General features: G+C 43.0%; 2 protein-coding genes across 2 annotated transcripts; both read left to right on the top strand.

The window, feature by feature from the left end:
- Positions 1-8,441: 8,441 nt before the first annotated feature.
- ABRACL (ABRA C-terminal like) lies at positions 8,442-24,859 on the top strand. The gene is made up of 3 exons (XM_075267898.1): positions 8,442-8,657; positions 15,744-15,814; positions 24,530-24,859. Exons 2-3 carry the CDS (start codon positions 15,754-15,756, stop codon positions 24,712-24,714), a joined length of 246 nt encoding a protein of 81 aa, XP_075123999.1. The 5' UTR covers positions 8,442-8,657; positions 15,744-15,753; the 3' UTR covers positions 24,715-24,859.
- A 12,966-nt stretch (positions 24,860-37,825) lies between these two features.
- Positions 37,826-70,753, top strand: HECA (hdc homolog, cell cycle regulator). The gene is made up of 4 exons (XM_075267885.1): positions 37,826-38,302; positions 55,405-56,442; positions 64,775-64,929; positions 69,440-70,753. The coding sequence occupies exons 1-4, from the start codon at positions 38,095-38,097 to the stop codon at positions 69,602-69,604; spliced, it is 1,566 nt and encodes a 521-aa protein (XP_075123986.1). The 5' UTR covers positions 37,826-38,094; the 3' UTR covers positions 69,605-70,753.
- The last annotated feature ends 1,336 nt before the right edge of the window (positions 70,754-72,089 follow it).

Raw genomic sequence — 72,089 nt, 5'->3', positions numbered from 1 at the left:
ACTCCAAGGTGAAGGGTGAGAAATGCAACTCATTCTTTTTCAAAAAGTTCCACGCAGGCCACATGCCCCTGACTAACCTGCGAGACATAACTTAAAACATGTAGACAAATATTTTTTGAGAGCAGTCTTCAGTAATTGATACCTTTATTAATGGCTAACTTAAAAAATGATGACAAATTGCAAGCTTTCGGGTACTGCTGGAATGGTCCCTTCATCAGGCTGGTATAACACAATATGTAACACAATTTTTTTCATATCCACTGGCTAACACGGTACAAAGACATTTTAACGTGTAAACAAGGAAGAAGGATGTGAGGTGGGTTGTCACAGACATCTGCTGCAGCCCCTACTCGGCGAAAACCACCAACCCCAGAGCTGCTATTATGTTCTTGTCAAATATCACTAACATTCTTAGTCCTGCAGGCATGGAGACCAGATATCCCCCTGATGGTGGAATAAATGCGATGGTGGAATAAATGTTATTTAGCGCTGGGTAACCTCATATTCCTAACCTGAAGGATCTCTATGAGGAGATGGTGGCTGGGGTCAGGCTACTGATGTCACTGAGGGAAAGCTTGAACACAATCTTGGACAAACGGAAGACGGAGAGATGCAACTAATACAAATGCGAATAGGATGAAGGTTGTGATCAGCAGAATCAACCAGACCTTTGGCATTCCTGGTCTCTCCTTGTGAGATACAGTCTACTATATCGCAAACTGCTGCGACTTTATGACTAGGGCGTTGCGCAAACTTGGTTTTGAGTAAGATGTTCTGCTTGTATGTTAACCTGATGTACTCTTACATTTTCAGCACACTTAAAGACTGACACCTCTCTGGGTGAATCTATATGGCAGAATCAAGAGATAGAAGGAATCACCACACCAATACAAGTGCCCACAGGATATGGAAACTGTGGACTTCTTATGCCCTGATCAGTGTTCAGTGACTGCACTTGTTCAGACAAATTTAAGGGACGAAAGTCAACTGTGGGAAATTGGAAGCCACGCCCTTCAAAAACTGGCAATTTTCTTCTTCTGTTCCCTTCCCATTTTCCATGAAACCGGACTGCATTAAGAGTTTAGTTCTAGAAGGAAGCCATTACCAAGACAGTGTTTCAATTTGTTTGGAAGTAAAAAATGGACTGAATCCATACCAGGAGGGAAATGCAGGGGCGGATCCAGGGCCGGGTGAGGTCAGGTCGGTCGGTTAGAAGCGCGAGGCCCTTAAAGGGGCTCTATCAGCAAAATCATGCTGATAGAGCCCCACATATGCGTGAATAGCCTTTAAAAAGGCTATTCACAAACATTGATAAAATTTTTTTTATCAATGTCAGTTCGCTAGTTAGACGGGACCCGAGGACATCGCTGTAAGAGGAGGCGTGGCTGAAGATGACGTCGGACCCTGAATGCCAGCCTCCCGTGCACGTTCAGTAAGTTGAACATATTCTGTTTTAGGGTTTTATCCTCTATCCTAAGCATAGAGAATACATTTCACAGCATTACTTGAATTCATATTAACATACCATTAATGCTTACTTGTTGTGTAAGCTGGTGAACCAGGAGTAGAGAGGGATGCAGTGAGGGATTCTTCAGTGTGGAGGTATTTTTCTACACCAGCCCAGGACAGGTCCCACTCAGCGGGTTTTTAAAGCAGCCTGTCTTGGGTTGATTTATGTTATTTAGGTTTCAAAATGCACCCCCTAAGTTTCCAGGAGTAGCCCTGCCTGAAGCAGCTGCCTCATGTCGCCTCATTAAAGGTGCGCCCCTGGGGGTGCCAGATCTGACAAAGCAGAATAAGAATTTATAAAGTAGATACACTTACTACGGGACTTCTGGTAGATGCTGCTGATGACATATTACTAAGGGTCCATTCACATGGCAGAAACTTTTTCCGCCGTGTGAGTTCTCCGCGCAGCTAGCCGCAACTGGATGTCGATGCCGTGCTGCATCCTGCTCTTGATTAGACCCAAATGAATGGGCCTAAGCGGGAGTCAGACTCGAGCCACAGACGCCACAGCTGAGTCAGTCGCTGAATCTGCGGTAAGATGGGGCATGTTGCTTCTTTTTCCTGCTAAAAAAAATTAAAAAATTGCTAGCGGGAAAAAAAAAAAAGCAAGCGACTCCCATTGAAATGAATGGAAGCCTTTTTTTGCAAGCGGATTTTGAGGCGGATTCTGTATCAAAGTCCGCCTGTAAAAAAATTCTGTGTGAACATACCCTAACGGTAAACACACTTAGGGGACACAATGCTGCTTAAAGCCAGAGGAAGTATTGGAATTATGGCCACAAGAGAAAAAAAAAAAAAGTAAAGTAAGACAACCCTATCAGATCCTGCTTAGACCCCATACACATCTGCGTTCGGGTTTCCGTTTGGGGACCCCTCGAATGGAAACCTATACGCATCAAGAAGTGCTTACCTGTGAAAACATGCAGAACCATAGACTATAATAGGGTCTGTGTGGTTTTCATACGAAACATGCAGAGAGATAAGTCCTGCAAATAGAATCTTTTTCTCATGTGTCCTGCGGAAACCACATGGACCTCATTATAGCCTATAGGGTCCGTATGGTTTCCTTAGGTAACCCTTTTTTTAATGCGTATAGGTTTCCGTTCAGGGAGTCCGCTTGGGCACCCCCCAAATGGAACCCTATACACTTCAAAAAGCGGTTACCTGTGAAAACACGCAGACCCCATAGACTATGATGTGGTCCATGTGGTTTCCGTACAAAACATGCGGAGAGAAAAGTCCTTTTAACCTCTTTGCGTATCTCTACCTACAAAGATAAAGAATGTTGCTCTATAGTTCCCTTATAAATTTACACAAATTGTTCTTCCACAGCTCTCATACCTTTGAAGATATTTCTTACACTGTTTCAGCAAGAGATTGTACATTGAATAAATCAACTTAATTTAAGTCACGTCCACTTCCACAGACAGAAACACAAAATGAAGAGTCTGTGTAAAAAAATAAATTAGGAGAATGTTTGGAAACTTGATAAGTTCCCCAACTAAAGGCAATTGTTTTATAACTGTGTACAGTATAAAGATCCCCACTGTACAACCTGTCCACTATTACACATTCCCTATTCAGATGTAGTGACGCCCCATTCCTTTCCCTAGGCCACCAATTGTCCTCATTGGTTACATGCAGAAGAAAACACTGGCACAGCAGAACCGGACCATACTGGGAGACATTTTATTTTATTTTTTTTCACCTTTTCCGGCCTCATATATTTATAAAAAAAATTTATCCTGGTCAACCTATTTAAGAATTTTTGAGGGTTTGTTAACCACTGTTATGCATTATGTACAGTATTTTAGCTCATTTTATTTCCCTTTTACAGATTTTATTAAAGAGATTTTATCATTAAAATCAAATTTTTTGTCGGTCACACGTAGGAATAGCCTTAAGAAATCCTATTCCTACCTTTAGATGTCTTCCTTGCGCCGCCATTCGGTAGAAATGCTGGTTTTCGTTGGTATGCAAATGAGTTCTCACGCAGCACTGGGGGCGGTCTTCAGCGCTCAAACAGCACTTGGGGCATCCCCAATGCTGATAGAGAACTCTCCAGCTCCGCCTCTGTCTTCTTCAGGAATTGCCTCTTCACGCGTTTTCTTCTGGAGATGGGGGGGGGGTCAAACTTCTAGGCCTCGGGCAGAGCCGACTGCGCGTGCCCACAGGCCACAAGAAAATTGCCGCTTACTTACTGTGTAAGCGGCCATTTTTCTTGTGGCTGCGGGCATGCGCAGTTGGCTCTGCCCGAGGCCTAGAAGTTTGACCCCCAGCGCCGGAAGATGACGCGTCCCCAGTGCTGTTTGAGCGCTGGGGACCGCCCCCAGTGCTGCGAGAGAACTCATTTGCATGCCAAAGAAAACCTGGATTTCTACCGAACAGCGGCACGGAGAAGACATCTAAAGGTAGGAGAATAATAGCCTTTCTTAAGGCTATTGCTACGTGTGACCAACAAAAAATTCGATTTTAATGGTAGAATCTCTTTAAAGGGGTTATCCAGTTTCTGGAACTGATGGCCTATCCTTAGGATTTGCAGGAGTTTGACATCCAACCTTTGCTTAATATTTACATTTTAGATGTACAGTCCTATGAAAAAGTTTGGGCACCCCTATTAATCTTAATCATTTTTTGTTCTAAATATTTTGGTGTTTGCAACAGCCATTTCAGTTTGATATATCTAATAACTGATGGACACAGTAATATTTCAGGATTGAAATGAGGTTTATTGTACTAACAGAAAATGTGCAATATGCATTAAACCAAAATTTGACCGGTGCAAAAGTATGGGCACCCTTATCATTTTATTGATTTGAATTCCCCTAACTACTTTTTACTGACTTACTGAAGCACAAAATTGGTTTTGTAACCTCAGTGAGCTTTGAACTTCATAGCCAGATGTATCCAATCATAAGAAAAGGTATTTAAGGTGGCCAATTGCAAGTTGATCTCCTATTTGAATCTCCTCTGAAGAGTGGCATCATGGGCTACTCAAAACAACTCTCAAATGATCTGAAAACAAAAGATTGTTCAACATAGTTGTTCAGGGGAAGGATACAAAAAGTTGTCTCAGAGATTTAACCTGTCAGTTTCCACTGTGAGGAACATAGTAAGGAAATGGAAGACCACAGGGACAGTTCTTGTTAAGCCCAGAAGTGGCAGGCCAAGAAAAATATCAGAAAGACAGAGAAGAAGAATGGTGAGAACAGTCAAGGACAATCCACAGACCACCTCCAAAGAGCTGCAGCATCATCTTGCTGCAGATGGTGTCACTGTGCATCGGTCAACTATACAGCGCACTTTGCACAAATAGAAGCTGTATGGGAGAGTGATGAGAAAGAAGCCGTTTCTGCACGTACGCCACAAATAGAATTGCCTGAGGTATGAAAAAGCACATTTGGACAAGGCAGCTTCATTTTGGAAACAAAAATTGAGTTGTTTGGTTATAAAAAAAGGCGTTATGCATGGCGTCCAAAAAGAAACAGCATTCCAAGAAAAACATATGCTACCCACTGTAAAATTTGGTGGAGGTTCCATCATGCTTTGGGGCTGTGTGGCCAATGCCGGCATCGGGAATCTTGTTAAAGTTGAGAGTCGCATGGATTCCACTCAGTATCAGCAGATTCTTGAGAATAATGTTCAAGAATCAGTGACGAAGTTGAAGTTACGCCGGGGATGGATATTTCAGCAAGACAATGATCCAAAACACCGCTCCAAATCCTCAGGCATTCATGCAGAGGAACAATTACAATGTTCTGGAATGGCCATCCCAGTCCCCAGACCTGAATATCATTGAACATCTGTGGGATGATTTGAAGCGGGCTGTCCATGCTCAGCGACCATCTAACTTAACTGAACTTGAATTGTTTGTCCAAAATACCTTTATCCAGGATCCAGGAACTGATTAAAAGCTACAGGAAGCGACTAGAGGCTGTTATCTTTGCAAAAGGAGGATCTACTAAATATTAATGTCACTTTTCTGTTGAGGTGCCCATACTTTTGCACCGGTCAAATTTTGGTTTAATGTATATTGCACATTTTCTGTTAGTACAATAAACCTCATTTCAATCCTGAAATATTACTGTGTCCATCAGTTATTAGATATATCAAACTGAAATGGCTGTTGCAAACACCAAAATATTTAGAACTAAAAATGATTAAGATTAATAGGGGTGCCCAAACTTTTTCATAGGACTGTATAAGTGGAGGAAAAAAGTGTAGTACAGTGTTAGCTAGAAAAAATGGTTAGAAGCCATTTAAGATACAGTATGTGTTCCAAGGGGTCCAGATAGTCTGGAATGTATCCACACTGTTATGGAGGCTCACAGTTAGGAATTCATAACTATGGATATCTTTCATCCCTGCAAGGAGTTGAGGGGCCGAAGGCGGTAGACCTCCAAGAGTCTTAGTAGCCATTTACAAATAAAGGAACAACCTAAATATCTCTTTACCCAGGTATCTGGGAGGGAAGTTCAGGAGGTACGCAAGAGCATTCAATGGAACTCCCTCAGTGAAAAGAGCATCCGTCAAAATCACGACCTCCCTCCAGAAACTCTGGCCTGTTTCGTCCCAATATGATTGGGAAGGGGAGGTGAAGAGGAGTGAAGAAGGGCGACCACCGCTGTGGGTTGAGAATAGAGAGCCAAGATTACCATAAATGCCCCTGAGAACCCAAAATGCTCTAGTGTAACCATCATAACACAAATCCACAGTCCTTCTGTTGTTGTCACTCCACCAACTGCAGGGGACGAATCCCACTTGGTCCTTGTTGACAAGTGAAGGGAGCCAAACATTCACTCTATTAGGCTGAAGCCCCACATTGCGGAAATGCAGCTTTTTTTTGTTGCAGATTTTGTTGCGTTTTTTTTAAACCAAAGCCAAGAATGGTTACAAAAGGAATGGGAAATATATAGGAAGTTCTTATACTTCTACATTTTGCTCAATCCACTCCTTCTTTGGCTAAAAAAACAGCAACAAAAAAAGTTGCATTTCCGCAATGTGGGGCTTTAGCCTTAGCCAGGATTTTGGTGAAGAGTTTTAGATCAGTGGTGTAGTGGTAGTTGGTACAGTCCTGCAGATTCTTACCCAGCTTGGGGACCAAAGAAGTGTGGCAATATAACATGGAGGGAGGGAATCAGTGAGCCTGTGAGGAAAGAGTTAAACAGATCCAAGAGGTGATCAGTTAATTCACTTTGGAAAGTCTTAGGGTAAGTTCACACTGAGTTTTTTGGTCAGGGTTTTGAGGCCGTATCCGCCTCAAAACCATGACCAAAAAGACGGCTCCCACTGAAATCAGTATAATTTTATGAATAAGGAAAGGGAATCATCACATCAGACAGAGTAAGGATTTAGCCATATGTATCTAATGTGTATTACCAACTTAGGGGCTATTCACACAACCATGTTCTATCCATATTCTCCAGACTGACTATGGCTGTGTGAATGAAACTCACTGAACAGCTGGATTGCTACTGTACTATACTTGTGTCAGATCAGCAAAGTATCGACCCAGCTGTTCCTTTCACAGAACCCTGGACAGTCTGGCAACTACGAATGGCACACAGAGCATGCTTTATGCGGACAGAACATGGTCTTGTGAATAACCCCTTAGAGTTCAATTTGTATTCATGAAAAAGCCTTTTTAGCTCTCACCACCAACTCTAACTCTTTGCATCCTTCTACAGGTACTGCTCCACTAATTCCAGTTGGAATTTTTCTTCAAGCAATCGGGTGTTAGTTTAAGGGTCCATTCACGTGGAGGAAAACGGTGAAGAATTTGGTGTGGAATTCAACACTGAAAAAAAAGCCTCCCATTTACTTCAATGGGTTCCTAAACCCATTGAAGTCAATGGGAGGCTTTTTTTTTCAGCGCTGAAATTCCAAACCAAATTCCTCACCATTTTTCTCCGTGACTCTAAGTGTCTTTATGTGGTAGCCCAGGACTGCCCACATGACAATAGAGAGCATAATTGTGCAGAAACTAGCATACGATTGCTCGGGAACAGTGTGCCAGTATCAGTGGAATGCCATCTATTGGACAATGCAATGAGTTGGTGCAGGTGGTAAAAGGTTCTATTTAACTCTTTTATTATATTGGATAGATCTTCACTATTAGAGTTGCAGGTTTCCAACAGCCAAGACACCACGATCAGCAGATCGACCTCATTACACCAGAATCCTCACCGTGACTCCACAATCAGCATGTTAACCTCACTACACCAGAATCCTAATCTGTGACCCCACGATCAGCATGTTAACCTCAATACACCAGAATCCTAATCTGTGACCCCACAATTGGTATAATAACCTCACCACACCGGAATCCTCACCTGTGACCCCACAATTGGTATGACATAAATGAAAACTACTGATACCCCGACCCCTGTGCTCCAGGACAGGCACTGCCTATTTCCTGCTGGACTATGTCCTGGTCCCTTGTTTCATTGCGGTAGGTCACTAGACCTATTTGCTGTCATGGTGCCCGTCAATTTCTTTGGATTTTTGGCAGACTCTGAACAGAGGCGATTACAGGTGTGAACATAACCTTGTACCACAGAAGCCCATTGTACTCTTGTGGTAGTTGCGCTGCATCCAGTGCAGCAGTATATCCCCTCCACACCACTAGTCCGTCAGGTCCCCTCGCACCTCCCCAGCCGGTAACAGGCAGTACAGTCCCCATATAGCGCTCCATCTTATCCAGTCCTGCACTGTGTAGGAAGAAAGCGCAAAGGGGTCATGTGACTAGTGCGCACCACGTGACTCACACTTCAACAAACCTGCCTGGAGCAACTCCGGCGGCACGCGCCTCTCTCTCCACAGCTTGTCCGAGGAAAGCGGGCGCAATGACCGGAGGGGTCACGTGATACAGTGCGCCTGGACCGGCCCGGAGCGCTGTGTACCGGCGCATGTCACGGGGGTTACCTGGCCTAACACATAATAATGCTGGCACGCAGCCTCCTCCCCATTTCCTCCCGGCTTTCATTCAATAGGCTTCTCCCCGCTCCTATGGGCGGCCCCCGGTGCTGCTAACATTAACTCCATCCTACACAAAGCGCCTCTTCCTCTTTCCGTGTAGTGATCCGGAGCCGGTGTGAGCAGTCCCTGCCGCAGTCCCCCGTCACCGATCACCGGAGCTAGCTGAGTAGGTAAGTGGCCGTCAGGGGGCACGTACAGATGGGCACAGAGCCTCCCGGGCAGCGCTAGCGCCATATATGGTGCCCTTTGTCTTCCCATTCGCACATGATGTCACGTTTAGAGAATCTGTATCATCAGGGCTAGTCGTGGAACTATCGCGCGAGTGTGAATGGCTGCAGAAAATTAATCTTAACTAAAAACCTTTAAGTACAAAGTTCAGACCAGGTTTTGACGCCATTAAAATATCAAAAAATAAAAGTTCCATTGCATCATGTATTGAGGCTTTTAGTTTTTTTTTTTTTATGTATATTTTTCATTTCTTTTATGTGTCCATAGATGTAATAAATCCTTAAATCTGACCTCTGAGAATTGTTATTGAAGTTGTACTAAGAATCAGCTCTGACCTATGAAAGTTTGCTCCGTTGCTCAGAAAAAACTTTCCTCTGATGTTTAGGTCCTTTTCACACTTGTGACTTTTCTGTATATGTGAGATCTTTCAAGAAATCAGACCGCACCCGGACACATGATAATGAATGGAGCCTGTCACACCTCCCTTGGTGAGGGGGGAAAAAAACAGGATACGGATGTCATCCATATACGTCCATTTTTCAGAGACGCATTGCTAGGTGATGCTAAAAAAAAAAAAAAGAACATCTGTTTTGTTTTCTTTTGAGGAGGAGACAAAAAGAGGTAGCAGGGCCAGCATCGGAGGTAGCATTGCTTATACAGTGGTCAGATAATTTTGTAATAGAGGTGACTGTCATTACACAAACTTAAAGTTAGCATGAGATGACATCATATCATGTAGGAGCGGGGACAGAGGAAGGTTAAGGGTTTACGTTAGACATTGTGATAGGCCTGTCTGAAAAGATGTGTCTTTAGTTTGTGTTTGAAACTGTAGAAATTGGGAGTTAATCTGATTGTCCGGGGTAGAGCATTCCAGAGAAGTGGTGCAGCTCGGGAGAAGTCTTGTATACGGGCGTGGGAGGTTCTGATAATAGAGGATGTAAGTGTTAGGGCATTGAGTGAACTGAGAGCATGGGTTGGGCGGTAGACAGAGATGAGGGAGGAAATGTAGGGAGGTGCAGAATTATGGAGAGCATTGTGGATGAGGGTGATAAGTTTATATTGTATTCTGTAATTAGGCAGCCAATGTAACGACTGGCACAGACCGGAGGTGTTGCTGTAGCGTCTAGACTGATAGATGAGCCTGGTCGCTGCATTCAGAATAGATAGTGGAGGGAAGAGTGAATCAGGGCAACAATAAGTGTCTTTAATGTATCTCTGGTAAGGAAAGGGCGTATTCTGGAGATGTTTTTGAGGTGGAGGTGACATGAACGTGCGAGTGATTGTATATTGGGGGTAAAGGAAAGGTCTGAACCAGACACAACTCCAAGTCAGTGGTCCTGCTGCTTAGACGTTATAGTAAGTCCTGAGACTGCAATGGATTTATTCCATTAACACCTTGGTCACATCTACCATACTGGCACTTGTGTAGCTCAGATTATTATTATTTTTTTGCTACTGTGACGAGGGGGACAGAGAATATACTTTATTAACCTATCAAACTTCCTTTTAATAGAAAACCGTCTGTAAGGTTCCCATTAGCAATGGTCCAACTAAGCATTGTCAGGGAGAGTCTGTACAATGCAGCATGTAGAGCTGAAACATTTACCAAAGGAGGGATAGTCACCTCAAATAGCTGTATCTCCACCTAGAAAAATGGTTTTGGTATAACAAGAAAGCTGATATTTTCAGCTACTAGTTAGAATGTACTAGCTATAAAAGAATTAGAGATATCACTAGGTAAAAACTGTTGGGAATGTGATTTTGTCCGTAGAATGAACAGCTTCATATTAAGTACAGTCTTTCCCTAGTAAAAGCTCAGCTAGAGGGTTGTTAAGAAGAATGTTACAGACTATTTCATAATAAAAAGGAAGTTAGGCTAATAAAGTATATTAAAAAAAAGTTGTTCACTAAGCATCCCGAGACAAGCTGATATATAGCTGGAGATGGCCGGGATCCCACAGCAACGTGCCTGGTTCCCCCACTTATATACACATAGTCTGCACAGGGATGGTGAGCAAAAAGAACAAACACTTATACTCACTTCTCCTGGCCTTCCGAGGATCCCCAGCATCCTGTTCAGGGCTCTTCCAACCTGTGATTGAGGTCACATGACCCTGGGGTCACTGCTGGGGCCCCAGCAGTCAAGTGGGGCGTTCTAGGTTAATGACATCATTGCATGCCAAGTGACTGATGAGGCCCAATCACAGGAGAAGATGCTGAAGAGTCAGACGGAGCGAGGATGCTCAGGAAAGGTGAGTAGGTGTTATTTTTAATATTTCTGTATGTATAATGTTATTTTTAATCACTTCCTCTAGGTCCCCAATTATAGACTGGCGTCTGAGGAGACAGCTTTCTAGCAGTATATAGTACTACAGGTGCCAGAGGATGTGAAAGGTCTTCTTTAAGGCCCTATGCAGCACTATTTTGCTATTTGGGAGGCATTTTAGACATGACAGACTCCCTTTAAATGAAACAGCAAGTATGCTCTAAAGGTGAGTCTGTCGTGATAAATAAACTTAATCCCAGTACCTTGTAAGACCGGGGCCCCACAAGCCAAAAGTGCAGCGATTTACCCGTGGTGGAAACGCTGTGGGAAAAACGCAGTGTTTTACAGTACAGGCAAAGAAGATAGGATTCAAGCAGATTCCATGCCCACCTTGCAGAAAAAAACCACGGTGTGGAAATTGCAAGATGTCAATTATATCTACGGAAATGCCAGCGGTTTTACCATAGATGTAATTGAAACAGAAAGTCTGTGGAGGAAAACTCAGTGAACTTTCTGTTTAAAGCACTGCAGGATGAACCGCAATGCGTTGCTGCTGCGGTTTTTCACCGCTGCGCCTTATTGCTGTGGGACGTCCCATGGGGCCTTAGCCTAAAGGATTTTTGGAAACTGCAAAATCACCATGTGTTATTCAGTTTAGGAGCCCCATTTTCATGCAAGTCAATGCAAATGAGGGGAAACGTGCTTACCTGGGAATCTAGAGCTGAGGCTGGGACTGGCAAACCCAACACACTTCCCTTTTCCTTTGCATATGATTAAACTAGTGATTTACATGGGGCTCCAAAGCTGAATAACAGGCAGATTTGGAGATTATTGAATCTTCTCTGCAAATCATTGGGATTAGGTTTATAACCAATTTACTGCTGGCAGACTCCCTTTCAAACGGCTATGATATATTTCTTATTACAAAACAATTATTGCTATTAGGGGAAATAAATATACAATGCCTACCCCTTCTCTTTACAGCCTGGCTCCTGACCTGTCAGTACTTGGTGTCAGGCTATGTAGTGTTAACATAAGCGTATTATCTGCAGATGGCATTGAGGTGTAATAGAGAAATTATTAATAAATATCAGGCCACAATCTGTGTCAAGGCATGTCATGCTTCAGTAAAATAGACACTCTACATGTTGTGAAGGTCCATGAAGACGTGTGTCCATATATAAGTCACACACTGTGTACTCTTCCAATGTAATGCAACTGTCAGCAGGAAGAAGTGGGCGGAAGCAACTGTTTCTCTTGGTCACTTGAAAAGTTCCGTAAAGACGGCTTCCTGCTTTCTATATGTGTTGCTCAGAGAAGGAGAGGTGTGTTGTTTAGTCAAGAGTAGCCCGTGCAGACAAGCTAACTGAATACCAGAAAATGTGACAAATTAATATGTAATCTTATTTCCTAACAGATGTGAAATGTAGAAAACAGGGCACTCACCCGCCACGGGATACATAAAACATTCGTTTTTATTTCATCCTCTTTAAAAAAAGGGTCAAACCTTGACCATCGGGGTACAGAAGACGGAATGATTCAAAGAAACAAACAGCGACGATCGTTTCGTGCTTAGTGCACTTCGTCAGGCTTCTTTCAACTGCTAGCAACATCATTGATTTATCCAGATGGAACAGGTCAACACGCCTACTTTTGACCTTACTACACCCAAGTTCAGATAATTACATTCATCAGTTAAAAACAAGTTAAAATACATAATCGATGTAATGTTGATAACATGTAATACATCATACATTATTAGCCTCAGTTTGTGACATTTTTCTCTATAGAGCGTAATTCTTTTATTAAATGTGCACCAATTGGCGCTACCCCTAATTCACCTTCCGCCACCAGCACATCTATATAACGGATCTATAAAAGGGAACTACATTGCTATTCCTATACTGAGACTGTAACATTTGTCATGATCCCTGATTATCAATCTATTAGAGACGGACCCAGACAGGAACTATATACATAAACTGCATATATAGTTTATGTATATAGTTCCTGTCTGGGTCCGTCTCTAATAGATTGATAATCAGGGATCATGACAAATGTTACAGTCTCAGTATAGGAATAGCAATGTAGTTCCCTTTTATATATCCGTTATATAGATGTGCTGGTGGCGGAAGGTGAATTAGGGGTAGCGCCAATTGGTGCACATTTAATAAAAGAATTACGCTCTATAGAGAAAAATGTCACAAACTGAGGCTAATAATGTATGATGTATTACATGTTATCAACATTACATCGATTATGTATTTTAACTTGTTTTTAACTGATGAATGTAATTATCTGAACTTGGGTGTAGTAAGGTCAAAAGTAGGCGTGTTGACCTGTTCCATCTGGATAAATCAATGATGTTGCTAGCAGTTGAAAGAAGCCTGACGAAGTGCACTAAGCACGAAACGATCGTCGCTGTTTGTTTCTTTGCATCATTCCGTCTTCTGTACCCCGATGGTCAAGGTTTGACCCTTTTTTTTTTAAAGAGGATGAAATAAAAACGAATGTTTTATGTATCCCGTGGCGGGTGAGTGCCCTGTTTTCTACATTTCACATATGTCACTGCCTGTCTAGGTTTTTTCACAGTGAGCACCACCCTGGGATTTTATTTATTCCATGGTTTTTTGGCTGTTACAGCTGGAAGATTTGCCAATACTGACACAAGATTGTGAATACGAGCGCTGTTGCAGTAGTGCCGCTGACTACTTTGTTCTTATTTCCTAACAGGCCAAAACCAATTCTACCTGATTGTAAAAGCTGTCACTAGCACATGCTGAAGTGGTAGTCCTAAGGACCTTACTGATAATGAACCGTCACTCGGTGTTATGCTGGTGCCTGGAAATGGCCTCTCACCGCCATATCGATATAATCAAAGAAATTTCCAGCACTCAAAAAGTATGCTTCCAAGAGTGAATATTTATTTTGACAAAAACGTTTCGGTCTAGAAGACCTTCGTCAGTTTGTCGGTAGGAGATATGAGTGGTAGGAAGCCAAATGTAGCCATATGGGAATTCAGAGATTCAGACATCTTCATCTCTGAATTCCCACATGGCTACATTTGGCTTCCTACTACTCATATCTCCTACCGACAAACTGACGAAGGTCTTCTAGACCGAAACGTTTTTGTCAAAATAAATATTCACTCTTGGAAGCATACTTTTTGAGTGCTGGAAATTTCTTTGATTAGTCCTAAGGACCTGTTCACACAGCCGTATTTCATGCTAATATTGAGGTGTATTCTGCGGAGCATTACTAGGTGGTTGTGGGCCAGATGGGAGCATTATTAGGTGGGGAACATTTAGGGGGCCACTAGGGAGCATGATAGTATGTAGGGCTGCTAATAGAGCTTGGTGACGTTAAAAGGTGAATTTTTGTATGTGCTGGGTGAACAGTAAAAGATGGTGTATTACCATGGTGCAGTTGGGAACAGAAAAATGCATGCAGTTTTGATATGGTTCTGGCTTTAATTTCTAAAACTGCACTAAAAACACACACATCAAAACTATATTTTTTTTTCCCCCTATCAGTATGTCTTTGGAGTGTGGGAGGAAACCGACGTAAACATGGGGAGAACATACAAACTCCTTGCAGATGTGGTCCTTGGTTGGATTCAAACACAGGACTCCAGCGCTGCAAGGCTGCTGTGCTAACCACAGAGGCACTGTGCCACCAGTCATAATTCTAGTTTTTTTTTGTGTTTGGTAAACTGTATTTGGTAGGGGTGCCCCAAATCTGAAAAGGTCTAGAAATACTGTCGTAGACAAACAGTATTATATAAAGCAGTTGTACTCAACTACTTTTAGTAAAGGTACACTGACTGTGGTCAGCCATCAGGGCCGAGCTGAACAGTACCTGAATGTGCACGGAAAAATGAAAAAAAGATATTTCATAGTTCAAGCATACCTTTATGATTATAAAACAACTTTTCATATATGAATACAGGTGGACACAAAAAACTTTGAAGTGATATGCTGTGTGTGGAGATACTAATGTGGTATTATACGGTGTGGTGGGTACACCACATAGTACAACCTCAATAAAAGGCTGGAAAAGTAAGCGTTAGTACTGAAAAACAGCTGGAGGATCCATTTTTAACTAGCTCTATGTTCACATTGACAGTGGGAAGTCTGTGCTTGTGCTACCTGAACACTAGCACTACACCCAGTGTAGGCAGCCGGGATGATTTCTGATCCCTTCTGCTGCTATTGTAATGTATCAGGACTTAGGTCGGGTTCACACGGGGTTTTTTGGTCCAGATTTTGACACGGAATCCGCGTCAAAATCCGTCACAAAAACCGCCTCCCATTGAATTCAATGGGTTCCTTTTTCTGCAAGTGGGAACAAAAAAAAAAAAAAAAAAAGCAACATGCCTTTCTTGAGGCGGAATCCACAGCTGATTCAGCCATGGACATCCGCCTCACAACACTCTCTCCCAACCAGGCCCATTCACCGCATCAAAATCCGGTCCAAAAAACTCCCGTGTGAACCTGGGCTTAGGGGGACAATGGTTAGGGGCTGTTTCTCCTTACCGCAGTCATAATGAAAGGGCATGGAGGTAGGGGTATGGACAGCTGGTGACCCAGATTGCAGTCTGCCAGTCGAGTATTCCTGATCCGAACTGTTCCCTTTGACTTTATAGGAATAAAATCTTGTATCACAGAGCTGCAGAGTTATTGTAAGAATTGATATCTCGGGTACAATGATGGGTAACTGATGTTTGAATATTGTATCAAGTATCTGAATTGTGTTGTTTTAGGCTCATTACAATGAATGTTGATCATGAAGTTGGTCTTCTTGTGGAGGAGATTCGTCGTCTTGGCACAAAAGGTAAACACTGGATGAGATTGTTATAGATATTTGGTATTTACAGTGATCCCTTGTTACATAAAACCCAATATTGATAGCCTATTGTGCTTTACAGAGCAGGGACTTGCTGGCATTGTCTGTAACTGGAGCCAACTCTGATCCTGGATAAGTCGCCTCTGAAATGCTGTGGTTAGATGTGACCCAGTGTCTGAGAGGTTACTATCACTTTCCCATTTCTGGAACCCTGCAGCCAGATGTGTTAGTACAAGGTTTGTGTTGAACCCTGCTTCAGACAGGATTTAATGGAAACCTAGCCATTTTACCATGGACTACAAAAGTGTAGTATTGCTTGCTTGTTTAAGCCCCCTGGAATGGCTAAAACAAAAAAATAAAAATGTTAAACAAACATGTTTATGTAAATGTGTGTGTATAATATATACATGTGTGTGTATAATAATATATGTATGTGTGTGCATAAATATATATATAAATATATATACACTCACCGGCCACTTTATTAGGTACACCTGTCCAACTGCTCGTTAACACTTAATTTCTAATCAGCCAATCACATGGCGGCAACTCAGTGCATTTCGGCATGTAGACATGGTCAAGACAATCTCCTGCAGTTCAAACCGAGCATCAGTATGGGGAAGAAAGGTGATTTGAGTGCCTTTGAACGTGGCATGGTTGTTGGTGCCAGAAGGGCTGGTCTGAGTATTTCAGAAACTGCTGATCTACTGGGATTTTCACGCACAACCATCTCTAGGGTTTACAGAGAATGGTCCGAAAAAGAAAAAACATCCAGTGAGCGGCAGTTCTGTGGGCGGAAATGCGTTGTTGATGCCAGAGGTCAGAGGAGAATGGCCAGACTGGTTCGAGCTGATAGAAAGGCAACAGTGACTCAAATAGCCACCCGTTACAACCAAGGTAGCCAGAAGAGCATCTCTGAACGCACAGTACGTCGAACTTTGAGGCAGATGGGCTACAGCAGCAGAAGACCACACCGGGTGCCACTCCTTTCAGCTAAGAACAGGAAACTGAGGCTACAATTTGCACAAGCTCATCGAAATTGGACAATTGAAGATTGGAAAAACGTTGCCTGGTCTGATGAGTCTCGATTTCTGCTGCGACATTCGGATGGTAGGGTCAGAATTTGGCGTCAACAACATGAAAGCATGGATCCATCCTGCCTTGTATCAGCGGTTCAGGCTGGTGGTGGTGGTGTCATGGTGTGGGGAATATTTTCTTGGCACTCTTTGGGCCCCTTGGTACCAATTGAGCATCGTTGCAACGCCAAAGCCTACCTGAGTATTGTTGCTGACCATGTCCATCCCTTTATGACCACAATGTACCCAACATCTGATGGCTACTTTCAGCAGGATAATGCGCCATGTCATAAAGCTGGAATCATCTCAGACTGGTTTCTTGAACATGACAATGAGTTCACTGTACTCCAATGGCCTCCACAGTCACCAGATCTCAATCCAATAGAGCATCTTTGGGATGTGGTGGAACGGGAGATTCTCATCATGGATGTGCAGCCGACAAATCTGCGGCAACTGTGTGATGCCATCATGTCAATATGGACCAAAATCTCAGAGGAATGCTTCCAGCACCTTGTTGAATCTATGCCACGAAGAAGTGAGGCAGTTCTGAAGGCAAAAGGGGGTCCAACCCGTTACTAGCATGGTGTACCTAATAAAGTGGCTGGTGAGTGTATATCCTATTAATATTATAAAGGTGAAAGTTTGTGGGTTTGTGTGTTTGGATGTTCGGAGGTTTGTTCCTCAAGTCACGGAAAAACCGTTCCACCGATTTGGCTCAAATTTTCCACAAACATAGTTAATACACCCGATTGCACAATAGGCTACTTTTCGTCACAATAACGCACATACGTTTTTCCCAGGACCCACCCAAAAAGCCAACTCACATCACCATCTCTGCAATCTCACACACTTTGGACCATAGGAAGCCCTAAAACTTCACATTCCGCTCTACAGCCTAGCCCCTAACCCCACACAATCACATTCACATATACTTCAGCACTTTCACACTAACCGTAACGATACTGCAGGAGCTGACCTGTTTCACTCTCCGGCCCAGCCATTTTTACCGACCCCCCACCACTAGGAGGATCTGCGGCACCACCCACCAGACTACTCCACTGTCTTCACAGGAGCATGCGCACCTTACACACATAGCCAACGTGTTGCCAGCACACCACCATTTTGCGCCTATAGCTTACACATTAACACCCGACCCACTGGCTCCAGGCCGCAACACTCCCCGACGCCACTCTCACCTCCCTGCTGTTTGCTGTTGATGATCTATCCACCGGCCCGACACTGGTAAGTGGCCATACCATTCTTGCATTGCCAGGACCTCTGGCCTGTATACCACGCTAGACCGACACCTTATGCTCCATAATAATCTTCCCCATCTCCCTCCGTACCCTGTCTATCTACTTAGCCTCCTCCAAACACCTCTCACTAACGTGCACCGCACTTCACCCTGTTAGTATGGCCCATGCCGCTGATGTTCCTATGCCAACCGCCCGCCATAGCCGCCACTTATTGCCATAGCACCGCTGACTTCATTTCTACTGGCTGGGCTCCATTGCCAGCACACGCCGTTCCATTACGGCGCATGCCGGCGCTTTCGCTGTAGCAGGTGCCCGGGAGCCGCACGAACCACATGGCCTGCTTAACCCCCGTGATGTCCCCCATTGCTGCCCACATTCCCTACTCTGCCACCTTCTCTGAGCTGACCGCGTCGAGCCGCCCACCCGACATAGCCTTCTCAACCCCCGTGATGTCCCCCATTGCTGCCCACATTCCCTCCTCCGCCGCCTTCTCTGAGCTGTACCGCGGCGAGCCGCATGGCCGACATAGCCTGCTCAAACCCCCGTCATGTCCCCCATGATGTCCCCCATTGTTGGCCACATTCCCTCCTCCTCCGCCTTCTCTTACCTGTACCGCGCCTCCGGTCTGTCCCCCGCTGTACGTAGGCATCCTCCTCCTGATCTCCGCCGGCTACACCGAGCTACGCTGCCACCGGCAGGTTACTATAGCAACCACCGGGTCTCCCACGCCTGACACTCAGCTGCCTCTGTCCAGGCTGCTGCAGGCTATGCTACATAGCCTGCAATAGCACTGGCACAATTAGGCAATGCATTGCAATACATTAGTATTGCAATGCATTGCATTATATTAACTTGAAATACCTCTGTCCCAAACACAATATGTACACTTTCCACCACCGACGTATACCAGGTGAAATAAAAAATATTTTACATGCAAAAAGTCTCACGTATTCTCTACACTTTCTCTACAAAAACAACATATCAACTTACTTTTCATATCCCAGACCTTTTACACACTATTAAAACCTTGCCCGCGATTGCATTTACACACTTCTACAATAACTGCAGACGAAGTCGCAGGTAGCAGCTAGTATATATATATTTAGCGTGTGTAAAAATTGTGATCTCCCCATTCTCTCTAAATTACTTATTTAAATGCCTTCTCTATTCCCATTTGTCATGCTACACAACATGTAAGAAACATTACGTGGGTAGCACAAGTGGCCCTTTAAAAGGGAGAATGAAGCCTTATTTATCAGATATAGACTGTACCAAAGCAGTTAACACATCTGTATTATCTAGTCCAGGACACGCAGAAGTCCACGCTGCACATGACTTGTAGGCCAATAAACAGCCTCAGCGGTAACAGGTAAGTAACCGGTAAGATTACTCACATATGGTATATCACTGGCACGCTCTGAACAGGATAATGCAGATACCCTAACTGCACTAGCACGGTCTATATCTGATAAATGACACCTCATTCTCACTTTGTCCTATCATTTTCCACTATAATGTAAAATTTGCCCACATGTATACCCTGACAAAAATATTGCAATAGATGCGTCTCTTGTACATTTAAATGGACAAGTATGGTATAAAGCTGTACAAACTTTGTGAGAACACCACAGGTGATGTCTACAAATTCATGGTCTATGAGTGAAGGGATTCTGTAGTATTTGAGCCCCCAGATTGCCCCCTTAAACTTAAAACAATGGGATCTAATCTACCCCCATTTAGACAAGGGATGTCATGTATATTTATACAATTTTTTTTAAAATCTATCTATCTATCATTGGAGTGGAAGACAATAGAGTAATGTGCCTCAACATTATGATGCTAGGGAAATACAATGACAAGCCAGAGGTCTTGTATAACTTGCATCCATTCAGACAGATCTAGCCTGTGTAGACACCGTGCCTACCAACAAGCTTGTGTTTATGCAGGATTATGATACGTTCATGTCTGATCAAGTCCTGCAGGCTTACAAAGGTCTTAGAAAATCCAGCGCCTGGTACAAAAAATATGGTGCTGGAGCTTACTCAGATTCCCCTGTGATACACAGAACTGCTGGCCATAGGGGGATTTTCTTAAACTTTCAAGAACAAGTCATCAAATTCCTTTTATTTGGATATCAGGAAAGGGAGGACAGTTATGCAGAAAGTGTGGTGTCTAGAATTGTGCCAGGCCAGCACGCCCACAAAGGCAAAAAGGGGGGCCCAAAACAGTTCCAGGGTGTCACAAGAGGAGAATTAGAAGGAACACAACCTAACATTGCTTTTGAACTGCCCCAGAAATTGTCATCGTGTTATTTCGCAATATCATGTCTCGTCATTTTAATTGCTTTAATATTATTTCCTCTTCTTACCATATTGCCCCTATAACAATTGGTACCGTATTTTTCGGACTATAAGACGCACCCAGGTTTTAGAGGAGGAAAATGGGGGAAAAACATTTTGAAGCAAAAAATGGTAAAATATTTAATATATGGGAGTTGTAGTTTTGCAACAGCTGCAAGGCCACATTGACCCTGCAGCTGTACGGAGATCCATAGGGCGTTTTTTTTTTTTTGTGGGACCAGATGTACTTTTTAGTTATACCATTTTGGGGAATGTCTATTCCTTAGGTCACCTTTTATTTAAATCAGAGGCAAAACGGTGAAAAAAAAAAAACACGGCGGTTTGAAAAATATCAGTAGACCGGGAATTTTCGGACACAGGGATTCTTAGTGTGTATGTGTTTCACAGTAATTTTCTACTTTTTTATGTATTCTAGGGAAAGGAGGTGATTTAGAAGTTTTATTTATTTTATTTTTTTAAAGCTTTTTTTCCCCCCCTATTTTATTGCCCCTTCCCCCTAGGTGGCTTGAACCTGCAATCATTTGATTGCAAGTCCCATAGACCACAATAGAAGTGTATTGCCATCTATGGGAGATTCTTTACATTACTATTACAGCTGGTCATAAACCAACCGCAATAGTAATATAGCTATGACAGGCCTGGGAGCCTTCAGTTGGCTCCCGGCTGTCACCAGAACAGGTCGGCTCCTGCGACCTCGCTGCACAGGAGCCGGCCTGCAATTTTAAAGGTATGGGGGTGCATTCTACACTTTGGGGGGGGAAGGGGGGTTAAGTTTAGCTTTGGGCCTCCGCGTATAGCAGAGACCCGGTTGCTATGGCGACCGCTCTGCAGCAGAGCGGCCGCCATTATTCTTACAGACCCGGCATCAACCTCTCCCCCGGCAATAGAACGGCAGATGCCGGGAAGGGTTTTAGACGCCGACACAGGTTTCGGGGCCTGCAGCATTGCCACGCTCCTGTCGCTGCAGGAAGCCAGCACCGGCAGGAACATGGCGATGCTCCACATTCAGACTATAAGACGCACCCTCATTTCCCCCCAGATTTGGGGGGAAAAAAGTGCGTCTTATAGTCCCAAAAATATTTCCACATCTGTTCAGATCCTCGAGGCAGGTGGGTCAGCAAGCATTGAACAGCACTGCAGTACATGGGGTAAAGATTTTGTCCAAAAATAAAGCAGTAGAGGGAAGACTTGGAGTATCCAACCATATTGCCTCATATCTATGAGTAACTTTTATTTTCACGTAGATAAATAAACTATGATACAACAACCAGTGTATGTTCTAAAATAGGAGAAATGTATATTGCTCTATAGACTGAAGCATTCCAGGGGAAGACATTTGGTCTAGTCATGAACAGGCTTGTCCATACAAGAGATTCCACTTGTTTCTCTCCATACAGAATGCACATAGAATATATTGTACAGTAAAGAGAACTCTGTAACCCAAATTTTTGCATTCTACTCATGATTCTGGTCTGTGCAGACCATACAGGCGTTCAGTATATTATTTTTTTTTGGTTGTAGATTATTATGGTAGTTTAAATATTTACCCCAGATAAGTTGTTGCCCTGTTACAAGTGTAGGGCCTTTTATATGGGTCAGCTATCAAGAGACACGTTTAGAGGGACACTTACGTAAATGTGATGGGGCACGTAGCGATTCAGTTTTGCCAGAAACATCATGGGACCACAGAGGTGGGGGCTGCAGCATCTTCACCCCTGCTGCTATGTGTGCTGTTATGCTGAAAGTCCACATGATCAGTCAACAAATGAGTAAATGCATCACCATCTTTTATAAGCTTAAGGATAATATTGTACATCTGCATTTTTTTAAACCATACTTTTTTTTTGACCAGTGTTAGATATTTAGATTTTTTAGATAAAGCAGCATATACATTAATACAGATAAATGCCCCCTAATGGTGTGGCCACACGGCACTTTGCTAGCTTGTGACTGATCGCACGATTATACAGGTTTAACCAGCAAGCAGATATTTCTTAACTATCCTTTGGCTATGTGATAAGTATGAACTTTTTTTTTTTTTTTTCTGTTTGCCTCATGAGCAGTTCATAACTTATCTAATGCAAAGACCTGTTTCCCAAGACACGCCTGCTGCGTGAAAATGAAAGCTAGGAAAATCTGTTCATGTACTGTAGTATAAGGGGTTGTCTCATGAAAATGAAGCCAGCTTGGTGTTCAGCTTATCATGCATAGAGTAGCCTGCAATAGAAAGTAATGAAAGACAGGCCTGGGAGCCTTCATAACACTCCCGGCTGGCATAGCTTGCTCCAGGTGCTGGCAATCCCCAGCAAAATGGCAGCGCCCACATGCCAGCTTTGACCGAGAGGGGTTGATGCCTGTGATCAGTGCAGGCACCAATTGCGGGCATTATTTGGTTGTCTGCTGTATAAGGCAGCAGACACCTGGCAGCTATGGTAGCCGCCTGACTCCCGAGCGACCGCCATAGTTAAACAACCAGATGTTGGGAATGGGTTAAGGAGAAACAAATCTGGGAATACTTAATTTAGGTTATTGTCCCTGTGAAATATTGGTTGAAGGTCAGCAGCAATTTTCCTCAAGCTGTTCATTTGAGGGTCGTATGTAATCACTAAGGGCACCCTGCTGTTGTCCTTCTGTTTCTACTCCGAGACTGCTCCTTGGAATTCTTGTAACACGGATGATATCCCTGTTGTAATAACATATTCCTCAATGTTAGCAGGTGTTGTTTCCTGTCTTTATCGTCTGAATAGATCTTGTCTGTAGATAATTTTTGTTTGTTTTTTTAAGTGTTCTGGATGAAAATTTTCCATATCAGATATTCTGTCCGTCATCTAGATTGGCAGATTGTAGTTTGTATAGTGTTAATGATGTATATGGCTGTGTCCAGGAAATGTAGTTGAGAGTGAGTTTAATGGTAGGATGGAACTTATTGAAGTTTTCATTCTACCAGCAGACGCACTAGGGAGAATTTTAGATACTGTTTTGTATTAACTCCTTCCCGGCAGCTGCCATGTCTCTGCTGTATTATACAGCAGAGATAAGGCGTTAATGCCCACAATCAGTGCTTGCACTGATCACTGGCATTAAAGGGATTCTATCATTAAAATATAATTTTTTTGTCCCTAACACATAGGAATAGCCTTAAAGGCTATTCGTCTCCTACCTTTAGATGTCTTCTCCGCGCCGCCGTTCCGTAGAAATCTCGTTTTTCACTGGTATGCAAATGAGTTCTCTCGCAGCACTCGTGGCGGGCCCCAGCCCTGAAACGGCACTGGGGGCGTCCCCAATGCTGTGAGAGAACTCTCCAGCGCCATCTCCATCTTCTTCAGGAACTGGTGTTCTTCACGTCTTCTTCCGGGGGTTGGCTTCAAACTTCTAGGCCTCGGGAAAACCCGACTGCGTATGCCCGCTGGCCACAAGAAAATGGCCGCTTACAATACTGTGTAAGCTGCCATTTTCTTGTGGCCGGCGGGCATGTGCATTCGGCTTTGCCCTAGGCCTAGAAGTTTAAAGCTGACCCCCGGAAGAAAACCAGTTCCTGAAGAAGATGGAAGATTCCCAGTATATTGTACAGAATAAATAAATGGTACCATTATGAAGAACAGTTTGTTCCACAAACATTAATCCCTCATATGGCTCTGTGAATGGAAAAATGAAAAGGTTATGGGGTTTGGAAGGCGGGGAGTCAAAAACTAAAATCCAAAAATGCCAATAGTGGGAAAGGGATATAAAAAGAGGTCTGGTTAATTAAAGTATATTACAAAATTGTTCAACAAACACCTTCTGATATAATAGGGAAAAAATAAAGTGGGGGTTTCATTTCTAAGTAAATTTGCATATACTGGTCTAAGGTTATAAAAACTTATTACATGACTTTTCAGCAACAGAAATCTTAGTGGGGGACAATGGGTTAGGTTAGATAGGAAAGGTCAGTTTAAGCTGGAAAAAACTTGACTGGTTCCCTGTTAACCTGGAGAAAGGGTATTAAAATGTTTTTCTTTTTTTCCTTTGCAGCTGATGATGGAAAAGTCATTGTAAAGTTTGGTGTGTTATTCAATGACGACAAATGTGCTAATCTATTTGAGGCCCTAGTTGGAACCCTAAAAGCAGCGAAAAAGAGGAAAATCATAAACTATAACGGAGAATTGCTTCTGCAAGGTGTTCATGACAACACTGACATCGTGTTACTTCAGGATTAGTGGTGATTGCCTACGGCTTGTGGTTTTCTAAATGCAAGACTAAATGAACTGTGTATGTATTCATGACTTAAAATGGTGTATTTTTCTAGAGGGCCATCTGCAATACCTTTCCAGTCCATTTTTGTCTTTGCTTTTTTTTTTTTTTTTTTTTGGGGGGGGGGGGGGAATAGGGGAACAGATAAGTCTTTTGTAACCTGAATGAACCACAATTGCAATAAAATTTCTGGAGATTTCTTCTGAAATAATGTGTTTTTGTTGATGGGGCCTAGGCGCTCAATGCCTCATGTCCTGTTTTCCGCATTTATAAATAAAGTACCTGTGAACTGACATACAAGGGTTGGCCATGTGCTATTCCTTTTTAATAAATTTACTAGGGTATTGGTAAACCAATATAGGTAAGTGAACGCGCTCACTCGAGTATTAATATGTGTCTGCTTCCTACATGGAGCCTTGTTTGACCTGCCTCCAGATCTGATGAAGGGGTAGCTTGTATTGTTATACTTCAAAAACCCCGAAACGCGTCATCCTTTTATGAATAAAATATTTACCTTTTATATTAATACTCGAGTGAGCGCGTTCACTTACCTATATTGGTTTACCAATACCCTAGTATGTTTTGTTGACCATGAGTCATAAGTGTTTACGCTGCCAAAACTGCTCGCAATATACAATATTGAGCAAATAGCTCTCTTTTTTGCCTTATATCACATATTGGATTCGGTTCACTAAAGATACAAAGGAAGCGCGGTCTCCCTTGAATTTGTTTTTTTCTTTTTGTGTTTTTAATAAATTTAGCACACTATCGGCTGTCCTTACGCTAGAAATTAAAATAAACGTCTGCAATGATCAGGTGGAAGTCTGTGCTATAAAGTGCTCCTCAATTTGTGATAAGGGTAAATTCAAATGGAGATTTTTGTTCAGGATTTTGAGGCCATATCCACCTCAAAATCCTGACCAAAAAGACGGCTCAGGTTCCGGACCAAAAAACCTTGTCTGAACTTACCCTTATAGTAAGGACTTATTTACAAATCCACATATCATGTACATATGGTGTCCCCATCATCCATGGATCGCTTTTACCAAGAACCAATTTTAACATACAGGTCTTCATTAAAAGTTAGAAAATCACATTTCTTTAAAAGATACAAATATGAATCCTAAAAATGAATAAACATAAATATACAGAACTCAATATAAAAAATAACTCACTGGTAATAGTAGCAATCCAGTAGGGTTGTTTATACACACATCTATATCAATAATAATCTGATTTAGCTCCGGCCAAAAAAGCCTAACTGTGAAAAATTCCCCTCATGGTTATATACCCACGGTTGATATTCTGGGGGAGAACGCCGCTCCAATCACATTCTCACAACCACAACAGGTGAGAGGCCAATTGGTCTTTTTTCATTTTTTTACATAAACTGCCATCTTTCAACATTACTACACCCTACAGTTACTCGTTGTCTTCCATTCTTTTGTAGTTCATCGTCCATGGATGTCATATGTACGCATTTATTTCAGTGCTCTTAGGGCTAGTTCACACGTGAACTGCCCGCGCGGGTTTTGACACCGAGAGAGCTGTGGCGAGCCGCGTCTCTCTCTGGTCAAAACCCGACTGCCCCGACCATCGCGGTCGCGGCTTTCCCCTCTGCTGTCGGCTCAAATGAATGAGCCGACATAGGAGGGAGCTGCCGGGGGCGGAAGCCGCGCGGCTTCAGCCTGAAGATAGGGCAGGTCGGTTCTTTTCTCCACTAGCAGCAGCCCGCCGCTAGCGGAAAAAAGAAGCCTGGCGGTCTGCATAGACCACCATTGTAAGGGGAGGTTTTTGACGCGAAATCCACTGTCGAAATTCTCCCCTGGGCTCACGTGTGAACAAGCCCTTATTCAGATTTTTTTTTTTTTTTTTTCCATTTTGAAGAAAAAAACAGAAGCATGTCCTTTTTTTTTTTTTTTAACAGCTTTTTTTTTTACATATGCATCACTACTAATGAAAGTCTGTGGGTCTGTGAAAATACACTGCTCAAAAAAATAAAGGGAACACTCAAATAACACATCCTAGATCTGAATGAATGAAATATTCTCATTGAAAGAAATGCCACCACACACCATTACTGACCCACTTCCAAATAGGTCATGCTAAAGGATATTGCAGGTAGCAGATTGCTCTCCACAGCGACTCCAGACTTTGTCACATCTGCCACATGCTCAGTGTGAACCTGCTTTCATTTGTGAAGAGCACAGGGTGCCAGTGGCGAAGTTTCCAATCCTGGTGTTCTGTGGCAAATGCCAAGTGTCTTGCACGGTGTTGGGCTGTGAGGACAACCCCCATCGGTGGATGTCGGGCCTTCATACCATCCTCATGGAGTCGGTTTCTAACAGTTTGTGCAGACACACTCACATTTGTGGCCTGCTGGAGGTCATTTTGCAGGGCTCTGGCAGTTCTCCTGTTCCTCCTTGCACAAAGGCGGAGGTATCAGTCCTGCTGCTGGGTTGTTACCCTCCTACGGCCCCCTCCACATCTCCTGGTCTTCTCATGGTAGCACCTCCAACCTCTGGACACTACGCTGACAGACACAGCAAACCTTCTTGCCACAGCTCGCATTGATGTGCCATCCTGGATGAGCTGCACTACCTGAGCCACTTGTGTGGGTTGTAGAGTTCGTCTCGTGCAACCACGAGTGTGAAAGCACAACCAACATTCAAAAGTGACCAAAACATCAGCCAGAAAGCATTGGTACTGAGGTGGTCTGTGGTCCCCACCTGCAGAACCCTCCTTTATTGAGTGTGTCTCGATAATTGCAAATAATTTCCATCTGTTGTCTATTCCATTTACACAACATAATGTGAAATTGATTGTCAGTCAGTGTTGCTTGGAGTTACATTGTGTTAAGTGTTCGTTATTTTTTTGAGCAGTGTATATGGATGTCATCCATTTTTCACAGACCCAGAAATATAGAAAATTTAAGTAAAAAAAAAAAAAATTGATCTGTCTTTCCTAGACGTGAAAAGTTCATCAACCACGGACAGCATACCACCCTCAAATGAGGAGGACAGGTGAATGAGGCTTAAATCAGTCTCTCTGCTAAATCACATCCTCTTTTCTGGCCACTTAAAAAAAATGGAGAGAGGCTTAAAAAAAAACAAACAAACAAAAAAAAATCTGAAACTTTAGTGCGGATAAGGTCTGCCAAAGTTTCTGACTTTTACAACACAAACTAGAGCAAATGGCTTGATAAAGTCACCCATGTAGTTTCCTGGAAATTCAGGCGAGTTGTCACTTTTTCATATAACAAAATGGAGCAATTACTAGAGATGAGCGAGTACTATTCGAAACAGTAGTTTCAAATAGCACGTTCCCATAGGAATGAATGGGGGGGGCCGGCGCACAGGGGGTTAAGCGGCAGGCTGAGTGCCGGCTGCGTCCATTCATTCCTATGGGAGCGTGCTAGTCAAAACTACCGTTTCGAATAGTACTCGCTCATCTCTAGTAATTACCTCTTTACACACTGGGCAGTCATATTGCATTTGTACTAATGTCACTGGCACGCCATTGGGATACTGAGAAGCCATACAAGTGACTTGGTTTCGTAGTTCCTGTATATTGGCATACACAATACACATGAACATTTTTCTTTTTTTTCTTTTGTCTGACTGAATAAACCTAAGCATTAGAGATGAGCGAGTACTGTTCGGATCAGCCGATGGAAGCACCTGGTACTTCCGCTTTGACGCCGGCTACGTCCATTCATTTCAATGCGTGCGTGCTGTTCAGATCGGCTGATCCGAACAGTACTCGCTCATCTCTACTAAGCATATATACCGTATATACTCAAGTTTTTCAGCACAGTTGGCTTATACTCGAGTCAAGTTTATTTATTTATTTATTTTTTTTTTTTTTTGGGGGGGGGGGGGGGGGGTCTTTGATCTCTGATCGCAAGCAAGCGGCGCTATTATACTTACAGACCCGGCATCCGCTCTAGTAGAACGGCAGATGCCGGGGATTGTTTTAGCCGCTGGCACAGGTGCGGGGGCCTGCAGCATCTCCACGCTTTTGCCGCTGCAGAAAACTAGCGACGGTAGGAGCTTGGCGATGCCAATTGAAAAATCACAGGTCCACAGGTGTCTGGCCGACACACGAGTCGGCAGAAGATGGAAACCTCAAAACGGAGATCGGCACTGGTGTGAACCCGCCCTTAGGTACCCCTGTGTCTGAAAGTGCCCGGTCTACTGAATATAGGGTATCTGCAGTGCTCCTATTCTGTCGGGAAGGGGTTAATAGGAGCACTGCAGATACCCTATATTCAGCCAGGCTGAATTCCAAGTGGGGGGGGGGGAAACAGTCATCAAACTGAGGGAAGGGGCAGACAGACAACCAAAACACCCCCTCCCCTTCCCCAGCACCTACTGCACCCAAAAACTCCGGCCATTTTAATTTTTGAAATTTTCCAGTAGCTGCTGCATTCCCCCCGGCTTATACTCGAGTCAATAAGTTTTCCCAGTTTTAAGTGGTAAAATTAGGAGCCTCGGCTTATATTCGGGTTGGCTTATACTCGAGTATATACGGTACATACCACTGTATGTGTGTAGCCAGGCCATGATTAAATGGCATGAACAGCACATGGATGCCAGCCGTATGCTGGCAATGTCTCTATTCACTGCTGCCAGTGAGCCCAGACACAAAATAGACAGGTATAGGACCCTGCTCGGAGTTTTGTCCTGTGTTCACAGCTGCATACACGGGCATGTGTATGTGGCTATAGAGATGACTAGGTCAGTGTGCTATCTGTGAAAAACACAGCTAGCACACTGACAAACGTCTAAAATTATATTCACACAACTACACCAGTAATTTTTTATGTCTGTATTGCATCTGTTCCAAATCAGTTTTTGATGGCCAATTGACATCCATTTTGCATCCCATCCACACAGTGCAGGAAAGAAATGCACAGCGGACATGCAGCGCCGCACCTCCCATGAGGCGACCTGAAGCGACCGCTTCAGGCGGCGCTATGCCAGGGCCCCAGGGAGGGCGGCATTTTTGCTTACCTAAGCCAGTCCAGGACAAGCTGTCCTGGACTGGCTTAGCACCGAGCGGTGGATTGGGGAGGCCACTGGAGCAGCGCTGCTCCAGCAGCCTCCCCTCACACTCAGGCAGAGAGCAGGTCCTCTCTGTGCCTGCTCTCTGCCTGCAAATGCTGCTAAGCCACGCTCCTTAACTTAGCCCCGCCCCTCCGCTCTGTCACACACCCCTCAGCTCCGCCCCCTCCTCCCGTGTGTGTGGGGGGGTGCGGCTTTCTGTCGTTCGCCTCGGGCGGCGAAAGGGGCAGGTTCACCCCTGCGGACATGTCACATGGACATTACAGCATGTCAATTATACCTACGGAAATAAAGGCAGTACTCCTATAGGTGTACCTGAAGCAGGAACTGGCTGACAACAAAAAGCAGTAGAACAAGCTGTTTAAATCTTGCACAGTGCTGAGAGGAAGATCCAAGGCACCCAAATGCCTTCACCAGTGCCAGCAGGAAAGCCAGATGGAAATGTGCTGAATTTGGGGCCCAATTTATTACTACAGATACTGGTGTAAGAAATAAATGCTCCACAAACTGAAATTAAACAAGAACCCATGATAAACTTACAATGCAAATGAGAAACAGGAGGATAAATCAGGAAAGCGTCCAAGCCAAAAAGCAGTCTAAGGGTGCATGCACACTGAGTAACGCCGGGCGTGTATGAGAGCCGTACACGCCGGCATTACAGCAGACTGCCGAACACTTCCCATTCACTTCAATGGGAGCGCTCGTAACAGCGGCGTTTACGAGCGCTCCCATTGAAGTGAATGGGAAGTGTTCGGCAGCCCTGCTGTAACGCCGGCGTGTTTAAACCTTGTGGCATCGCACCTGTATATACTGCAGGCACTGTGGATGTGTGGCGTGCTGGTGATTTGGTGAATATGATTTGGGCTGCCGATAAGTGATCAGACTGATGGCCAGGGCCCCCCAGTGAGCAAGTGGGCGGTGCGGGTCTCTTAGGGTGCATTCACAGTGGAGTAACACGGCGCTGATTCTTGCACAACAACTCGGAATCAGCGCTGCAAAACAGAATCCCATTGATTTCAATGGGTTCCGTTTAAGGCGCATAACACATTGAAATAAATGGGTTAAAGATAAGATAATCCTTTAACCCCTTCCCGCCGATGGCATTTTTTGATTTTCGTTTTTGACTCCCCTCCTTCTAAACCCCATAACTTTTTTATTTCTCCGCTCCCAGAGCCATATGAGGTCTTAATTTTTGCGGGACAAATTTTTCTTCATGATGCCACCATTAATTATTCTATATAATGTACTGGGAAGCAGGGAAAAAATTCAGAATGGGGTGGATTTGAAGAAAAAATGCATTTCTGCGACTTTCTTACAGGCTTTGGTTTTACGGCATTCACTGTGCAGCCAAAATGACCTGTCCCCTGTATTCTGTGTTTCGGTACGGTTCCAGGGATACCAAATTTATATGGTTTTATTTACATTTTGACCCCATAAAAAAAAAATCCAAAACTATGTTAGATTTTTTTTTTTCTAAAAGTCGCCATATTCCGACGGCCGTAACTTTTTTATACGTAAGTGTATAGGGCGTTTTTTTTTGCGGGGCTGGGTGTACTTTTCAGTTCTACCATTTTCGGGAAATGTTATTGCTTTGATCACTTTTTATTCAAATTTTTATCAGAATCAAAACAGTGAAAAAACGGCGGTTTGGCACTTTTGACTATTTTTCCCACTACGGCGTTTACCGAACAGGAAAAATATTTTTATAGCTTTGTAGAGCGGGCGATTTTGGACGCGGGGATATCTAACATGTATATGTTTCACAGTTTTTAACTACTTTTATATGTGTTCTAAGGAAAGGGGGGTGATTTGAACTTTTAATATTTTTTATATTTTTTTTTACTTTTTTTTAATTTATTTATTTAGTTTGCATTTATTAGACCCCCTAGGGGTGTTGAACCCCAGGGGGTCTGATCACTAATGCAATGCATTACAATGCTAATGCATTGCAAAAAATCATCCTTTCTATTGCAGGCTGCATAGACCAGCCTGCAAAAGAGAGCATTTGCAGACAAGCCTGGGAGCCTTGTAAAGGCTCCCGGCTGTCATGGCAATGTGACATCGGCCCTGGAGCATGCTCCAGGAGCCGGCGATCCCGGGCAAAAGGTGGCGCCCATGCGCCACCGGGAAAATGGTGCCTCCGGCGCCTTTGACCGCGGCGCCGGAGGGGTTAATGCCTCCGATCGGTCCGAGCATTAGAGCAGGTTGTCTACTGCTTAAAGCAGTAGACACCCGGCGGCTATGGTGGCCGCCATAGTTACAGACCCGACATGCGCCGTATTATTACGGCGCATGTCGGGAAGGGGTTAATAGTCCCACAGTGGGGAAATTTCAGCATGTTACAGCAGCATAGTAATACAGATACAGGATAATACACAGTAATATATTACAGACGTAGGCACACATATGCTGAGAAGAGAAGATATACTAGGAGTCCATAGCAGCTAAGGAACGGAAAAGAAAGAAGGAAGACTTCATGGTCATAATCATTAGTTCTCTGTGCAGATCTTCGCTTGGTCTGATGTAGATTATACAGCCTGGTCGCGGTTGGAAGGAAGGACCTCTGATAGCGCTCCTTCTCACACTTGGGGTGAAGCAGACGGTCACTTACAGTGCTGCCAAGTCCCATACATGGGGTGGGATTTGTTCTCCCGAATGGAGGTCACCACGGACAGTATCCTTCTGTCACCCACCACCTGTACTGGATCCAGGGGGCTCCCCAGGACAGAGCTGGCCCTTCTGATCAGCCTGTCAAGTCTATTTCTGTCCCTGGTTGATATACTGCTCCCCCAGCAGGCCACACCTAAAAAGATGGCTGAGGCAACCACAGAGTTGAAGAAGGCCCTAAGAAGTGGCCCCTGGACTCCGAAGGCCCTCAGCCTCCTGAGCAGGTAGAGCCTGCTGTGGCCCTTTCTGTGCAGCGCCTCCAGGTGATCAACCCAGTCTAGTTTATTATTGAGGATCACGCCCAGATACTTATAGGTCCTGACTATCTCAATACATGTTCCTTGGATCTCCACCAGGGTCGGAGCACTTCTCCGTTTACTAAAGTCCACCGCTGGCACCATTCAACAAAATCCCGGTTTAAGTCTCTGTATTCCCTATCGTCGCCACCAGTGATAAGGCCTACTATAGCAGAGTCATCGGAGTACTTCTGTAAGTAACAGCTGGATGAGTTGTGTCTAAAGTCAGCAGTATACAGTGTGAAGAGAAATGGAGCAAAAACTGTACCTTGTGGTGCCCCCGTACTACAGATTAGAGTGTCAGACACACAGTCCTGGGCTCTCACATACTGAGGGCGGGTTGTCAGGTAGTCTAGGATCCAGTTGGACAGGTGATGCTACCATCCCAAGAATGGCACCGAACAGATGTCATTAACTAGAATGTAGAGAAAAAGATGGGCTTCTGCCATGGTGTTCATCATTTTACCAGAAAATATTAGCCCAGGGATCTGTGATAGTTTATCCTCTATTTGGTACAGAATCTGCAATGGAGCCTCTAATGCAGATGTAAACAGTCTTATGTCTGGACACTATAATGTTGCTGCATCATGACAGACTTTAATGGGAGTTTTCTGTTTTGTTTTAGTAACTAAAAATATAATGGTCAGATGTGTCTTTTTTATATGCAGTAGGGAACTTTGTTAATTTAGCTATAAAGCTTTTGATGTTGGATTACAGAAATCTTAGGGCAGACCTTTTTTTAAAAAAAATTTGTATTTAAAAACATTAAGACAAGGGCTACATTACGATTTTCACCGTGAAACTCATCACTGGGTTGCTTTACGACTCCTTCCCGTATGTTAGTGAATGGAGTCACATTATGACCCTGACGGTCCGTCAAATTTAAGTCGCAAAAAGTCGAGTAACGTCACGGCACTCTAGGGGTTGTAATACAACTCCATTTAGTAACATGAGTGAAGAAATTGCAACTGGACCCCGGCTGTATTTAGTTGCATGACGAGAATAATGTCCAAAAATTGTCCAGTCTAGTCCTAGCCTTATAAACAAACAATGCCCAATACTTCATGTCCATTTATTTATTTCCTGGGGACACCTTCCAAGGTGGTTTATTAAGACGTAGTTACTTAGGTAGAATTTGTTGGGGTATGACTTGCTCTCTTGTGTGGCTTACCAGAACATGCTGGGTAACTTGCTAATTGGTCCTTGAAAACTGGGATGTTTTAGCCTACTGCACCCTGCGAGGCCTGTGACCTAGTATTCCCCCTCATCCCTCCCTCCTTCCCCTCCCCCTCTGTCTTTATGCATTTGTCTCCCCCTGTATTCTTGTTTTTCATTACACCTTCTTAATACGTTTTTTTTATGTTGTTACCTGCTGCGGGATTGGCGATGTGGCCTCTTCCTTATTTACGTTTTCTCCTTCGCAATTGTTTTCTTAATTGTTATGTTAAAATTTTCAATAAAAATACACTTAAACAAAAAAAAAAAGAAAACTGGGATGTTTTGCACCCATTTTTGAATGGAGCAGTTGGTCGGACCGTCTGAGATAGCTGAGCAAGCACTCGGCTATCTCCCTTTTAAGGAGTAACTTTGAATTTCTTTTCTGAAAATGAACAGTTCAGATTTTATATAAGAATGTTTGTAATGTATCTTATTAGAGTAAAAAAGTCCTATCTCCTCTCCTTCCTGGAAAACTGCTCAATTCTTCTGTCTTCACTTTCAAGAGGTTTCCTTTACTCACAGATCAGATTACATTGAGGTCTATGGGGAGGGAATGGAGGAGCCAAGTGACTGAGAAGCAGGCACAGAGGAAGGAGATCCAGGGCCAGCTTTCCGTTGCCATGACAGCCTGGAGCCTATTGAAGGCAGCCTGTCATACAAGTGATGGTATTTTGCAATGCATTGCATTAGTGATCAGACCCCCTGGTGTTCAAGACCCTCAGGGGGGGGGGGATCTAATAAAAAAATATATAATTAAAAAAAAAAAGTTGGCAACCAAGTCATAAACCCTGTAATGCTTCCCCGTAAGGGTCAATTAGTGTTCTATGATGGATGTATATGTCATGAAGGTTGTGTGGGCCCTGCCATTGTACCTGCCTGGCTGACACACTTAACTGGGGACACATTACTCACATCCGCTGTGGTTTAACCTCTTAGATGCTACCACCACTGCATTTCATCTAAGGGCAGGTTCACACCTGCGCCCGATCTCCGTTTTCAGGTTTCCGTCTTATGCCAACAGAAGACGGAAACCTGTCAGACCGTGTTCGGCTATGAGTGTTTTGTGCTCTCCGCAGCGAAACCGTTTTTTTTTTTTTAAACCGGACACAAAGTCCTGCATGTCCGACTTTGTGTCCGATTAAAAAAAACCTGGATTCGTCGTGGAGAGCACAATACGCTCACTGACGCTCACGGCCAGACACTCTCCAAACCCATTCAAATGAATGGGTTTGAAAAATGACTGCAGGTTTCTGTCTCCTGTCCAGTTTCGGGAAGGAAACGGAAACCTGCAAAACGGAGATCGGGGCGCAGATGTGAACCCGCCCTGAGCGGTTACACAGGGGAAAAGGATTTCTTCTGCTTGCCCTCCTTCCTGTCACTGGGTGAAGAATGCTTGTCATGGTCTGTGGATCTGGCTGTGGATACAAAACTGACAGATATAACAAAGTGAAAGACAGAACTATTGCAGTGTATTATACAATGGAACAACCAATAGTATGTTCCCCTAGTAGGACTAATAAAGAAAAAAAAATCAGCTTTCCCCCCCCATCATACAGTTTTTTTAAACTTAAAGAGGACCTTTCACCACTTTTGGGCACATGCAGTGTTATATACTGCCAGAAAGCTGACAGTGCGCTGAGTTCAGCGCACTGTCGGCTTTCCCGATCCGTGCCCGGTGTAAAAGAGCTTACGGTGCCGGTACCGTAGTGCTCTATGGTCAGAAGGGCGTTTCTGACCATTAGCCAGAGACGTCCTTCTGCGGCTCCACAGTACAGCGCGATAGGCGCCGCGAGGCAGAAGGACGTCTCTGGCTAATGGTCAGAAACGCCCTTCTGACCATAGAGCACTACGGTACCAGCACCGTAAGCTCTTTACACCGGGCACGGATCGGGAAAGCCGACAGTGCGCACTGTCAGCTTTCCGGCAGTATATAACACTGCATGTGCCCAAAAGTGGTGAAAGGTCCTCTTTAAAAAATGGAATAATAAAACCTGCACATAACTGGTATAGCTGCGTAATGACCTAAATGAAAATTATCATGTTATTTAATACATAATGTCAAAGTCGCTGTTTTTGTTGATCCCCTCTCTAAAAAAAAAATTTAAATAAAGTGATGAAAAGCCTAAATGTACCCGGAAAGTGTATAGAAGAAAATTACAGCCAATCCTGCAAAAAATATCTCCATCAACTAAAAAGTTATGGCTCTGAGAATATGGTGAAGCAATAGGCTATGGTGGACCCAAAGAACGGAAACCCAGACGCAGGTGGGAACTAAGGACAAGGCTGAGGTCCCATGTTGCAGAAACACTAAAGAAAACTGCATCCGACTCTGTTCTTCTTACGGACACAGATATATGGTGGACGTTTTTTTTGTTCCTCTTTAAAAAAAAGAAAAAGAAACAGACACAAATGTAAACAAATGGCCGTCCATTAACCACTTCCGGACCGCCCATAGACTATAAACGTCTGGGAAGTAGTTGCCTAGTTCCGATACATCCAATCAGAACACAGTAGCTGCACAGAGATCATGCAGCTACTGAAGCTGGGAGCCGGCTGTAACTTCAGCCGGAGCTCCCAGAGAGAAGGCAGGGACGGTTTATTCCCTTCCCTCTCAATCGCTGTGTATACAGCGCTCAATGAGCGCTGTATACACGGCTATGGGCGCCGCCATGGTGCGGCCGCCCTCTGACCTGGCAGTCACATGATCCGCCGGGCTCAGTGTCTTACAAGAGCTGCTGGGTCCTACAGGACCCATATCAGCTCTGTAAGTGTAAAGAACAGTGTGCAGGAGGCTGGATTCCTTCTGCAACTGAGGCTAAATGTAGCATCCACAGTTATAGGGGAAATCAGCCTCCCTAACAAAAAAAAAAAAGTGATCAGATGTCCCCAAAGGTCTCTTATCACCTTATGGGGACACAATCTGAAAAAAAAAAAATACGCTAATAAAACGCTGTTATTAAAGGTTATAGCCCCACCCCCGACAACACCATACAAAATAAAAATTACCGTAACGGAGAGAAAAACTATTTTATAAAGTTTTTCAGTAGCACTGTGTGTTATTAAATAAAAATAAAGTGAAAACCAGACACAATTTCCCTCCTATTTTGCTTATATTTTCCTGGATATAAAAAAAAAAAAAAAAAAAAAAACACATTCGAAAATAAAAACAACATAAAAATAAAGCCCTATGTGTCCCCGAAAAAAGACGCAAAAATCAGTTGAATGAGACATACTAGAAAAATGTTACAGCCCTCAAAACCGCACATACAAAAAAACCCGAAAATGTGTCTGGTCCTGGACCACAAATTAGCCCGGTACTGAAGTGGTTAAACAGGTATATTCTAAACTTGTCTTGCAAAAAAAAAAAAAGCGGCCATATGTAGATGGGAAAGTTATGGCACTGGGAAGACTGAGGTAATAAAAGAAAAATGCAGTGTCCCTAAGGGGTTAATACATCCAAAAAGCGTCACATGAGCTGGAATGTGCTGTATTCTCTCCAGCATTCTCTAGGTGTGTTCTGTCACGAGGAGGTTTTTCATCCATACTGCTAGTGTGAACTATGTTGTATGTATGTATGTATGCCCTAGGTGAGGCTTCCCTCCATAGCACACATGTGGCCGCACAGCAGGAGTCCGTACAAGCAGCCACTCCGTCTACTTTCCCTCCATCCCATTGTGTGTCATGACAGAAATGCTGCAGCAGTCACGCCTCACAACACCATTCCCGCCACGGATTGGAAGGAGCAGAGGGCGCGGACATGGACTGGATTGGGGGCGGCCCTGAGGGAGCGTGCAGTGACGTCAAAAAGGGATGGCCGCTGGCTCGTTACGTCACAGGAGACAGGGAAAAATTGACAGAGGGGAGGGACCGAGCGCACGGAAAGCAGAATCAAAACAACGAGACACGCCTTCTATCCCAGGCTGCAAACACAGCCACCCATGTCCCCGGGCTCACTGCATGCGACGCTGGGCTGACGCTCCGAGCCTTCAAGGACAGCACTTAGGGCTGCAGCGCTTGTTTCCAGTCATCCGGGCACCATGAAGGCCGGCGGGGCGAGCAGCTGAAGGCTCTGGGTACTGAGCTGACTGCGGGCTCCGCAATGCCTAACGTGAAGAATAGCAAGGGCAAGAAGAACAAGCGGGCGAACAGCAGCGGAGATGAGCAGGATAATGGAGCCACGGCAGCTGCAGCGGGAGGCATGGCAGCAGTCACAGCGGGAGCCACAGCTGCATGTGCATCAGCGCTCGCTGCGGCATCGGCGGTAACGCCAGTGGCATCGGCCGCACCTTCCAGTGACAGCAGGAATGGTAAGAGCGGCGCATGCGACCTGTGCTCGGCTCACCTGTCACTGTGGGCGGGAGGTCGGGTCAGTGCCCAGGGGATCAGCACATTAGCATTGAGCCTGCTCCTGTGGGCCAGGAAAGTTGATACCTCCTAAGTGAGGGACGTCAGCAGCTGGGGGCCCATGGACATGGCTCAGGGCCCTGTCCTGGGGTACTGGCAGGGTGGACTGCAGTGCTCCCTGACCTCTGTAACGTGACTTCCTTATTTCTAGCCAGCCACTGCTTGCCATAAGCGGTCCCAGCATACAGCCCCTTGCAGTGCCCCCACTGCTTGCATACAGCCCCTTGCAGTGCCCCCACTGCTTGCATACAGCCCCTTGCAGTGCCCCCACTGCTTGCATACAGCCCCTTGCAGTGCCCCCACTGCTTGCATACAGCCCCTTGCAGTGCCCCCACTGCTTGCATACAGCCCCTTGCAGTGCCCCCACTGCTTGCATACAGCCCCTTGCAGTGCCCCCACTGCTTGCATACAGCCCGGTATAGTGCCACCACTTACTGGGCAGGCAGTAACCTGACAGCCCTTTATATGCCTGCTGCTGCCATACTAGAGCCCTGTATAAGTATCTACAGCAAACATTAATATGAAAGTGGAACTACAGCCTAAAGACACAGACAACTTCCTATTCATCTCTTCCTAAGTTTCTGTTTGTAGAAAAGCTGGGTAACACTGATCGCTATTACATCTACGGCAGGGTTTGTTACTCTGAATGGCAGATAAGTCTAGACCTTTATCAGTGCACTCCCTGTATTATTGCAGTTGGATCCACCATTCAGAGTTTTGATAAAGCCGGGTGACAGCCTAAATGAGGGCTGGCTGTCACTTCCTGTGTCACTGTATAACATTGACAACTCAATGGGGCATTCAGGGCAGCTTTTTGGCTCTGCTCTGTTTATATCTGGAGACAAAGTGGGGAACTACTTTCTCAGCCATTCTACTACTTTGTATAGTAATTGGCAAGGGTCATAGGGGTTGAACCTGCACTGATCAGCTGAAAAACACTGCAGAAAAGACGGCAGCAGACTTGCATAGCAGTTTTTTCCCACAACATTTTTCACCGAAAGTCCACAGTTTTCCTCCAGACTTTCTGCTTCTATTATACCTACATGGAAAATGCAAACGTTTCCATTGGTATTGCTGACAAGTTGTGGTTTGCAAAAATGCTCTGGCACGTGTCAGAAACCCAGTCATGAATTTCTTATTTTGTCTGGGTTATTTTATCATGCAGAAATAAGAAGGGACACTACATGCATGAGAGGATAATCTGGCCACAGTAAGGATGATATGGTTAGGCTTCTGCCAGACCACAGAAAGTTACCGCAGAAATGGTCGTATCCATTTGGCAAACAATCAAGGCAAAAGACTGTTGTCACGGAGATGGTTCGAGGGGAAAAATTTTTTTTGGAAATCTAATTTATATTTGAAAACATACTTAATTGTCTTCAGATATAAATATAATTAAGTTCATGGGAAACCGCTTCAGGCTGAGGCCCCCACTTTGCGGAAACGCAGCTTTTTAATTTTTTTTTTTTGCAGTTTTTTGAGCCACAGCCAGTAGTGGATTGAGTAGCACTTTTGGGTTTAGCTCAAAAAACTGCAGCAAAATCTGCAAAAAAAGTTTCTTCAACATTGGGCCTCATTCAACCTTACGTTAAGTTTCCACCTGCGTCTGGGTTTCCGTTCCTTGGGTCTGATTTGGGACCCAAACAACGGAAACCTAACCTGTTTGAAAAGCAGTTACCTGTAGAAACCATAGACTATAATGGGGACAGCCCGGTTTCCACCCGAAAAATGCAGAGAAAAGATTACGGTTTGCAGGACTTTTCTCTCCGGATTTTTAAGCGCATTCGGGGACAGAAACCCTGAACATAGAACAGGCGCAGGTGTGAACTTGCCTTATGGATATCTTCAGTTGCAACAGATTTGTTGCTGAAACTTATAAATCTGAAAATACTTTTTATTCATCTGCATGGGGTGGTGTCTGCAGTGTCCACATGTATTTCTGCAAGCCCAGTTCTGTGAATCTCTCTGAAATTACTGTATTGCAACAAATTTTCCCCAAGGACAAAGCATAAAGGATGCATACGTTCCACTTTTTTTAAGCCAGTTCACAAGAAACAGCACTGTGTAAACAAGGCCTTTATAGGTTTACATTTTATGTATATACAGTATTTGAAAATGTTACAGAATATTGCCTAAACAGTGTTTTTGTAATACATGTTTTGTAATATGTTTTTGTTCTGGAATCCCCTTCATGTTAAACAGCATAGGCATTTTGATCATAACAAACAGGATTTACAGGAAGTGTAAAATTCCACCATTGGCCTGTAAATGTTGTCTGCTCACATTGGTTCATATGTTCAGCTACTAGTAGTCTGTGAATGGGAGACATAATGGAGAGGGAATGTTTTATACCGTATGTTTTATACTTAATACCATAAAACATGGTAGACTAATATACAATTTCAACTACATATCATTTTACAGTGCCCCACAGATAGTGGTACATGTAAATTATGTTACCAAACCTGATCAAAGTGTAAAAATGTTTCAGATTAGCTTCTTATGGACTGAAATATCCTTCAAATCCATTTAAAACAACTATTTGTTACAATCTCTTTTCAAATGTATACATATAGCAAAATGTAACGTGACCCTTCCTACATAATAAAAGCAGTGCTACTCTCTTCCCCAGTCCACTACTGTTTGCATTCCAATGCTTACCTGATCCCTGCTTGTCTCAAGACAGAGGGAATGGCAGTAAATGCCTGCTCTTCCAGTCGTTGGATGAAGTGGGCCCCCGGCTGCCTTTACTGTATATTTTTAACCCTCTCTGTCATTGTATCTTGCTGGACTACCCCTTTAATGCATTACATACCATGAGACAGTAAACACCATTAACTTACAAAAGGGAACCTGAGTAGCAATTCACACACCAAACCAGCACCTTATAAAGCAGCTGCAGATTTTCAAGTAGGTCCCTTGTTGTGGTCCATTGTTGTCTGTGTGGAATAAAACAAGCCATAAAGTCGAGCTCTCTGCGCTCCTAAGCAACCTCTGTGCTTTGATTGACATCCCTGAGTACAGGGACATCCCTAGTTTCCTCTTCCAAAATTTCTCTTGATTGGGACTCTGGATTCTGGCATCTGTGCAGTTCACCAGGGTGAACGCTACCCAACGGCTTCTGCACACAAAAATTGTAGGCAAGTGACACCCCTTTGCTGAAGTTAGTCAATGGTAGTACAGGGGCCCTTTGAGGACATGGAGAGCTTGACTTTATCACTTCATACTCTGCCTCTTTGACACTTTAAAGTTAATTTGCATATTGAATGAATGTTGGTTTTCTACTCATTAAGATGGGTATTGTTTTAAAATTCTGCAGTTGTGTTATAAGTTAGTAGTGCTGGTTTGGGGTGTGAATTGATGCTGACAGGTTCCCTTTAAAGAGGACCTTTCATGTCCTCCTGCTAATGCGGTATACTGGGGGAGGGGGCGTTCCTCACATCTCAGCATCATTCTTGGGCGCTAAGGAATGCACTTCTGGCAGTACAGGGCTATGGAAGAATACTGTCAGGAGGGGCGTTCCTCAAAGCCCAGCTAGGGGATATTATATACCGCTAGAAAGATGACAGTGCACTAATTTCAGCGTGACGGCTGCTATGTGCCCTGGTGCCAGAGAAATCAGTGTTGTTGTTTTCCACACTAATATCACTTCACTATCAGGAGGGTGGACATTATAGTCTAGTGTCATGGTTGGGTTGTATGGGATGCCATCTGACAGTATTCGTCCATAGTCTTGTACTCGCAGGGTGTGAGGGTACTGCTCACAGCCCAGCGATGGCTCTGAGCTGTAAGGTCCTTCCTTCTCACGGTGGAGGGATATCTGTGTCGAAACTAATGGTACCAATATCTTTGCAATCTCTGAATTCAGCACCCGATCGACTTTCTTTAAAGGGGTTGTCCCACGTCGCATACTCACCAGTCTTCGTTGTTGCAAAATCTTCTGTCTTCCGGCTTTGTTGCGTCATTGGTGGGCGGGGTCACATATGCAAAGCCAAGTGGCGAGATGCCGCTGGCCCTGCGTGCACGCTCATAAACCAGTCTAGCCTTCACAATGCGAATACAGACCCGACATCCGCCTCTCTCTATTACAGCGGGTGCCGGGTCTGTATTCCCATTGTGAAGGCTAGACTGGTCTATGAGCGTGCACGCAGGACCAGCGGCATCTCGCCGCTTGGCTTATGCATATATGACTATGTGACCCGGCATCCGCTGTAATAGAGAGGCGGATGCCGGAGAGTGTAGACGCCGGCACAGATGCCAGCAACATTGCTATGCTTCTGCCCTGCATGAAGCCAGCAGCGGCAGAAGCGATGCTGTTATTCCGCTCCTGGCTTCATGCAGGGCAGAAGCATAGCGATGTTGCTGGCATCTGTGCTGGCGTTTAACCGTCCCCGGCATCTGCCTCTCTATTACAGCGGATGCCGGGTCTGTATTGGCGGCCCCTTCCCCCCCAAAGGGTAAACTACCCCCCTCCAGGCTCGCTCCCGTGCACTTAGCCCCTCCTCCCTCCCCCCTGAGAGCAGCAGATACATCACTTGACTTATGACCAGATAAGTCAAGGGATGTGTCCCAAAAAAATGAATAAAGTGATATAGTGGACAAACAAAGCAGTTTTGCTGAAGTAATGTATTTAGGAATAGTCTTACATTCACAAGCAGTATAGATAGGCTCCTTGTGATGGGACAACCCCTTTAATTTCGCCATTGTCAGAGGACATGAAAGTTCCTCTTTAAGGATATAGCCTGCTTTGGACGCAGCAATTTCTTTTAATTTTTCCTTTTCTATATTTCAAAAGCCATAATTTTTAATTCTGTTAGTTTAGCTATATATGGATCAGTTTAAGTTAGGACATGTTGAATTTTTGTCGCATCATTTTGGAGTACATGTAATGTATTGTTTAGCTTATATTATTTTTGGGGAGATCACATTTTTTTAAAAAAAACAACCTGTCATTTCCCAATTGGGTATTGCGTTTAATTTTTCTGAAGTTCATTCTACAGTAAATTACATGTTGAATTTTTCTGATTTATATTGTGTACTCTAAGGCCAAGGTTCCACGCATCGAGCCGCAGCCAAAAAGCACTTCAGAAACGGTGAAAACGCATCAGCATGTTTTTTTCCGCAGCACTTTTCTCATAAAATCCCCAGAGTTGTTCTCTGCAGACTTACTGTCCTTATTATACCGGTACAGAAACTGCCAGTGTTTCTGTAGCTATAATTGACATGCACAATTTACAAAAATGTGACGGTGTTTGAAGTCGCATCATTTCACCTGCAGATATTTTTCGGCAATGTGTGAACGGGATTAATCAGAATCCCATCCACTTTGCAGGTAATGTAAAACGCCACGGTCAAATTGTGGGGCCCTGGCCTAAAACTTACTTGTTATTGTTCGCTTTTTCACTTTTACAAATTAAAGGGATTCTACCACTAAAGCAACATTTTTTTCTAATTACCACGTCGGAATAGCCTTTAGAAAGGCTATTCGTCTCTTACCTTTAGACGTGGTCTCCACGGCGCCGGTCCTTGGAAATACCTGTTTTAACCAGTATGCAAATGAGTTCTCCGCAGCAATGAAGGCGGGCCCCAGCGGCCCCATCTTCAGCTGCAACCCCGCCTCTTCTGTCTTCCGTCTCGGTCCAACTTCCGACGCCTGTGCAGTACGCTCCTGTATTGAACTACAAGAGCAAGAGCGGCCTCCCAAAAATGGCCGCCCACTCTTGCTCTTGTAGCTCAATACAGGAGCGTACTGCGCAGGCGTCGGAAGTTGGACCGACAGAAGAAGACAGAAGAGGCGGGGTTGCAGCTGAAGATGGAGGCGGCGCTGGAAAGAGCTCTCGGGCTGCAGTGGGGACGCCCCCATCGCCGTTTGAGTGCTGGGGCCCGCCTTCATTGCTGCGGGGAACTCAGTTGCATACCGGTTAAAACCGGTATTTCTGAGGAATGACGCCGCGGAGACCACGTCTAAAGATGAGACTAATAGCCTTTCTTAAGGCTATTCCGACGTGGTAATTAGAAATATAATGTTGCTTTAGTGGTAGAATCCCTTTAAAAACCCTTAAAAAAAAACAAAAAAAAAAAACACAAAAACGTAAGTCACTATAACTGACACATCTTAATAAATTATTTCATCCAGCGCAGAGTAACAAAAAAGTCCCAGATGTTTCTCTATGTACATGGTCAATATATCCCACCAGGAAGAGTGTTGATAATCTGAAGAAAGCCGGGCAGAGACACTACTGGGTAATTTATTTTTCTTGACTGTCTTGCTATATTATAAGAGATATTGGTCACGATATGACAGATTGTATCATATATCATGCATTTTATATATGTAAATTCTTGTGAGTAGTTAACCCTAGTCTCTTGTATGTGAGGTTGCAGTGGTTCTTACGTGGTTACTCATGTTTCTCCTTGAGACTTAATACACTAGCACTGGTCACTGCTGATCCTTCTTATCTTCAGTATTAGAGTTAGTAGCAGTAAGCCAAGGTATACAAGTACAGTTGCTACAGCAATACCAATCTGGGAGGGACAGACATTGTTCTGGATCGTGTCCCTGAAATGTGATTAATGGTTTACTATCTTCATTCAGGAAATACTGGTAGACGTAAAGAAGTGAATGGCTATGTATGCTGCTACTTTCCTTATCCGTATGAGAACAGGAGAAATGATAAACCGTTATTGAGAAACATTGGTCTAAATAATGTAGTGGCCAGGTACCAAAAAAAAATTTGACATGTAAAATGGGAATTTGAGAGCTAGATGCTGACTTGTTGACATTTGCTCTGCACTATTCATCCTTCTCATTTTTTGCTTATTTAGTTTTCTTTAGGCTCCCATCATTTCTTGAGAGCCAGAATAGTGTAGTGTATCATCTAGTGAAAGTGGAAACCTGAAACTGTACCTGTTGCTTCATTTGACTTTTTTTTCAGACTAGGCTGTTCTGAGTTTGTAATTTTATGACACAATTTTATGACATGCTATAGCTTTAGTTTGCCTTCCTCACTCACAAGTGGGCAGAGACTAGTTGCTTGCCATGCACTGTACACAGTTAGTAGAGAAGAATCTGCTCAATAACTTGGTCACTCAAAAACAGCCCCTGGGCCATGATAGAAGTACTCACCCATACTGATGTAAAATACACAGTTTAGGTGTGATAGTTAGCTGCGTTGTTCTCTCATTTCCAGCTCACTCCTCCTCCCCTCTTCATAGACTTCCATAGAAATGTGGTATTTGAATCATGTGACCTGCAGTCCATCTTGAGACGGCAAGGCAGTTTTGCAGGGCAGCGAAACAACCTGATAAGAGCAGAAAGAAGCACTTCTCTCTGATAAGATGTATTACAAAGTCATATTAAAGGGACCCTATCATTAAAACTCTTTTTTTCTGCCTACCACGTAGGAATAGCTTTAAAAAAGGCTATTCTTCTCCTACCTTTAGATGTCTTGTCCGTGCCGCCGTTCGGTATATATTCCAGTTTTCGTCGGTATGCAAATGAGTTCTCTTGCAGCACTGGGGGTGGGCCCCAGTGCTCAAACGGCACTGGAGGCGTCCCCAACGCTATGAGAGAAATCTCCAGCGCCGCCTCCATCTTCAGGAACGGGTCTTCTTCCGGCGGTGGCTTCAAACTTCTAGGCCTCAGGCAAAGACCACTGCACATGCCCGCCGGGCACAAGAAAATGGCTGCTTACACAATATACTGAACAGCGGCGTGGAGAAGACATCTAAAGATAGAAGAATAGCCTTTCTTAAGGCTATTCTTACGTGGTATGCAGAAAATTTTTTTTTAATGATAGGATCCCTTTAATTTATGCAAAGGTTATTGAAATAACCGGGCCTATTTAAGAAAACCAGCACAACTGAATAGTTCAATCTTCATGGGAGACCTGACAAATCTGTTGTATCCATTGATACAAAATGCACCTATCAGATCCACTGTACTTGTTGTGTCTCCTGTTAAATTGAAAGCTATGACACTACTCTGACAATAACCGCATTGGGCTACTATGACATTTGTATATTTAATCAGTATTTTCTATTGGTATTGGTAAGGCTAGGTGCACACTTGTGCCAGCGGACCCAAACGACAGAGAGCCTGTTCATAAAACAGCAGTTACCCATAGACCCAATAGATAAAAATTTTAATATTGAAACCAGTGCAGAGAAAAGTCCTCTGTGCAGATGTGATTCTAGCCTAAACTAAAACAAAGATTATCCACTGCAGATACGTCGACCAATAGATAAAGCCACCTTTTCCACCAGGAATTGAACAAAAAAATGCAGCAAATGTAAAAGTGCTAAAACTTACGGTAACTTTTACTCATTATGGATAAAATGGCACCAAAATGCTAAAAGCATAACATAATAAAGAGGATGACCGTTTCCCTCAGAGTTTCATAGGGGATCAAAATGACATCATCCCCCATCAACACTACAGGTCACATAAAGGAGTTCAAGGGTAACTTCAAACAGTAAAATTATGTCCAGGAATAACCTAAGTTTATGTACAGAATACAGTGGTTACCAAGGTGTTCCATCAGAACAGTATCAGGGGATATCATCACCAGATTGAACAGGACTACGGCAAAAAAATGGTTTCATCTCACCACTTCCAGTTTGTCTTGTTTCAGCGGGCGTCCCCCTTTTTGTTCTCTAAGGCCAAGTCCCCACGGGCTGTATCTGCAGCACTAAAGCGCTGTGTGAACGCATTGCAGTTCTTTCCGTAGTGCTTTTAAGAGAAAGTTCAGAGTTTTCCTCTGCGGACTTTCTCTTAACATTATATCTACGGGAAAGCTGTCGGCGTTTCCAGAGATATAATTGACATGCTGTGTGTCCGCGCTACGATCTTTTCCGCAAAGTGGGGATGGGATTCACATGAATCCCATCCACTTTGCCTGCACTGTACAACGCCGCCATTTTTCCCGCAGGGTCTCTGCTGCGGGCAAATCGCGGTGTTTCCGGTCCGTGGGGCGCCGGTCTTAGGGTAAGTTCACATGGAGTTTTTTTTTTTTTATCAGGATTTTGAGGCCGTAACTTTGTGCATTAACCCCCTAACCGTTACATTAAAATTGCAAAAACCCTCCTGAAAGTCATTTTTAATTACATATTTTGAATTAATGGCTCAAATAAATATTGCTGACACATAACTCCGGTGCCTTATGTACGTTTTAACCCTCTGGTGATTGATCACATTTTAGTCTTTAAACCAGTAACACTCTATCCTTCTCTGCACTCCTGCCTTTATATTTTTTGTACATTTTATTTCATTGTAGCTTTACAAGGTCTTGTATTTTGTGGTTGCATAAGACTTTTTGATCAGTTCTTATTCCTTTTTTTTGGGGGGGGGGGGGGGACGGGGACTGAGATGAGCAGACATTGTCAAAACTGTCAAGTTTTCCATCCTTTTTTTGCTTGCGTTTTCCCAGATATCCCACCCCCAAAAAAGTCACTGTAGAAGGACACAAACTAGTTAAATAACCCAAATAATAAAAATCTTATATTAGTCCTCAAAACTGCCTGAACGGAAAAATATGAAAATGTTCCTGGTCCTGAACCAGGGAAATTGGCCTGGTACAGAAGTGGTTATATAACAAATTAGGTCTCAAATACACATGGTTCTATTTCACTTCTAAGCCTGCTCTTATTTCCAGGCAAAAGATTAGGGTCACATGTAGGGTGCTTCTAAAATGAGGAAAGGGCATAATAACTGGAGAGCTGACTTTTCACAGTTCCACAAGCTAGGAGTGAGATATCGGGCACTGAAACAGACTATCTGGGAAAATTTATTTTTTGCACCATCTGCTGTCTGTCTCTTCTTTGAAAGCACCTTTGGGTATGAAATAATCACTACACCCCTTGATAAAAAAAAATAAAAAAAAATTGAGTAGTACAGCTTCCAAAATTAGGTAATTTCTTGGTATGTTACATTGCGCTGGTACCTTATAGGCTATGCAAATATGTAATGGCAACTGAAAATAATTCTGCTCTCGAAAAGCTTTATGCTGTTAGGGAGTAAGTTGTCTCCTTTAACCCCATGTGAAAATGAAACGCGTATCATGTTAATAACATAAGTGGAACAGCTAGGCGTAACACTGTGGCTCAGTCGTTAGCACTGCAGCTTTGCAGCGCTGGAGTCCTGGGTTCGAATCCCACCAGTAACAACATCTGCAAGGAGTTGGTATGTTCTCCTCGTGTTTGCTTGGATTTCCTCCATTCTACAAAGACATACTTAAATGAAGAAAAAAAAATAAAAATCAGTGGAATAGCTGTGGGGTCTGTAAATGCCTGGTAATTGCCTCGATAAATTTCTTTTGAGGGGTGTAATTTCTATGATGGGGTTACTGTTTGGGATTTTTCTTTGTACTGGGACTTTAGGGGCTCTGACATTGTGACATTGCATGTGAAAGCGGTTTAAAGAAAAACCCTTTCTCCCTTATGAGAGAGAAACTGGGAGGCTGATTGTGAGGCGTATTCAACGTCAAAATACCCGCCAAAAAAACTTTGTGTGAACTGACCCTAAGAGGCAGAAGCCGCTCTTAATACAGAAAAAAGGAACAGAATAAAGAGATGCAGGATTTAATAGAAAGGAGGCAAAATGTTAAAGTATATTATAAAATTTATTAATTACATAAATACTGTCAGAAAATCAAAAGATTTTTTCCCCCATTATTTTATGGGAGATTCTATACATTGCTATTGCAGCTGGTCATAGACACCCCCCCTCCAAAAAAAATAAAATTTTTTTTTTGCTTGACTCGAGTATAAGCCAAGGGGAGCTTTTTCAGCACAAAAACTGTGCTGAAATATTCGGCTTATACTCAAGTATATACAGTATATTAAAAAAATTAATTAAAAAGTCCTATGTATGTACAAAAAAAAATAAATATCTATCTATCCTATTAATATTATAAAGGTGAAAGTTTGGATGTTTGTGGGTTTGTGTGTTTGGATGTTTAGATGTTTGTTACTCAATCACGCAAAACCCGCTCGACCGATTTGGCTGAAATTTTCCACAAACATGGTCACTACACTCGATTGCGCAATAGGCTACTTTTCGTTACAATAGCGCACATACGTTTTTCCCCAGGACCCCCACAAAACCCAAACTCGCATCACTATCTCTGCAATCTCACACACTTTGGACCATAGCAAGCCACAAAATTCATATTACCCTCTACAGCAGAGGTCAGCAACCCCTGGCACACGTGCCAAGAGTGGCACTCCTGCCATATTTCACTGGCACACCAGCAGCACAGGACCTGCAAGAGTTAAATGAAGTCCGAGTCTCTTCAGTGGGCTGCTAAAGCTGAGGCATAAGGCCACTCCCCTTTGAGAGGGGTGCAGGAAACCCAGGGGGTGGGGCTTAATTGCTCAGGTCTGTGCCTGCTATAGTGGTCTGCATCCTGCCAACATTCCCTGAGGAGAAGAGGAAGCTGCTAGCAAAGTGAAACTGAAAAACACACAGGTACATAGGATTACTGTTCTCATTAATGTCAGGCATTTGGGGTTATTAGTTTAGTCTTAGTAACTCCATGTGCCTCACATTAATAGGAATAAACCCCATCATGTCCCTCATATTAACCCCTGTATGCCTCATATAAAGGTTACTACTATGTGAGACATATGGAGGTAATAATAAAAGACCTCAATAATGAAGATACTTAATTATTACCTCGCAAGTCTCACATATCAGTAACTCTTACACAAGGGTTAATGTGAGGGACATGATGGGGTTAATTGCTATTACTAAGAGGCGCATGGAGTTACTAAACTGTCATGCACAGGGCCAGACTTTATGTGGTTTGCTCAAGAGTATCCTGTGCCCAAAATGTACATGTACTGGCGGAAAATAACAAATCATACAATGTCGTACATCGAAGTAGATTCACTTGAAATACCTCTGTCCCAAAGACACTATGTGCAGTTTATACTAACACCGTATAGCAGCTGAAATACAAATTACATTCATCACAAAAGTCTCACGTATTCTCAGAATTACAGCAAAAACAAGATACAAAGTTACATTTCATATCCCATACCTTATACACAGTACGAAAACCTTACCCGCGCCTGTATATACCCACTTTCACAATCACCACAGATGAAGTCGCGGGTACCAGCTAGTATATATATATATGTGTCAGAGTCTGGGCTTGCATAGACACAAAAGTCCAGATTCTTTAGTCCAAAAACATAGGTAGAGTTTATTTTCACTCAAAAAGGTAGCACAGCAACAAAAGGAAACAATACAAAAATAAATACTTGCCCAGCTAGGCTTTAACTGAACATAGAATAGGTTACCTCACCTAGAGTCACAGAAATCAAAAGGCAGTTGAGTCATTCAGGACACAGTTCCAAAAATATGACCTCTCTGTCAGCTTTCCAGCCAAGCTCTGCCAAAGTGTTGCTGCTGGAGCAACTTCTTAAGCCTCCTTGACGAGGAGACTCTCTGCAGCTGAGTCGCTGCCGGAACATCCCCAAAGTGTGGACTGGAGGGGGTTGAAATGACAGGTCCCACTACCAATCCTACCTGCCATTCCTAAAAATCCAGCCCAGTACTGAGCATTTACCAAAATGCTCAGCAGACGAAAGTTGTCTGCTGAGAACAAACATTCCTGGAGTTTTCTCATCTCACCCACCTGAGTAATCTGGGTGAGATGTACACCCCCTCCATTACCTGACCAGCCATCGGCTTGCTATATATACCATTATACTCATTTGGACTTTAATACGGTGATACTTAGAGCGGATTGTGCTCACACATACAGGAGAGCATTACTACCGTACCATTTCAGACTACTTAATTTTTGATGGAATACATGTTTATATTCAGGAATATTATGGACGGCCTTCCATACATTAGTAGGATGAATGGGAAAATAAAATCTCATACAGCCCTTATTATCCGTTTGCTATAGTTTCTAAAGAAAACCTTTGCCATGATGGGCATGTTTTGGGTACTGCTCTAAGATTGTGCTCGATTTCTCTTTCATTTCCCAGTATCAGAAAAATTGTGGTGAAAATGGGAACATAAAATTTTTGGTTCTGTCTCCATGATTGAAGATTACTAAATTTATGTAGTGCTGGAGATTATTTTAGGAAGTTTAGCTTTAACTTGACTCGACTATTTTAGCTTTGACTTTGGTTTCAAAAATTAAATCTAGGCAGGAAATGGCGTATAAAACACAAAAACATAAGCCTATATCTTTTAACTGTCCATTGCACCAGTACTGGCTTTCTGTCCCCCATCGTTTTGGTCTTTGTCATTCCTGAAGTGGTGATATCTTGTTTGTGGTCATGTGACTGCTGCAAATTGGAAGTCATCACATCTGGTCTGGTAAGGACTGGACAGTCAGTGCTGGAATGGAGGACATATTGACAGCAGAGGTACTAGTTTATATAATTTCCAGCCCTATTAATCCTAAATAAGAGAAGATTGTCTTCCTGTCCACAGGATATACACTCACCGGCCACTTTATTAGGTACACCATGCTAGTAACGGGTTGGACCCCCTTTTGCCTTCAGAACTGCCTCAATTCTTCGTGGCATAGATTCAACAAGGTGCTGGAAGCATTCCTCAGAGATTTTGGTCCATATTGACATGATGGCATCACACAGTTGCCGCAGATTTGTCGGCTGCACATGCATGATGTGAATCTCCCGTTCCACCACATCCCAAAGATGCTCTATTGGATTGAGATCTGGTGACTGTGGAGGCCATTGGAGTACAGTGAACTCATTGTCATGTTCAAGAAACCAGTCTGAGATGATTCCAGCTTTATGACATGGCGCATTATCCTGCTGAAAGTAGCCATCAGATGTTGGGTACATTGTGGTCATAAAGGGATGGACATGGTCAGCAACAATACTCAGGTAGGCTTTGGCGTTGCAACGATGCTCAATTGGTACCAAGGGGCCCAAAGAGTGCCAAGAAAATATTCCCCACACCATGACACCACCACCACCAGCCTGAACCGTTGCTACAAGGCAGGATGGATCCATGCTTTCATGTTGTTGACGCCAAATTCTGACCCTACCATCCGAATGTCGCAGCAGAAAGCGAGACTCATCAGACCAGGCAACGTTTTTCCAATCTTCAATTGTCCAATTTCGATGAGCTTGTGCAAATTGTAGCCTCAGTTTCCTGTTCTTAGCTGAAAGGAGTGGCACCCGGTGTGGTCTTCTGCTGCTGTAGCCCATCTGCCTCAAAGTTCGACGTACTGTGCGTTCAGAGATGCTCTTCTGGCTACCTTGGTTGTAACGGGTGGCTATTTGAGTCACTGTTGCCTTTCTATCAGCTCGAACCAGTCTGGCCATTCTCCTCTGGCATCAACAACGCATTTCCGCCCACAGAACTGCCGCTCACTTGATGTTTTTTCTTTTTTGGACCATTCTCTGTAAACCCTAGAGATGGTTGTGCGTGAAAATCCCAGTAGATCAGCAGTTTCTGAAATACTCAGACCAGCCCTTCTGGCACCAACAACCATGCCACGTTCAAAGGCACTCAAATCACCTTTCTTCCCCATACTGATGCTCGGTTTGAACTGCAGGAGATTGTCTTGACCATGTCTACATGCCTAAATGCACTGAGTTGCCGCCATGTGATTGGCTGATTAGAAATTAAGTGTTAACGAGCAGTTGGACAGGTGTACCTAATAAAGTGGCCGGTGAGTGTATGTATGATTACTGAGTACCCCACTGCTGTGGAGGGGTGAAAACTTCAGTCAAGTGTGCACGCTACTGATCTATTCAAGTATTGTGGGACTTGCCGAAACTTTTTACATTCAAAGCATTACACTTTGTAAAACGTAAGTGTGTAGTTATTTCAATTGCTCATCTATATGTAGTCACAACTGGATATAAATCATAGCAGTAGTACTCTCATGAATCTCCATCATCTAATCTATATTCACCAACCTCATGTTGCGAAAGATTGGCGGGGGGGTGGGGGGAATTTTTTGTGTGTTTTAGACTCTATCCATCCTCTACTATTGGTTACTATGGAAACAACCAGAAGGATGAATATGGGCCACATTCTTTTCAGTGCCTTGTTAGTAAATGCATCTTTCATTGAATATAGCGTGATTTTATAGCATATACTGACACGAATAACAATCATAATAAAACTGTACATAATGAGCTTAAGAATAATGTGAATACTAAAGCTTTTCATTCACAGTACTGTTCAAAAATACTTTTATACATAGACACATGTGGATCTCTATTATCTGTGTTTGAGGTTTTTTTTGTTTTTTTTTCCCCCCTGAATGAAATGGAGGTGTCAGGAGAAATATATGGATCAAAATATAACATTGCACTTTAGGCTCCAGTAATGTCTGTGGAGCAAGCACTATACCAATACAAAAATAGAATATTTGTGAAATATGGACACACAAAATGTATCCATATTAATAATGCAATGAAGAGTGAGACCCAGTAGAACCCGTTTTTGTTAAGTTACGACAGTGTCATGCAGGAAAGAATGGGTGAAATGGGGTTTAGTTCCCCTCCAAAAATGTGGATATTTGCCTGAGCCGCAGAGTCTAAAAATCAAAGGAAAGAGCACTTATAGCTACGCACCGGGGACTCTCAATGATGGAGGAATAGAGAAGGGCCCAAATGTTGAAGTTGTGGGTTTTTTTTTCCCCATTTTCTTTTCATGGTGCTCACTCTACATTAAAAATAACATGGCAAATTAGTCCGGGCAGATCATTACGTATACGTCAATATCATATTTAAATTGGTTTTACGTATTGCTTCGTATAGGGAGAATCAAGGCATGGTGACTGTTAAGCCACTGGAGTCAGAAAATACATTTACTAGTCCCGGTCTTGGCTATGTAATATAGCTGAGACCCAGAAGTCTTGCCGCAGGCACAGTTCCTGTGGCCACAGCATGAAACCAACATACTGTTATTCCACAGAGCAGTAACGCTACACTCAGTGCAATGTAATAATATAGCAGGAAGGTGTTAATATGGTAGATGTCAGACTTTCTATGTGATTGGGCCTCAGCAGTCATATGTCGCGCACTGATATCGAAAAGTGCGTCATGGCATCAATGCGCCGCTGGTGACCCCCTGGGGCACACTGACGTCACAAGAGGCCAGAAAATGATGCGGGGTGCTTGCAGGAAGCTCCCACCTCCCCATGGCATCTACTTATTATACTCCTGGTATGAGAAGACCCCAAAGTACAATAATTCACTGAAACGAACCGGGGCAAAGCAACCTCACAAATATTCATATAATATTCATAGAAGCAAATTTCATGAGGCTTGTCCATTTCTACTGATGAAGCGGCCTGAGGCATTACACTGTGTGTGGGGCATCTTACTGTGTGAGGGCCTCTGTGGAGCAGTTTATACTGTATGGGGAGCACAGGGAATGTTCTGGATAGACTGTGTGGGGACCACAAGACAAGAAAATGTGAGATACATTGGGGATGGGGGGGCGCACACAAAGCCTGCTATCGGTGCTCCTTTTGTGTTTTTTGCAAATGAGGTCCAGTTGATACCGAGGCCATGTGACAGATCTGAAGGAGCCTGAAAACACAGTTGTAGTCGTTCCAATATAACCGGTTTGTTGGTGGGTCAGTGACGGTCTGGGGAGGCATATCCATTTAGGGTCACACAGACATATACTTGATAGCCAACAGTACCCTGCTGTTGGTTACCGGAATGAAATCCTCAAAGCTGTTGTCAGACCTTACTCTGGTGTAATGGGCCTTGGCTTTCTCCTGGTGCAGAACAGTGCCCTGTCTAATGTGGCACACGTATGTAGGCAGGATCTGGATAATGCAGGCATTGATGTGATTCCAGCTTTTACCTGTCTACTCAGCTGGAATGTAAGTGTAATGCTGGAGTAGATTATTTATGGAGAATACAGCCGCTGCAAATTTGTAAAAAGAAAAAAAAAATTTGATAGAATAATGTAATATAATTATTATTTTGTACTTGGTAATGCATTATTTTAAAACCTTTCCTTTTCTTTCTTCTTTCACAGAAGCAGTTTGCGCCACTCCGCTTATTTGTAGTCTAGGCAGACCCGTTGACCTGGAAAAAGACGACTACCAGAAAGTCATTTGTAATAATGAGCACTGCCCTTTTAGTACATGGATGCATCTGCAGTGCTTTTATGAATGGGAAAGTAGCATTCTTGTCCAATTCAATTGTATTGGTAGAGCACGCAGCTGGAATGAAAAACAATGTCGTCAAAATATGTGGACTAAAAAGGGATATGACCTGGCTTTTCGGTTTTGCTCCTGTCGCTGTGGTCAGGGCCACTTGAAGAAAGATACAGACTGGTATCAGGTAAAACGAATGCAAGATGAAAAAAAGAAAAAATCGGTTCCAGAAAAGACCACCGGTAGATCTATGTCTGAGTCTTCAGATGATATGAAGAAGTGCCGTGGGTCATCAAAACCTCAAAAAGGGATGAACTTTGACCCTCCACGTAGACATTCTGTGGATCGACAGAACTCACAAGAAAAAGGCAGTGGTGGCTCACATGGGTTACGTTCTCCATGTATTTCTCCTGGTCAGTCACCCCCTGCTGGTTATCCCATCCTCTCGCCTTCTCATTTTAATGTCCCCCGCAGTTCTAGATATTTAGGTGAATTTTTAAAGAATGCCATTCACTTAGAACCTCACAAGAAAAGTATTGCCGCTGGTGGAATGCTCAGGAATACTCACTTCGACTACAGTATTCCTGGATTACAGGCTCACAGGTCAGGACGTTTAGATGCACCAGTGCAATTTCTCCGGAGACTTGACCTGTCTGAACTATTAGCTCATATACCACGGCATAAACTGAATACTTTTCATGTACGTATGGAAGATGATGCACAGGTTGGACAGGGGGAGGACCTACGAAAATTTATCCTTTCGGCCCTAACTGCTAGTCACAGAAATGTAGTCAACTGTGCATTATGCCATAGGGTGCTTCCTGTATTCGAGCAGTTTCCACTAGTGGATGGAACACTGTTTCTCAGCCCCTCAAGACATGATGAGATTGACTATGATGTACCTTGCCACCTTCAAGGTAACTTTTTGTTGTATGTTTTAAAGTACAAAACTTATTATTGCTGATCCTATGACTCTTGCATGTAGTGGAGGCGTTTGTGAAGTTCTTCGCCTATTTTCTAATTCTGCATTTTCTTTAAAAAATTTTTTAAAAGTTTTATGCAGTATGTGCATATTTATAATGTTTGCACCCCTTTTGAAGGATTTTATTCAAAGCTTGTCAATTTTTTTGGTGAGAAATAACATTTTTCAATTCATAGTATACCTTTTTATTATTATTATTATTATTATTTTATTTTTTAAAAAAACAAACAAACCCTACAGTACCTAGGTAGCATGACATTTTCTTTTTCCCCAAGAGATAATTTTGGGCAAAATCTAACAACGCAATTGTGGCTTATTACCGTATATACTCAAGTATACGCCGAGTTTTTCAGCACAGTTTTTGTGCTGAAAAAGTCCGCCACGGCTTATACTCGGGTCAGTTCAGCAATATCATAGTTACAGACCCGGCATCCGGACCTGGCATACAGACACCGGGACGGGAGACGGGCCGCAGCATCGCCACGGTCACAGCTGCTCATTTCAAACTGCAGAAGTACTTGCGGTACTGTACAGAATACAGACCCCCCCCCCCCCACTCCATCACACGCCGGGTGACGTGGCCGAGTAAGCTCAGGACCGCACCCGGCGTGCATCTGCGTTTTGAGCCTGCTAGCAGAAGTACCGTAAGTACCGTATTTTTCGGACTATAAGACGCACTTTTTTCCTCCCAAATTTGGGGAGAAAAGAAGGGTGCGTCTTATAGTCCGAATGTGGCCGCAATACAGACCCAGCATCCGCTGTAATAGGAAGGCGGATGCCAGGGAGGATTAGACGCCAGCACATGTGCCGGGGCCTGAGACATCACTACACTTCTGCCCTGCATGAAGCCAGCAGCGGCAGGAGTGATGCTGCTATTCCACTCCCCCTCCCCCCCCCCCCCGCAATAGCAGCATCGCTCCTGCTGGCTTCATGCAGGGCAGGAGTGTAGCGATGTCTCAGGCCCCGGCATCTGCCTTTTACAGTGGATGCTGGGTCTGTATTGGCGCCCCCCCCCCCCCCACAGAGTGTAAACTATTTAAATTTAAAAATATATGATTAAAAAAAATGAAATTAGGACAGTGTTACAGCGGGGATGCTCTACGATGTCCTGGTACAAGGGTCCAGGCAGGTGCCGCCATGCTGCTGGAGGGAGCGGCACAACTGCTCTCTCAAATGCGATCCTTTAGATAGGAACTGCAGCCGGCCCTCAGCGCTCCTGCCGGCGGCCGGCTGCAGTTCTCCTTTAAATCTGGCCAACTGGGGATTCCCCTCAGAGCTCCTGTAAAGGCTCCCTGGCCGGCAGTGCTTCTTTTTTGCAGGCTTCTCTATGCAGCCTGCAAAAGAAATGACAATTTTTGCAATGTATTGCAATGCGTTAGCATTAGTGATCAGACCCCTTGGGGTTCAAGACCCCTAAGGGGGTCTAATAAATGCAAAAAAAAAAAAAAAAAATTTAAAAAAGTAAAAAAATAAATAAATTAAAATAAAGTATTAGTAAATTAAAAAGTATTAAAAATTCAAATCCTCCCCCTTTCCCTGGAACACATATAAAACTAATACTGATAATACTGTGAAACACATACACGTTAGTTATCCCTGTGTCCAAAAACACTCGCTCTACAAATCTGTAAATATATTTTTCCTGTATGGTAAATGCCGTAGCGGGAAAAAAAAAGTTGTCTAACTGCCCCTTCCCCGAGCCTGAGTTCCCCCCTCCCCCCACACACACACTTGGAATTCAGCCTGACTACATCCAGGCTAAGTATAGGGTATCTGCTCTGCTCATATTCTGTCGGGAATAGAAGCACTGCAGATACCCTATATTCAGCCAGACTGAGTTCCAAGTGGGGAAAAAAAACCCAGTCCTCAAGCTCAGGGAAGGGGCAGACAGACAACTAAAACACCCCCTCCCCTTCCTCAACGTCTACTGCACCCAAAAACTCCGGCCATTTTAATTTTTTAAATTTTCCAGTAGCTGCTGCATTTCCCCCCTAGGCTTATACTCGAGTCAATAAGTTCCCCCAGTTTTTTTGTGGTAAAATTAGGGGGGTCGGCTTATACTCGAGTATATACGGTAGTACATTATGCAAAAGCAATGAGGTGGCAGAAATAAGTGTCCCCTAGTATGTTGAATTGTTATAGTATATAGATTATGATCATTGTACAAGGAAACAAAATCTTTTCACTTGCCAAGTTATCCACTTCTGGTTGAATTATTTACTGCATGTCGTGGATTTCCCCTCATAAATCTGCCAAGTAGCAATTATGTGCATTCCTCAATTCTTATTTCTTCAGCTCAGCAGTCATATTGTTATGGTCGTCTTTATCGAGAAGTTTGTGTGGTTATTTATTGCTAACAACTAATACTTTTTCTGCCTAGACACACATAGTAAATTGAAGCTTAAGCACAGAAATGGTGGCCAGCTTGTTATTTCTTGGGCTGTTGCATTAAACCCCATTATAAGCGCATTTTCTTACCTGATAACTCTCCAATCCTTCAAATACCTGGTTATTGGGGTGTTTGTAGTCAGAGCCCCACTAATGGGGGGGATAAGTCATCAACATAAAAAGGGTTGTCAAGTCCATTTGTATTTGATGACCTGTCCTCTTGTCATCAATAATAGATCACCTGTCACAGCGGGGACCCAACAGATACCTACTTATTTAATGGGTCCATGGCGCTCCAAAACCTCCTCACTATTTATTTCATACTTTTATAGAAGCATGAGGGATAGATGTTCAATAATAGCAAAGTGGACAGCACCTTTTAATAATGTTTAACTCTCTTGTTTTTTTATAATGCATTGATGTTCCCATCTTTTTTTTTTTTTTTTTAACTTTTGATTCAATGAGGTTTCAAGATTGTCAGATGTAGATCCAACAAGTTGTGCTATCTAAAGCTTGGTTCACATCTGCATCTGGACCATTCCGTTCCCCTCTCCGCATGAAGAAGTCCTGCATGCAGCATTTTTCTCTCCACGTTTTTCGTGTGAAAACCAAGCAGAAACCACGTGGATCCCATTATAGTCTATGGGGTCTGCCGGTTTCTAAGGAAACCGCTTTATGCAGGTTAGGTTTCCATTTGGGGGTCCCCAAGCTGTCTCCCCAAATGGAAAACCCATGTGCAGATGTGAACCAGGCCTTATTTCACAAATATTCTGAAGTGTAAGTCACAGTCCTAGAAAACCAATTTAAAGCCAAGACCTCATTTAGAAGGCCGCAGGGAAAAACTGTAACGTGATATTTCCCACAGCACTTTTCACAAAGTCTGCAGAGTATTCCTCTGCAGACTTTCTGCTTCTGTTATACCTATACAGAAAACACCAGCGTCTCCCTGGGTATAATTGACATGTGATTTCCAAAGATGCAGCATTTCCTACTATTGTATTCGCTAGAACCCTATCTGTAAAAGTTTTAATTTTTAATTTTTTTTTTATTTAATTTTTTTTTGCATGGTAAGGACTGTCTTTGATAAAATGGGACTGATCTGCACGATCAGATTATATTTGGGCTTCTGGGAGTCATACCCACTCCATTCAGATATTAATGGCCTATTACAAGTATAATATATATATATATATATATATATATATATATATATATATATATATATATATAAAAAAATTATTGATCTCTTTGGTCTAACTTTTTTGAGGAACGTGGACCTAAACACTGTGGTATGGTATTGATCATGCTGTCAATCATGAGGACACTGATATGAGGAAGCAATATATTTATTGGGACAATGTTATCCAATCCTAAAAGCAAGTGACCATTTTCAAGAATAAACCAAACCTAAACAGAACATCTACATAATACAAAGGCCATACCTTTAAAATCTAGATCCATGAGCATAATCAGTCTGAGTGCATATGTCTAAAAAACATTCATCACTTTACACTTATAGCCCTTCCCTCTCAGTGTCCCGATCACTATAACATCCATTTTATCCTACTTGCACTGAAACCAAATGTAGCAATAGGTGCATGCAGCAAACCGTGTTTCAGACCTTTCCATATCTTCATTTTATGGTCACGTCTATTGATAATGTATATTTGTTAGAGATGAGCGAGTAGTGTTTGATCGAATACCCCCCTGCCATAGGTATTCATGTAAGCGGCCAAACACCGAGGGGTTAAATGCATCGAATATTCAATGTGCTTAACCCCTTGGTGTTCGGCCGCTTACACGAATCCTATGGCGGGGAGGTATTCGATCAAATACTTCTTGCTCATCTCTAATATTTATGCTTAAAGGGAATCTGCACCAGGAAACAAAATATCAAAATAGCCACAGTGTATAGTTGGGGACATTGTACAGAGCACCATCATATCGTTAGTTAATCCATTATATATCTTTTCCATAAAAAAGACATTTTTATAAAACTGCAAGTCAGACTCTTGTGCAATGGGAAGTGCCAAAACCTCAGGTTTCAATTCCGATTACAAACCCCTTGGAGGCTCAGGCACACCCCACTGTATTTTAAGCCTTTGCGAATTTCTATAAACTACTTTTTCATGGAAATACTGTACATGTTGGCCTGTCTAATTGTACAGTGATGCTCCGCATAATGTTCCTGACAATGCACTGTGACTGAGATTCCTGGTGATAAATTGTTTAATCCTTTCCTGACATCTGATGTAATAGTATGGCGGATGTCCGGTATTTAAATGGGGAGGCCACTCAGGAGTGGCTACCAAAAGCCACCGGGTCTCTTCTGTACTAAAACATTTTGAATAGTTTTGGATTTTAATTTTTTTTAATGGGTTAAAATGTATGTATATATTTGGTATCTCTGGAATCATACCAACCCATAAAATACAGGTGGACGTCACTTTGGCTGCACTGTGAACGCCTTACAAACGAACCCGTAAAAGTTTTTTAGGTTTTTTTTATACTTTTTCTCCAATTCCACCCCATTTTGTATCTGTACAGAGTACTAAATGGTACCATTGCAAAGTACAATATGTCTTGCAAACCATAAGCTGTCATATGGCTCTGTGAACAGAAATCTAAAATACTTTGGAAGGTCGTCTGTGATCTTGTAGATAGATAGTCGTGAATTTACAAAGGACTATGCTTATAGATGTAGACTTTAATATATTCCTTTGTACTGTGTATATATTTGATTTAGCTTATTCTTGAAATTAGTCACTTACTTCAAGGATTAGCCCTGATGAAGTGTGTAGAATGATCCCCAAATGTCCCAGTATTGCTATTTCAGTGCTCCTCGGTCTACCTACTGACACATATTTTTTGAAGGATGTTGATCCTTGCTATGCTCTTACAGTACAATATTCTGTAGTGTTGTGCCTGCCAGCTTAACCACAACAGGGGAGCAATTTTTACCTCTCCTTTTACATACATACATACATACATACATATAGATATCAAATGGACATACTACCTTTTTGCTTTTAACACTTTCAAAACTTTGATCAAATTAATTCAATAAACATAACAATTATAAAACTTTAATGGTATTAAAGAAATTTTGAGTAAAATGTGACTATAACCAAATGATGCTAAAAAAAAAAAAATCAACTTGCAAAAAACAAGAGCTCAGAAATAAAATTATGCCCACTGAAATTATGGAAATAGAAGGTTAGCTACGTCCTAGAGCCCTGATGCTGGGTATTTTATGTGTATGGCAGGCCCCAGACATTCAGCCAAGTGGGTTGTAATCTAGATGGCTTGCAAAGTTGATTTGTCATGCTGCAGAATTGAGTCTGAGCAATATGTAAGATAGTATAATGGGCTCTGTCGCATGGCGGCATAAAGAGCAAATGATCTTTGTAAGGGACAGCGGTTACCCAGTTTCAGTGGTAAGTAACCATGAAATTACTGTACAGCAGATTATAGAACACGAGAATCAGGCTAAAGCTTCTAAATCGTCTTAGGTCTTTTGTAGACATAGATCACTAAGCCACAGAATCCCAGGTGAAAAACCAACATGAGCTAGAAAAAGTATGAGTCAACTGCAAATATTAATAGGGTGCCTTTGTTAAATCACAAAAGTGAAGTACAAAATACAGAACTGTATTCACACTCATACTTCAAGTGGTCATGATTGGTAAAATGGTGATATTAAGGTCAGTAATTCTGTTGCCTTGCAGAGCTATTGCTAAGCTTCTTGCCACCCAGGGCAAAGGTTCAGTTCAGTGCCTTACAGTATATCTAGATTCATATATATGGCCTGTTGGCACCTTAATACAACACCCCCCCCCCCATCCCGACAATTAAAGGAGATTGCCCCTTAAATTGCAGTAATGAGCAGCGTAAGTTACTACGCATGTCATCTCTATGTAACAAGAATGTGTTTATCTAAATGTAATACATTTTAAAGGGGTTTTCTCATTGGGAAAAGTCATGGCTATAGTTCCTCTTCTCTCTAGGGGTAGTTCACACAGAGGAAATTTTCCAGATATTTGAAGCTGATTTTTCATCTTGTTCAAATTCCTTCTTAAAATCTGCACTTGTCAGGCGGTATTTTCTGCTTTCAATTCACTTCAATGGAAGTTATCAGGAGGAATCTGCATGATGCTTATTTTTCCTCTAGCTGGAAAAATCCACCAGAGGGAAATTCTGCTAGAGTTAAAATCAGCATCTGACTCCCATTGAAATGAATGGAGGCTGATTGCAGACAGAATTTGGCACTGATTTTGTGGTGTAATCTGCTTCAAATTCAGCACTCAATTCCTCTATAGTATACGAGAATTTGTAAATTTAACTTGGAGTCAGAATGAAAGAATGAAACTCTTATCTGCCCTCAAGAGCTCCATTTTGCCAACTATAAATTAACCCGGAATTCTGCTTTGAGCCCAAATACACACAAATACTGTTTGTGAAGCTTTGGATTGTGCAAAATGTTTCCAGAAAATGACACTTGTTTACTTGGGAATATGTGAATGAGATTGTGTATATGAGTAAAGTATTAAGTAAAACTGAGAAACAAAAAACCTCAACACACATCTCCCTGCCGCCATACCTTTATCATCCTTGTAAGGCCTCGTTCACATCTGCGTCGGAAGTCTGCATGGGGACCTCCCCAAACGGAATACCGAACGCAACTGCAAGCGGTGTGCAGTGAAAGCACACGGACCCCATAGACTATAATGGGGTCCGTGTGCTTGGCACGAGATCTCCACAGGGAACATGCGGACAGGAAAGTACTTCACTACTTCTACTTTCCTGTCCGCATGATTCGTGCGGAGATCTTGCGGCAAGCACACAAACCCCATTATAGTCTATGGGATCCATGTGCATTCACTGCACACCGCTTGCAAATGCATTTGGCATGGGGACCCCCCCGAATGGATTACCAAACGCAGATGTAAACCAAGGGTAACCTTTTAATATTTCTGTTCTTGGGTTCATCCTTGCACAGATGCAGTGCTCAGAGACTAGTGTTGTGTGAATTCCAAGAATCGGGTATGGAGAAGTGATGCATAAGTGGTCCAAAAGTAAGACTGTAAAATTTCTCACACAGGGCAGATTCACTCATGAAAACGTTCCAAAGTTCTGGTGCAATTGAAAAAAAAAAAATGGAATACTTGCCATGCATCACATGAATCATTTTTAGACGGTATTCACATCCTGTTCAGCTGACTTTTGTGAGTTACCAGAAAAAGGACATGGCCTAACATAACATTGTGCACCCAAACTTTTGGTCATAAACTAAGCCAACCGATACGTAAATTTACATCAGGTAATCTAAAAATGCACCGGATTTATAGTCCATCTACTGTGATGTGTCTGGGGCAGTTTAAGATTGTATAACTTTGCATTGTCTGTGAGGCTAAGGGTAAGGTCACACGGAGTTTTTTGGTCAGGAGGCCGTATCCGCCTCCAAACCCTGACCAAAAAGACGGCTCCCATTGAAATCAATGGGAGCCGCTCAGGTCTTTTTTCCTGTAGCCGTTTCTTCTGGCTCCCGGGAAAAAAAGAATGGACATGCTCATTCACAATATTATACAGTATGCTCCAATATGCACTGATATACTGTATTGCAAAGTATCATATAGAATAGCTGTAGTAAATTAGTAAAGTATCATATAGAATAGCTGTAGTAAATGACTGATAAAGAGTTTTAGATTATACAAATAAATTGGAACGGGAATGGTCTTTGTGTGGACATATACACATGGTGTCCACAAGGTGGAGCCTCCAAACATGTCTCTGCACTATAGGCTATTATGTGGTCTAACTTTCTTCCAGTCTCTTGACTTTGCTTGGTCTTCTGAATGTTGTTGTATTTTCTATCACAGGAAGGCTTATGCACTTGTATGCTGTTTGCGTGGACTGCTTAGAAGGTGTTCATAAAATCATATGCATCAAATGCAAGTCTCGATGGGATGGAAGCTGGCACCAGCTGGGAACAATGTATACTTACGATATTTTGGCAGCATCTCCTTGTTGTCAGGTTTGTAGAATGCTTATTAAGATTTTTCATATTTTCTGATATATAGCTACAAAAATGACGAAGAATATAAATGTAAAATGTATGATCATACGTGACAAATTTGTTGCAGAAATTTTTATAGCCCATAAAGCAGCACTATGTGGAACCCGGATTCTGTAGCTCCGTCACATTATATAGTTAATAATGGGATTATACTTAATTTTGCCAAAGATTTCACAGGTAAAAGGTTGATTCAAATTTGTTAGAAAAAATAGCAACATTTTACTTCTAAAGCCAAAAAAGTAAGGGCTCGTTCACCTCTGCGCCCGGTCTCCGTTCTGCAGGTTTCCATTTCCTGCACAAAACAGAGCAGGAGACAGAAACCTGCAGGACTCTTTCAAACCCATTCCTTTGAATGGATTTGAAAGATGTCTGGCCATGAGCGTTTTTTGCTCTCCGCCACGAAACCGTTTTTTTTAAACCGGACACAGAGTCAGACATGCAGTACTCTGTGTCCAATTTAAAAAAAACAGGTTTCGCCGTGGAGAGCATAAAACGCTCACCGGCGCTCACACTGGACCCGGTCTGAAAGCTGAGAACGGACTCCGGGCGCTAATGGGAACCTAGCGTAAACAGGTATGTAAAAAGATGTGATCTCCTAAATCCACTCCTGTTACAGGACAACAGGTAGAAGTGAGAAGTACAAGAGCTTCCTATTTATTTCTTATTCCTTTTGAAGACACTCTTGCCTTTGGCTCAAAATAAAACCATGCATTACAATCTGCAACAAACACACATATCTTCTGCAACATGTGGCCTCCACCTTAGCCTTATTTAGCAAGGTAATGTACATGGTACATGGTTGTGAAAAGAAATTGTCAGGCGGTTCGGTTGCACCAGATTTATCTAAGGGGTTGTGCCACTGAAGGCACTTTCCAGCGAACTAGGCAATGATTGGGAACAAACACGCAGCTATTATCACTACTTCATCAAGAAAGGCTGGGGCCTCTTGGCGTAAACACCGTGATTTTCTAGCGAATCCTATACCCACTTTGTGGTAAAATTGCGCTGTAGACATGTCACAATTTCCAAAATTGCCACTGCATGTCAATTGTACCTACAGAAACGCCGGCGGTTTCCCCATAGATATAATTGAAACAGAAAGTCCATGGAGGAACCTCTGCAAACTTTCTGTCTAAAGCGCTACAAGAAGAACTGCAACGCATTTCCGTAGCGTTTTTTCCCACTTTTTTGCTCTGGGATGCCACATGGTAATTTAGCCATAAACGGATTATTTTCCCCATACAGTTCACCTATCTTCCCGACAAATTGTGCTCTTTTCGCTGGACTGTGTGCTGCAGACATATATTAGGTACCACTTAAAAGATGTGATCACCTATCATACAAGCATTTGCTGATCTTTACTAGGGGCAACTACAGTGGGGCAAAAAAGTATTTAGTCAGTCACCAATAGTGCAAGTTCCACCACTTAAAAAGATGAGGCGTCTGTAATTTACATCATAGGTAGACCTCAACTATGAGAGACAAAATGAGAAAACAAATCCAGAAAATCACATTGTCTGATTTTGTAAGAATTTATTTGCAAATTATGGTGGAAAATAAGTATTTGGTCAGTACCAAAATTTCATCTCAATACTTTGTTATATCTCCTTTGTTGGCAATGACAGAGGTCAAACGTTTTCTGTAAGTCTTCACAAGGTTGGCACACACTATTGCTGGTATGTTGGCCCATTCCTCCATGCAGATCTCCTCTAGAGCAGTGATGTTTTGGGGCTGTCGCTTGGCAACACGGACTTTCAACTCCCTCCAAAGGTTTTCGATAGGGTTGAGATCTGGAGACTGGCTAGGCCACTCCAGGACCTTGAAATGCTTCTTACAAAGCCACTCCTTCGTTGCCCTGGCGGTGTGCTTTGGATCATTGTCATGTTGAAAGACCCAGCCACGTTTCATCTTCAATGCCCTTGCTGATGGAAGGAGGTTTGCACTCAAAATCTTACGATACATGGCCCCATTCATTCTTTCATGTACCCGGATCAGTCGTCCTGGCCCCTTTGCAGAGAAACAGCCCCAAAGCATGATGTTTCCACCCCCATGCTTTACAGTAGGTATGGTGTTTGATGGATACAACTCAGTATTCTTTTTCCTCCAAACACGAAAAATTGTGTTTCTGGACATGTACTGGCTTAAAGGGATTCTACCACTAAAACACATTTTTTTCTAGTTAACACGTCGGAATAGCCTTTAGAAAGGCTATTCGTCTCTTACCTTTGGATGGGCTTTCCGCCGCGCCGTTCGTTCAAAATACCGGTTTGTACCGGTATGCTAATGAGTTCTCTCGCAGCGATGGGGGCGTCCCCATTGCAGCTCGAAAACCGACCGCAGCGCCGCCTCTATGGTCTTCTGTATCCTCCCCTTGCTTCTTCAGCGTCTGTCGGACGCCTGCGCAGTACGCATGCGCGAAATTGCGGTCCCAGCCATAGTGCGGGCACTGCAATTTCGCGCAGGTATTTTGAACGAACGGCGCGGCGGAGAGCCCATCCAAAGGTAAGAGACGAATAGCCTTTCTAAAGGCTATTCTGACGTGTTAACTAGAAAAAAATGTGTTTTAGTGGTAGAATCCCTTTAAGCAGTGGGACACGTCTGGCACTGCAGGATCTGAGTCCCTGGCGGCGTAGTGTGTTACTGATGGTAGGCTTTGTTACATTGGTCCCAGCTCTCTGCAGTTCATTCACTAGGTCCCCCCGCGTGGTTCTGGGATTTTTGCTCACCGTTCTTGTGATCATTTTGACCCCACGGGGTGAGATTTTGCGTGGAGCCCCAGATCGAGGGAGATTATCAGTGGTCTTGTATGTCTTCCATTTTCTAATTATTGCTCCCACAGTTGATTTCTTCAATCCAAGTTGGTTGCCTATTGCAGATTCAGTCTTCTCAGCCTGGTGCAGGGCTACAATTTGGTTTCTGGTGTTCTTCGACAGCTCTTTGACAGCTCTTTGGTCTTCACCATAGTGGAGTTTGGAGTCTGACTGTTTGAGGGTGTGCACAGGTGTCTTTTTATACTGATAAGTTTAAACAGGTGCCATTACTACAGGTAGTGAGTGGAGGAAAGAGGAGACTCAAGTTACAGGTCTGTGAGAGCCAGAAATCTTGATTGTTTGTAGGTGACCAAATACTTATTTTCCACCATAACTTGCAAATAAATTCTTACAAAATCAGACAATGTGATTTTCTGGATTTGTTTTCTCATTTTGTCTCTCATAGTTGAGGTCTACCTATGATGTAAATTACAGACGCCTCTCATCTTTTTAAGTGGTGGAACTTGCACTATTGGTGACTGACTAAATACTTTTTTTCCCCACTGTATAGGGAACCACCAGTAATGGACAAGTATATGGCTGGGTTCATAAATTCAAGTTTTTGCAGCAGTTTTTGAGGCCCAACCAGGTGTAATTGAAAGCGGAGTAGCATCTGGTTTTATGATCCATACCTGGCTTTGGCTGTAGAAACTTCACCATTGATATACAACCTAAAGGCTCAGGCATACAAGGTTTTTTTTTTTTTTTTTTGTCTAACCACAGGAGTAGCTACAAAAGGAATCAGATATATACACGAAGCTCTTATACTTCCACCTTCTGCTAAATCTACTCTTAGATTTGGCTTAAAAAGCAGCAAAATCTGCAACAAAAAAAGCACCTTTTAACAATGTGGGGCCTCCACTAGGGTTATAGTTCCTAGTCACAAGCTTACTAGATGTATTATAGGTGTTGTCGTCTACAGGTTAAAGTGATCCTATCATACACACTCATTTTTTTTTCTTAGTAACACGTCAGAATAGCCTTAAGAAAGGCTATTCGTCTCCTACCTTTCGTTGTCTTCTCCGCACCGCCATTCTGTAGCAATCACGGTTTTTGTCTGTATGCAAATTGGTTCTCTCGCAGCACTGGGGGTGGCCCCAACGCTCAAACAGCACTGGGGGCGTCTCCAATGCTACCAGAGAACTCTCTCCAGCACCGCCTCCATCTTCGTTAGGAACGACCTCTTCTTCTGGCGCAGGTCTCAGACTTCTAGGCCTTGGACAGAGCAAACTGCACATGCCCACAGGCTACGAGAAAATGGCCGCTTACCCAGTATTGTAAGCGGCCATTTTCTCGTGGCCTGTGTGCATGCGAAGTCTGAGTAATGCGCCGGAAGAAGAGGATGAAGAGGACGTACCTGACGAAGATGGAGGTAGCACTGGAGAGAGTTCTCTGGCAGCATTGGGGACGCCCCTAGTGCTGTTTGAGCGCTGGGGCCCGGCCCCAGTGCTGCGAGAGAACTAATTTGCATACCAACAAGAACCGGGATTCCTACGGTATAGTGGCGAGGAGAAGACAATGAAGGGTAGGAGATGAATAGCCTTTCTTAAGGCTATTCCAATGTGTTACTAAGACATAAATGTGTGTGTATAATAGGATTCCTTTAAGTTGCTATAATGCATATCTTCTAGTTAATAATTTTCTATCGCTTATTTTAGGCCCGGCTGAACTGCAAGCATTGTGGGAAGCCAGTCATCGATGTACGCATTGGAATGCAGTATTTTTCTGAATACAGCAACGTTCAACAGTGCCCTCACTGTGGGAATTTAGACTACCACTTTGTGAAGCCATTTTCCTCATTCAAAGTACTAGAGGCCTATTGACGAAAGCTTTGTTTTAGTAATAGCCATTTTATAGGTATTACTACTTTGTTACATATCTTTTATAGGACATAATCTGTGAGAAAATAACTTTTTGTTTTCTATTTCTAAACCTATTGCAGCTTTTTTTCCTTTTGAGTTATGTTACTAAATCTTGTAAATAGTATTTACAGTTTCCCATTTTTTAAAGTGGGAAATGTAAAATGGAAACGTGACGGGTGAATGTAAGTCTACGCCAGCAAAGTGTATTTTTTTTCTGTCTTGTTTAAATATCCGGGGATAGTACTGTAATTTCTATTTACATTTTGCCCCTTAACACTTAAATTGGAAAAAAAAAAAATTCCCTTTCCACCAAAGTTTAGATATTTTTTAAAAGTGAATTTGATATTTAAAGCCATTTGCTTTTTTTTGGTAGGGTTTTTTTCTAGTTGGACAAAAAATTTAATCCTTGAAATAGTTTTTTTAATATATTTTAAAACGGTCTTCTTACAAAAAAAAAACAAAAAAAACCCCCTGCAGTTATTATATTCTCTGATCACAGGGACAGGTAAAGTCGGTCACAAATTGTCAGCCCAAGATCTTGATGATTCTTTCCTTGTCTACGGCAGGCGACGTAGTTTCACTTGAGTTCAAAGACTCTTTTGCAACTTATTTGTTATTGCCCCTATGAATCTACAATAAAAAAATGATGCAACTTTGGAAGTAGAATCAATTGAACAAACGTCCTCCAGATTTCTATATTCAGCTACAGGGTTGTATATTCAGTTTCTGTGCAGACCTACGTGTATCAGCGGTTACAGACAGCAGATAAACTCTGTGGTCTGAACCTGCAGTCATGTGTCCTCTCTTCCTGCTAACCTACTATACAGAAGAGGATCGCCATGTAATACATGGTGAATAGGTCTGCATAGGAGTGATATCATAAGATAATTTTGATCTTTTTTTTTTTTTTTTTTTTTTTTTTTTTTTATTGCAGATGCATTTTAAGCAATAAAAAATGGTGCACGAATTGCTACTGTAATGGAAGGACAACCCACGTTTGGAGTGCATCTTAAATGCCTACCTAATAGGTAATGATAGTCCTTTCCATTAGCAGCCAGTGGCTATTTTCTTACAATGCAAAGGCTTGACATCCTGTAATGTGTTAAAGGGGCTCTATCACTGGATTTTGGCTATTTTAGATAAACATATGTCTTTAAAAAGGCTATTCAAGTCCTGCTAATTGTTTGTTAAAAGACCCCCCTGGTTTAATGAATTACCATTTAAACATATATGTAAATCAGCCCTCCGTGGACATTCCCGTGCACCCCTCACATCATACTCTGTTCACACCTGACTGTCTTGATTCTTGTATGTAAGTCCCTCCTCCTGCTTTCGATTCACAGCCTCTAACTGTCTCTTCCCTGCTAGTGGCACAGGACCCATGATGATATCACTACTGCTTTGTGAATGGCTTGCCCTGTGATGACGTCGCTACAAGGTCCTTTGTCGTCTTCTAAATGGTGATCTATGCAGAGCAGTGGCTGCAGCTCCCTGTGTCTATCATAGATCTCCATGTGTTATAGTAGATCTGTGCTATGATAGAAAAAGGAAGCTGCAGACACTGCTCTGTATAGATCACTACTTAGAAGAAGACGACTAAGGCCCTTGTAGTGACGTCATCATAGGGACAAGCCAATCAAAGAGCAATATTGACATCATCACCGGTCCTGTGCCACTAGCAGGGAATAGACAGTTGTGAGGCTGTGAACCGAAAGCAGAAGGAGGGACTTGCATGCAAGAATCAAGACAGTTGGGCGTGAACAAAGTATGATGTGAGGGGTGCACGGGAACATCCACGGAGGGTTCATTTACATATACATTTAAAAGGTAATTCATTAAAACGGGGAGGGGAGTCTTTTAACAAACGATTAGCAGGACTTGAATAGCCTTTTTAAAGGCTATTCAGGCATATGTTTATCTAAAATAGCGAAAATCCAGTGATAGAACCCCTTTAAGTCACAGAGTTGAACTGATGCACCCTTTTTTTTATTTTATTTTATTTTATATATTATAGTGGAGTTGGTGTTCATGAATATACTCTGCAACAAGGACCTAATTTTTAGTATGCCGGAATACCAGGTCTTTGCAAAGCAAGAGCACTGGGCATTTAACTCCTCAATGTTCTTTTAGAAAGTGTGAGTGTATCCAGTTTAGTTTAGGTAAATGCTTCAGGAATCCACCACATTTTAAGATTAACTTTGTGTGATCAATAACTTGCCTTTGGGTGGACTTGGCTATTTAAAGTAGCACTCCTGCAGCATTTTTATTCCTTGTTTCATTAGAAAATTACATGATGTAAACCGTATTGAAAGCAATCTTGTATTTGTGTGCTGTCCACTCCCTGGTCCTCAACTTTGTCATGTGACCAGCAATCAGATTCTCTAACTGACAGAAGTCAGTTTCTTACTATAAGAACCTCGATGTGAGTCTCATAGGAATGAGTAGA

The sequence above is a fragment of the Leptodactylus fuscus genome, chromosome 3 (genome assembly GCF_031893055.1).
Source record: "Leptodactylus fuscus isolate aLepFus1 chromosome 3, aLepFus1.hap2, whole genome shotgun sequence".
Lineage (NCBI taxonomy): Eukaryota > Metazoa > Chordata > Amphibia > Anura > Leptodactylidae > Leptodactylus > Leptodactylus fuscus.
Note: the sequence above shows the minus strand (reverse complement) of the source record. Positions and strands in the feature narration are given on the sequence as shown.

Bases quoted from the DNA above. Each gene is read 5' to 3' on its own strand.
- HECA (XM_075267885.1), top strand. From the start codon at position 38,095: ATGCCTAACGTGAAGAATAGCAAGGGCAAGAAGAACAAGCGGGCGAAC. The intron at 38,303-55,404 runs GTAAGAGCGGCG...CTTCTTTCACAG, and splicing joins TTCCAGTGACAGCAGGAATG to AAGCAGTTTGCGCCACTCCG. The intron at 64,930-69,439 runs GTTTGTAGAATG...CGCTTATTTTAG, and splicing joins CAGCATCTCCTTGTTGTCAG to GCCCGGCTGAACTGCAAGCA.
- ABRACL (XM_075267898.1), top strand. From the start codon at position 15,754: ATGAATGTTGATCATGAAGTTGGTCTTCTTGTGGAGGAGATTCGTCGT. The intron at 15,815-24,529 runs GTAAACACTGGA...TTTCCTTTGCAG, and splicing joins TCGTCGTCTTGGCACAAAAG to CTGATGATGGAAAAGTCATT.